Source organism: Pteropus vampyrus, unplaced genomic scaffold, assembly GCF_000151845.1.
Source record: "Pteropus vampyrus isolate Shadow unplaced genomic scaffold, Pvam_2.0 Scaffold269, whole genome shotgun sequence".
NCBI classification, from domain to species: Eukaryota; Metazoa; Chordata; class Mammalia; order Chiroptera; family Pteropodidae; genus Pteropus; species Pteropus vampyrus.
Genome location: NW_011889050.1, coordinates 1,868,301 through 1,940,389, shown reverse-complemented (window position 1 = coordinate 1,940,389; position 72,089 = coordinate 1,868,301). Strand labels below are relative to the sequence as shown.

General features: G+C 34.5%; 2 protein-coding genes across 16 annotated transcripts in view; both read left to right on the top strand.

Annotated features, from left to right (window-relative positions):
• The first annotated feature begins 15,228 nt into the window (after window positions 1-15,228).
• On the top strand, window positions 15,229-69,589 carry LOC105302318 (E3 SUMO-protein ligase RanBP2). Of its 3 annotated transcripts, none has more exons than XM_023520506.1 (29): window positions 15,229-15,418; window positions 25,813-25,877; window positions 27,085-27,196; window positions 27,653-27,805; window positions 30,322-30,552; window positions 30,917-31,062; window positions 32,825-33,017; window positions 34,847-34,934; window positions 35,757-35,966; window positions 36,932-37,113; window positions 37,194-37,369; window positions 37,560-37,683; window positions 38,308-38,469; window positions 38,694-38,831; window positions 38,910-39,056; window positions 39,899-40,069; window positions 40,154-40,237; window positions 42,426-42,561; window positions 45,816-45,910; window positions 46,793-51,404; window positions 54,277-54,447; window positions 55,099-55,191; window positions 55,510-55,688; window positions 60,571-60,775; window positions 63,031-63,132; window positions 66,480-66,622; window positions 67,311-67,584; window positions 67,705-68,039; window positions 68,406-69,589. In XM_023520506.1, exons 1-29 carry the CDS (start codon window positions 15,347-15,349, stop codon window positions 68,709-68,711), a joined length of 9,105 nt encoding a protein of 3,034 aa, XP_023376274.1. In that variant the 5' UTR covers window positions 15,229-15,346; the 3' UTR covers window positions 68,712-69,589. The 3 variants fall into 3 exon arrangements, with proteins under 3 accessions (XP_023376274.1, XP_011373599.1, XP_023376275.1); XM_011375297.2 differs by having other exon boundaries at window positions 25,810-25,877; XM_023520507.1 differs by lacking the exons at window positions 66,480-66,622; window positions 67,311-67,584; window positions 67,705-68,039; window positions 68,406-69,589 and adding an exon at window positions 63,201-63,267 and having other exon boundaries at window positions 15,232-15,418; window positions 25,810-25,877; window positions 63,031-63,160.
• Window positions 69,590-71,679: 2,090 nt separating this feature from the next.
• The window catches only part of CCDC138 (coiled-coil domain containing 138), a 162,857-nt gene continuing 162,447 nt past the window's right edge, over window positions 71,680-72,089 (top strand). For all 13 annotated transcript variants that reach the window (XM_023520491.1, XM_023520493.1, XM_023520492.1 and 10 more), the window contains exon 1: window positions 71,680-71,854. In XM_023520491.1, coding sequence (XP_023376259.1) covers window positions 71,762-71,854 — 93 coding nt within the window. In that variant the 5' untranslated portion in view covers window positions 71,680-71,761. The remainder of the gene's footprint in view (window positions 71,855-72,089) is intronic.

The window sequence follows — 72,089 nt, the reverse complement described above, 5'->3', positions numbered from 1 at the left end:
TCTAGTAGTGTTCTTGTGGAGTCTTTATGGTTTTCTCTAGGACCTCCAATGTTATATTTAATAACATTGGACAGCCTTGCCTTGTTCCTGATCTTAGAGGGAAGGTCTTTAGTTTTTCACCATTAAGTATAACGTTGGCTGAGGTTTTGTCACATATGGCCTTTATTATGTTAAGGTACTTTCCTTATATACCGATTTTGTGAAGTGTTTTGATTATAAATAGATGCTATATCTTGTCAAAGGCTTTTTCTGCATCTATGGATATGATCATATGATTCTTATTCTTTAATTTGTTTATGTGGTATATCACATTAATCTATTTGCGTATGTTGAACCATCCTTGTGCCCCTGGGATGAAGCCAACTTGATCATGGTGTATAATCTTTTTAATATGTTGCTGTATTCAGTTTGCTACTATATATATGATCTCGTGTGTTCACGAGAGATATTGGTTTGTAGTTTTCTTTTTTTGTATTATCTTTACCGGGTTTTGGTATCAGAGTAATACTGGCCTCATAAAATGAGTTGAGAAGTATTGCCTCCTCTTCGATTTTTTGGAAGAGTTTGAGGAGAATAGGTATTAAATCTTTGGATGTTTGGTAGAAGTCACTGGTGAAGCCATGTGGTCCTGGACTTTTACTTTTTGATAGGTTTTTGATGATTGTTTCAATTTCCCTATTGCTGATTAGTTTATTTAGATTTTCTAGATCTTCTTGATTCAGTCTAGGAAGGTTGTATTTTTCTAAGTACTGGTCTATTTCTTCTAGGTTATTAAATTTGGTGTTATATACTTTTTCATAGTATTCTTGTATGATCCTTTGTATTTCTGTGATGTCAGTCATAATTTCTCCTCTTTCACCCGATTTTGTTTATTTGTGTCCTTTCTCTTTTTTCTTTCGTGAGTCTAGCCACGGATTTGTCAATTTTATTAACCTTCTCAAAGAACCAGCTCTTTGTTGCATTTATTTTTTCTATTGTCCTTTTGTTTTCAATTTCCTTTATTTCTGCTCTAATTTTGATGATTTCTTTCCTTCTGCTGACTTCAGGCTACGTTTGTTCTTCCTTTTCTAGTTTTTGAAGATGAAGCATTAGGTTATTTATTTGGGCCCGTTCTTGTTTTGGAGGTAGGCCTGTAATGATATGAACTTTCCTCTTATGATCGCTTTTGCCGTGTCTCAAAAGTTTTGATATGATGTACTATCATTATTCATTTCTATGTATATCTTGATCTCTTTTTATTTCTTCTCTGACCCAGTTATTTTTCAGTAGCATGTTGTTTGATCTCCATGTATTTGTAGTTCTTCCTAATTTCTTTTTGCAGTTGATCTCTAGTTTCAAAGTATTATGATCAGAGAATATGGTTGGTATGATTTTAACCCTCTTATATTTGTTGAGGCTATCTCTGTTTTCCAGTATGTGGTCAATTCTTGAGAATGTTCCATGTGCACTAGAGAAGAATGTATAAACAACTGTTTTGGGATGGAAGGCTCTGTAAATGTCAATTATGTCTAGTTGGACTAAGGATGGTATTTCCTTATTGATTTTTTGTTTGGATGATCTGTCCATATCTGACAGCGGGGTATTTAGGTCCCCTACTACAATGGTGTTTTGGTCTGTTTCTCCCTTTAGTTCTGTTAGTAATTGCTTTACATATTTCAGGGCTCCCTGACTGGGAGCATAAATATTAATGTTATTTCTTCTTGCTGCATGATTCCCTTTATCATAATGAAGTGTCCCTCAGTATCTTTCTTTACTTTTTTTATTTTGAAGTCTATTTTGCCTGATATTAGTACCACTACTCCCACTCTTCTCTGAATGCCATTTGCTTGATATATCATTTTCCATCCTTTCACTTTGAGTCTATATTTGGTTTTGGAGCTGAGATGTGTCTCCTGGAGGCAGTATACGGTTGGGTTTTGTTTTTTGATCCATTCTGCAACTCTGTGCCTTTTTATTGGTGAGTTCAGTCCATTTACATTTAGGGTGATTATTGACATATGAGGTCTTCTTATAGCCATTTTCTCTTTTGTTTTCTAGTAGCTTGGTGTTTCCATTGCTTCCTTGTACATGTGTTTCTGTTTTCCTTATTTTGGTTGGCTTTTGTGGGTTTTCCCTCTGGTTCTTCTTGTTTCATGTTATATATTTCAGTTCAGAATCTTTGCTGTGTGGTTACCATTATGAATATGTAAAGGATAGTTATATATATACATACAGTAGTCTATTTTGTTCTGCGTGTGCCTTATCTCCACTTCTCTTTGTGAATTTGGATCTTTCAATCCTCCCCTTTTCAGTCATTGTTGTCTCAGTTTGTCCTTATGTATGCTAAATGTTCATTATTATCTTGTTATAACAATTCACTTCTTATTATTTAAGCTATCATGCCCTGCTCTTAATAAAGGTTGCACTCCTCTGCTTCTATTTGCCTGATAGTCACTTTACTCCTAATTATGTATTTTTGTTTTTGTTGTTATATTGTTTTAGGTGAGCTGACCCCTTTCAGTATTTCCTGTAGTGCAGGCCTCGTAGTGGAGAATTCTCTCAATTTTTGTGTGTCTGGAAAGGTCTTGATTTCTCTTTCATATTTAAAGGAGAACTTAGTTGGATACATTATCTTGGCTGGTAGTTCCTTTCACTTACTAGTTTAAATATTTGGTTCCATTTCTTTTTGGCTTGTAAGGTCTGTGCTGAGAAGTCCTTTGATAATCTAATGTGTTTTCCTTTATACATTACCATTTTCTTCTCCCTGGCTGCCTTGAGAATTCCATCTTTGCAGTTGATTTTTGATAATTTAATACAACGTGTCTTGGTGAAGGTCTTTTGGGGTTGAGATAATTGGGTGTTCTGTTAACTTCTTGAATTCCCAGCTCCAGCTCATTCCTTAGATTTGGGAAATTCTCGTCAACTATTTGTCTGAAAATGCCTTCTAGGCCCTAGCTCCTTTTCCTTCGGTAATGCACATTATTCTTATGTTTCCTCTCCTGATGGTATCAGCTAGTTCTTGTATTTTTCTTTCATTATTTTTCATTCTTTGTTTTCTTTCTTCTTCCTTCTGATTTATTTCTAGATTTCTCTCTTTGGTATCACTGATCCTTTCCTCCATTTGGTTGACTCTATTTCCCAGGCTTGCTATTTCATTTTTCAACTCTTGCAGTGTGTTCTTCATCGCCAGAATATTTATTCTGTTCTTCTCGAGGGTTTTAGTCTCCTTGCTCTGCTCATCTAGTTGCATTTTTAATTCTTGAAATTGTTGATATGATTTGTTTAGGGTATCACTGAGTTTTTTCAGAAGTACCATCCTGAAGTCTCTGTCATTTAAGTTGCATATTTCTATGTCTGTAAGCTTATTTTCTAGAGAATTTTCTCTTTCTTTCTGAGATGCCATGTCACGTTGGTTGTTCATGGTGTTTAATGGACTATTTCTCCGCCTGGGCATTAATGGAAGTGTATTCCGTTGTTTTCCCAAAAAGATTTATTAAATAAAGGACTCTCTTTAGCCTGCTGTAAAGATGGCTCTCTTCTTTTGGTTTCCAGTAGGTGGCGTCTAAGCCTCTTGGATCCCTAGCAGTTTAGGTAGTGTTTGCTCAGATTCCCCTGGGGCTCCGCAGTGATCGCGATTGGTCTCAGAGGGTATGGGGGAAGGGGCCTTCTGGGTCAGGGGTTGGAGATTGCCTCACAACCTCAGTTTTGCAGACTCCACCAGCAAAAATCAAATGTTGTTCCTCTGTGGTCCCACCCCGCTTCTCTGCTTTCTGCCCTGATAATTGGGCCCTCCGGTCGGCTGCATACAAGCCCCGGCACTTCCAGGCAGGGTTGTGTAGGAAAGTCGCTGCACCCTCACCCCTTCCCTTTCTCCTACAGGGAGCTTCAGTGGCTGTGAGAAGCAGCTTCTTTATTACTCCCAGTCCACCACTCAACACCTGGAGTTCTGACCTGTGGTAGCTCTTATGCGCAGATCCCATGCTTAGACATGCTGGTGTGCAGTTTTGGTGTTTTTTTTGTTGAGTTTTAGATGTTCAGCTTATTGTTGCTTCAAGGGGAGAGATCTAGGGACGTCTCTCACTCTGCCATGTTTCCACCGAATCGGTTTGCTAATATTTTCTTAAAGATATTTGCATCCATGCATATCAGGGATATTGGCCTGTACCTTCCTTTTTTCATAATGTTTGGTTTTGGAATTAGGGTAATGCTGGATTTGCAAAATGAGCTTGGGAGCCTTTCCTCCTCTTTGAGTTTTTGTAACAGTTTGAGAACAATAGGTGTTAATTCTTTTTTTGAATGTTTGGGAAAATTCAACTGCGAAGCCATCTGGTCCAGGACTTTTTTTTTTTTTAACTTTTTGATTACTGATTTGATTTTATTTGTAGGTATCGGTCTACTCAGATTTTCTGTTTTTTTGGTTGATACGGTCTTCGAAGATTGCATGTTCCTAGGAATTTATTTCTTCCAGGTTGTCCGATCCGTTGGCTTATAATTGTTCATAGTATTTTCTTATAATCCTTTGTATTTCTGTGGCATCAGTTGTCATTCCTCCTCTTTCATTTGATTTTATTTATTTTTGTCTTCTCTTTTTGTTGAGTCTACTTAAGGGTTTATTGATTTTGTTTATCTTTTCAAAGAACCAGCTCTTGGTTTCATTGAATATGTGTGTGTATGTGTATTTAGACGCTGTTTCATTTATTTTCACTCTGATCTTTATTATATCATTTCTTATATACTCACTTTAGGCTTTGTTCTCTTTCTAGTTCCTTTAGGTGTAAGGTTAGTTGTTGACTTTTTTTTTTTTTTTTTTTTTTTTTTTGAGAGTCCTGTATTGCTATGAATTTCCCTCTTAGAACTGCTTTCCTTGCATCCCCTAGGTTTTGGGTCATTGTATTTTCATTATCATTTGTTTCACAGTATCTTTTGATTTCTTTTTTGTTCTCATTGTTAACCCATTTATTGTTTAGTAGCATGTAATTTAGCCTCCATGTGTCTGTGTATTTTTCAGTTTTCTTGTTATAACTGGTTTCTAGTTTCATACCATTTTAATTGTTGAAGATGCTTGATATGACTTCAATCTTCTTAAATTTCTTCAGATTTGTTTTTTGGACTAACATGTGGTCTATCCTGGAAAATGTGCCATAAGCTCTTGAAAAGAATTTATATTCTGCTGCTTTGGGGTCAAATGTTCTAAAAATATCAGTTAAATACATCTAATCTAATATGTCATTTAAAGCTGCTGTTTCCTTGTTGATTTTCTGTCTGGATGACCTATCCATTGATGCCAATGTGGTTTTAAAGTCCCCAACTATGACTGTATTACTGTTGATCTCCCCCTTTATGTCTGTCAGTATTCGCTTTATATATTTAGGTGCGCCTACATTAGGTGCATAAATGTTTACAAGGGTTATAGCTGCTTGTTGGATTGATCTCTTTGTTATTATGCAATGTCCTTCTTTTACTCTTTTTATAGATTTGTTTTAAAGTATATATTGTCTGATATAAGTATTGCTAACCTTGCTTTTTTTTTTTTCATTTCCTTTTGCATGAAATTTTTTCCCATCCCTTTGCTTTTAATCTGTGCATTTCTTTTGATCTGTAATGGGTCTTTTATGGGCGGCATATGTATGGGTCTTCTTTCTTATCCATTTAGCCTCCTATGTCTTTTGATTGGAGCATTTACTCCATTTACATTTAAAGTAATTATTGAGAGGTATGTGGTTATTGCCATTTTATTATAGCTTCAATTTTTTTTCTTCCTCTTAAGGAATCCCTTTAACATTTTCTGTAATACTGGTTCAATGGTAATGAACTCTCTGCTTTTTCTTGCCTGGGAAGCTCTTTACCTCGCCTTGATTCTAAATGATAGCCTTTCTGGGTAGGATAACCTTGGCTATAGGTCCTTGCTTTTCATCACTTTGTGCCAACCCCTTCTGGCCTGCAGAGTTTCTATTGAGAAATCAACTGACAGTCTTATGGGAGCTCCTTTGTAGGTAACTCCTTTTCTCTTGATGCTTTTAAGATTGTCTTTAACCTTTGGCATTTTAATTATGAAATGTCTCGGTCTGGGCCTTTTTGGGTTCATCTTGTTTGGGATTCTGTGCTTCTAGGACTTGTACATCTATTTCCTTTATTAGTTTAGGGAATTTTTTGGTTATTATTTCTTCATATAGGTTCTTAATATCTTGCTCACTCTCTTATCCTTCTGGTACCCATAATGTGAATGTTGGTACACTTGATGTTGGTATGCTTAAACTGTCCTCATTTTTTTGAATTCCTTTTTTCTTTTTGCTATTCTGATTGGGTATTTTTCCTATCTTATCTTCCAAATTACTGATTTGATCCTCTGCTTCATCTCATATACTATTGATTCCCTCTAATGCGTTCATTTCAGTTATTGCATTTTTCATTTCTGATTGGTTTTTATAATTTCTATCTTTGTTGAACTTCTCACTGAGATCATTGAGCATCCTTAAAACCAGAGTTTTGAACTCTGCATCTGATAGATTGCTTGTCTCTATTTTATTTAGTTCTTTTTCTGGAATTTTCTTATTCTTTCATTCAGGACATGTTTCTTTTTCTCATCATTTTGGGTGCCTCCCTGTATTTGTTTCTGTCTATTAGGTAGAACTGCTACATCTCCCGGACTTTGTAGAGTGGCCTTATGTAGTAGGTACCCAATGGGGACTTGTGGCAGTTTCCCTGGTCACCTGAGCTGGGTGTTTCTGATGTGTCCCTTTTGCGTGGTGTGTGTGCCCTCTTGTTGTACTAGAGCCTTGACTGCTGTTGGCACATCAATGGGAGCAATTGATCCTTAGACTGATTGTTATAAGAACTGGCCATGACTACAGTCAATGAGCTGTGGTGCAAGGGCTGACCTTACAGAGTAGGATTTGCTTTAATTGGGATCTGGTGCCTGCTGAATCTGTCCTTTGGGTGTATCATTTGTGGAGGTGGCTGGGTGGTGGTCTGGTGTGGCCTGAAGCTGGCCACTGGTGTGTTGGAAGGTGCTTTGCTGCAGGGCAAGGTCAGCTGCTGCCTGTACCCTGCCTAGGGCCACTTAATAGGAGCTACAAAGTGATCGACAGATCGATGCCACTTATGTTGGGCTTGGAGGTGCCTGGGAGAGGCTAAGCTGTGAAATCAGGCTGGCTGCTGCTAGAGCTATGCTTGGGGCTGCTCAACAAGAAATACGGGGCATGTTAAGGACAGATGATGCTTACACAGAGTTTTTGAACCTTTTATAGATTTTAGGAAATTCCGCAGCATGAGCCAAGACAAACCATTTGTATGAAAGAGCCACTAGAAGAGACTTGGTTGGGCCCACAAGTTGGGTCGGGCAGGTCTCAGGGGATCATTGATGGAGACGCAGGTATGGCACCTGCCTCCATGTGCACACTGGTTTGGGGAGGGATCAAGAAAGGAACAACGGCTTCTACCAGCAGCTGTCTAGGAGAAAGCTGCTCCTCACCCTGAAGCCAGACAATTCATTTTCTCCCAGTATGTCACTGATGCCTTTTGGGCTGCTGCGTGACTGCTGGAGCTCAGAGCAAGTGAGTCCGTCAATGAGTATGTCCATGTGTGGTTTTTCCAGAGGAATGCCTGAAACTCCATCAGTCCTCTGTCTCATTCAGCCACAATCTCTGCTGATTTTTATGTGCAGATGTTGTGAGGAGTCCTCATCCCAGCACTGGTGGTCTGGGCTGGGGAGCCTACTATGCAGCTAGGACCCTTCCCTCCTTGTGGGGACCACCGCAGCTGAGATATCCTTCCCAATTCTTAACTGCCACATGTGGGTGTGGGACCACCCTTTTGTTTCTCTGCCCCTACCAGTCTGGCTTCTTTACATCCTTAGTCATAGGAGTTCTGTTCATCTAGTCTTTGGGTGGCTCTCAAGGGTGGTTGTTCTGTAATTTAGTTGTAAGTTTGATGTGGTTATGAGAGGACGAAAACATAGCTATTACCTGCTCTGCCATCTTGACCAGAAGTCCAAATGATTTCTTACTGTGGTTTTGGTTTGCATTCCTTTAATGATTAGTGATGTTAAAGCATCTTTTCATATGCTTGTTGGCCATTTATATATACCATCTTTGGAGAAATGTCTATTTGAGTTCTCTGCCATTTTTTAAAATTGATTTTGTTTTTGTTGAGTTCTCTGCTATTTGTCTAGTTTCTATTCACTCATTTTAGTTCTAATCTTTATGTCTTTCCTTCTGCTTACTTCAGGTTTAATTTGCTCTTCTTTTTCTGTGTCTGAAGGCAGGGTTTAGGTTATTCATGTGAGATCATTCTTCATTGAAAATACAAGCTTTTACAACCTAAATTTCCCTCTACATGGTACTTTAGCTGCATCCCATGATTTTTGGCTTGTTGTATCCTCATTTTCATTCATTTCACGGTATTTTTCTAATTTCAATTGTGAATTCTTTTTTGACTCATTGGTTATTTAGAAATGTGTTGTTTAGTTTGTACATGTTTGTGAATTTCTCAAATTTCTTCCTATAATTGATTTCTAATTTTGTTCCATTGTTTTGAGAAAACTTATTTTGTGTGATTTCAGTTCTTTTAAATTTATTTAGGTTTGTCTTATGCTCTAATGCATAATCTATGCTGGTGAATGTTCTGTGTGCACTTGAGTGGACTATGAATTCTGTTATTGGGTAGTGTTTTCTATAGATGTCTGTTAGGTCTAGTTAGTTTATAATGTTGTTAAAGTCTTCTATTTCCTTGGCAATCTGTCTAGTGGATGTATTCATTATTGTTCTTTAAAATATATGATTGAAAGAAAAACTATAACATTGTTTGGTGAAACTTACAATGCACATAATGTAATATGACATCTATAACATAAAGGGGGGAAGGTAAAGATATACATGGTAATAAGCTTTCTATATTCTTTCTACATACTTGAAATGGTAAAGTATTCATTCTAAGTAGTCTAATTGGAGACTTCAGTACTTCACTCTCTATAATTGATGTAACTATTTGAAAATCAGTAAAGGCACAGGAGAACTGAACAGGACCATCAGGCAACTGGATCTAATTGACATTTGTAGAACATTCTACCCATCAACAGCAAAATACATATTCTTTTCAAGTGCACAGGGAAGATTCACCAATATAGACTATATGATGAGTCATAAAACAAACCTTAACAATTTTAAAAGAATCAAAATCATGTAAAGTATGAATTCTGACCATAATGGAAGGAGGCTAGGAATCGATAAGACAAACATAATAGGAGAATCTCTATAAACACTTAGGAATTAAACAAGAGACTTCTACATAATCCATATATCAAGGAGAAATTCTCAAAGGAAATTAGTAATCAGGAATTTAGATGCAAAATTGTCAACAAAATATTAACATATTGAATCAAATACTAACATATAAAAAGTTAATACATATTCAGCTGTAAAAAGCTATAAAATTCTAAAAAAATGCTACACTTTGGATGAACCTTGAAAACATTATGCTAAGTCAAATAATCCAAACACAAAAATATAAATACTGTTTGATTCCAATTATCTGAGATACCTAGAATTGGTAAATTCATAGAGACATAGAGTAGAGGTTACCAGGGACTGAGGGAGGGGAGAATGAGGAGTTATTGTTTTATGGGTACAGAGTTTCTGTTTGGGATTATAAAAAATCTTTTGGAACTAGACAGTGGTGATGGTTGCATAACATTGCAAATGTACTTAATGCACAGAATTGTACACTTAAAAATAGTTAAAATTGCAAATTTTATGTTATGTATATTTTACCACAAATAAACAAAACTGGAAATTCGAGGATGGTCTAATATTCTAAAATCAATCAATGTAATCATTAACAGCTTAAAGAAGATTTATATGAGTATGTCGAGTGATACAGAAAAAGCATTCGACATAATTCCATGTTCATTCATGGTTAAAATTGTTAGAAAACTAGGAATAGAAGGAAATTTTCTAATCTGATACAGGTGTCTACAAAAAAATCTACAGCTAACATCATACTGAAAGGTGAAAGTCTTTCCCCTTAAGTTCAGAAACAAGGGAAGAATGTCCCTTCTCACCAGTCTCATCCAATATTGTACTAGAAGTCTTAGACCATAAAATAAAGCAAGATAAAGAAATAAAAGGCATAGAAATTAGGTAACATGATTGTCTTTATGTAAAATCTCAAGGAACCTACAAAAAATCTAGAATAAGTGAATTTAACAATGTCCCAGGATACAATGTCAACACACAAAACTCAAATGTATTTATCTATACTAGCAATGTACAATAGAAGCTGAAAACTAAAAAATAATACCATTTATATTAGCTCTATGAAAAGTGAAATAGCTATAACCTAACAAAATGTGTACAGAATATATATGCTTAAAACCAGAAAATGCTGATCAAAGACCTAAATAAATGGTCCATGCTTATGTTCATGGATTGGAAGACATAAAGATAGAAATTCTACCCATATTGATCGGTAGATTAAACATATTTTCAATAGTTCTTAACATAATTTTCATAGAAATAGAATATTTGATTATAGAATGTATGTGGAAAGGTAAAGGCACTAAAATATAACCATTTTGACAAAAGTTTAAAACTGGAGGAATCACACCACTCAATTTTAAGGCATATAAAGCTACAATAATCAAGACAGTGAGATATATACATAAAGATAGATGTATAACTCAATGAAACTAGAGAATCTAGATATAACCCATGTAAAAATAGTCATTTGATTTCTACAAAGGGGCAATAGCAACTTAATGGAGAAAGAATAGTGCTGGAACAATTGCAAAAAAAGGCTCGATATAAACCTTCCACTTACAACAAAAATTAACTCAAAGTGGATTATAGATATAAATATTAAGCGTAAGACATAGAAGAAAACTTTTGTGACTGGGGGTTAGGCAAAGAGTTCTCAGACGTGACATCAAAAGCATGATTCATTAAAGAAAGAATGGATAAGTTGGCCTTAACAAAATAAAAAATGTTTGCTCTGTGGAAGCCACTGTTTAGAGAATGAAATAACAAATTATATACTGGAAGACAAATATTTGCCAATCATATATCTGATAGAGGACCTGCAATCAGAATACATAAAGACCTCTCAAAACTCAACAATAAGACAACAACCAGATTAAATATAGGCAATTAAAACACAGTTTACCAAACAAGATATATGGTTGGCAACTATGCTGGTGAAAAAATGTCGAATGAGAACATTTAAGGGCTAAACCTTATTAAGGGCTAAAATAAAATGACAGGATCTGCTACACATTTTTTAGGATGACTTAAAAAAATACTGATAATACCAAATGATGATAAGGATGCAGAGCAACTTGATCTTTCATATATTTCTCATGGGAATGCAAAAGTGATATAGCCATTCTAGAAAAGTTTGGCAGTTTCTTATAAAATTAAACATCACCCCCCACAGGACCCAGCAATCCCATTCTTGAGTCTTCAGAGCAGGTGTAAGCAAAGTTTTTCTTGAAGGGCCAGATAATAAACATTTTAGGCTTATAGGACATAGGCCTCTCACAACTACTCAACACTGTCATAGTAGTGTAAAAACAGCGGTCAGCTAATATGTAAATAAATGGGCACCGCTGTGTTGCAATAAAATTTTATTTGCAAAAACAGGCAGCCAGCCCACAAGCCATAGTTTGCTAACCCTTATTCTAGAGAAATAAAAACTTGTGTTTATTGAAAAATATGTATACAAATATTTATAGCAGCTCTATTCATAATCACCAAAAACTGTTAACAACCCAGTGTCCTACAACTGGTAAAGAGATAAACCTGTAGTATATTCACACCATGGATCATTAATCAGCAATGAAAAAGTGTAAGCTATTAATATATTCAAAAACTTGTATGAATTCCAGAGGCATTATGCTGAATGAAAGAAGCCAGTATCAAAAGGTTGCATATACACTGTATGATTCCATTCATGTGGTATTCCCTAAAAGACAAAACTATAGTGTGGAGAAGTGATCAATGGTAAAGAGTGTGACTATAAACTAACAACATCAATATTTTTGGATGATGTAATTGGTTACATGAATATATACATGTCTTAAAATTCATAAAACTATACACTCCCCAAATGGGCAATTTTTCTATATGATTATTTACTGAAAATACCAACGTTAGTTCTCCCTATTAAAAAAAAGTAATTGTTACTTTGTGCCTTCATTTCCTTAACTACTTGAAAGCTGGTTTTTGCCTGCACCGTTTTTTTCAAAAACCAACTTTTAGTGAGCAAGTCTAGAGTTTGTTATCATTCCTGATCTTTTTGTAGCATTTTATGCTGTTTATTATCCTCTTCCTTAAAGCTGTGCTTTTTGGATTTTCCTCAGTCACACTGACTGTTACAGGCAGTATCTTGTTTTCTTTCAAAACCTGTTTCTTCTTAAGATTAATGTCTGAATAACAAATAATAGAATTATATAGAGCTGTGATGTCCAATACACTAGACTCATATAGCAATGGAGCACTTGAAATGTACCTAGTGCTACTGAATAACTGAATTTTTAATTTGATTTAATTTTAATTAAATTCAAATTTTAAAATGATATTCAAGTCAGTTATCAACAACTTTTAAATATGTTTGGAACAACTTGGGTATATGAATCTACTTTTTCAGCCCTAAGTTTTATGAAATCTAAATGCAGATCAATTATTTCTGAAAATTTAGCATCTGAATTAAGATGTAAATATAAAATACACACCAGATTTTGAATAGTACAAAGAAAAAATGTAAGCTCATTTGTTTATATAAATTGAATGTTGAAATTATATTTTATATTGGCTTGAATAAGATTATTACAATTAATTTCTCCTGTTTCTTTTTAAAATGTGACTTCTAGAAAATTTTAAACTACATATATTTGTATTAGCACTGATTTGTGGATTCAATGCCCATAAATATATACATACATATATGTGAATATATAGATATAAAAAATATATGCATGCAAATGCATATACATATGTGTGTATATATTCCTAAATTTATGGTTTGCGCAAGCTCTGCCTCATATTAATACAGGTATGGTTGTGCTATCATGTGATAGTTCCAAATTCTTCCTCAGCTGATGGGTGAAAGATCCATTTCTGCACATTAAAGGCAGTTTAGGTTATGAACAGTAAGAGGAGTATGTGCAAAAGCCTCTATTTTCAGAGATGCAGCCAAAGCAAAAGTTTTAAAATGAAAACCACTTAAAAATGCACAAGAACAAAAGATGTCAGTGGCAATGTGGTTTCTCGTTTCTGAACTTCTTTATGAACATTTTTAACCTCATCATGTCTACTAAGTTCAAAAGTCATGAGAATATTCAAAGTGCTACCTACAAAGCAGTAGTTTAGGATTACTATAGAATTATACGAATTGGGAGTGCTGAGAAAATGGTGGGAGAAATGACAGCATGAATAATTCTGAAGATAAAAGAATCACATGACATGTGAAAGACTGTCTGCAATGGATGATAATCAGTAACAGAGCATAAAGGAATCTGAGATGAAAATAACTCGAGTGTGATCAGCAGCAGTGTTGGACGTCTATAAATTCAATTAATTCAAAGTTGAGGACTCAGATTAATCGGGTAAAACTGCTGTTCATAAAAAAATTATCACAAGCTAAATATTTCTGTGGCTTCAAGTTATTTGAATTGAGTTTGCAATGCATTGGTATAAGTGATGGAGTCTTTAGAGTAAAATTCATCCTACTGCTAAGTTCTTTGGGGGAACGGTAATTACTTGTGAGAATAGGTTTGGATGGAACTAATCTATGTTGGGAAGAGATGAAGGCTCAAACGGATATCATAATGGAGAAGAAAGTCTATTTCTAAAGCCCAGGACAAACTCATCCTCCCATTTCGTGGTTGGGAGAATTAAATGAGTAAATAAATGTGAAGTGCTAAGAAAAGGACTTGGGAGAGAGGAAGGGCTTACTTATTTGCTATGGCTATTATTACTAACACTCTTTCCAAGCAAACATAGTTTCAGCTATCACCTGAGGTTTATGACTTACAAATCTATCACATATCTTGGTTCTCCTATGTCATCTACCTAGTAGGCATCTCTGCTTGGATATATAAATGAAATAAATCAAGTGAAATAAATCAACTACCTAAAATAGGATTTCTATCCCAAACCAGATTCTCTTTACATGTTATTTTTGTTAATGTATGTCAGTCACACTAGAAACCTCAGAATCATTTCCTTTTCTTATTCACATCCAATATGTTTGAAAGAAAACGAAACAAAATGTATTTTTCCTCTTTATAAATGCAATACTTGCTCATTGTAGAAAATTTGGAAAATATGGGAAAATCAAAAAGGATAAAAATTACTCATAGCCATAACATCCTAAACTTGCAGTTAAAAATTTCCAAAAAATTCATTTGTTTCATATTTTCCCAGAAAATACCCCCAGTGTATACAAATGTGATCTTTTTAAACCTAAAAATGTCTTCACCATTGATTTTATAAAATTTGTTTTAAACTAAGATTTTAAAATTCAAATTCCAAAAGTAAACATTTTTGAAGATTTGGAAAATACAGATGACTCAACATTTTGAGTGATTACTGTTAACATTTTGGTATATCCTATTTTGCTATTGAAATACAAATGGGGGCATTCATATATATATGTACAAATATATGCATGTATAATTATAATCCTCCAAAAACAATGTATTTGTGTCTTTCCTTAAACAATGTACTTTTACTTTTCTCATGTTTTTAAAAAAGTGTATGTTTCATATTCACATGCGTCCAACATATTTAACCAATCGCCTCCAGAAAGGTTTCAAATTTGTACACGTTCACCAAATTGCCCTGAATGCTTACTTCCACAGCATCGCGTAATTATAATTAAGAACAAATGACTTTTTTTGTGAAATTTTTAAAAAACAGAACAAAACCCCTATAACCAGTATGTTGTACACCTGACACTAATGAGTGTGAATTCTAATTGAACAAAAAGAAAAAGGATAATTTGTGTAAAAACTTTTGAGAACCCACCAGGTAAAAACATCTCATTGATCTAGTTGCTAGTCCTTGGCCCCTGCGTGGCGATGAACACTTCTTTCCACGTCGGCCACTGCTGACGGCTGACAGCCGAGACCTGACCTGACAGCAGGACCGCGCGCAGAGCCCAAGGCCAGGACGCAGAAGGGTTATGCGCGGCCAGAGCGCCGCCGTTGTCTGCGTGGCGCAGAGTGCTGACGCAACACGCATGCGGGCGGCCTGCTCCTCTGCCGGCGACGGCGCTGCGTCACGGGCTTTCAGGCGCTTGGCTCCTGGAGACGGCGACTGTTGTGGGCCTCAGCGCTCGCTTCTCGCGCCCCGGGAGCCGGGTCCGCGACGCGATGAGGCGTAGTAAGGCCGAGGTGGAGCGGTACATCGCTTCAGTGCAGGGCTTCGCTCCGTCGCCCCGAGAGGTGAGCAGGTTCTTGGGTAGAAGTGTGGCCTCTGCCCAGGCCTGGTCGCGGCCCCGCGTGGCGCCGGCGTCATGGCTCCCGGCGGCCGCGGCTCCCTGGCATGTTCTCTGGAGGCGCTGGCCGGCTTGTGCGGTGTGGTGGGCGGCGTGGAGCTCGCTAGCTCAAGGGGGACGGGAACGGTTGGGGCGGGGGGGCGGTGAGACCGCGGCGGGCGGCCGTTGGCGCCAGCGCTTCCTCTTCCTCTGGCCCGCTCCCGACTGTCCTCTCCCGCGGGCCCATCCTGTTCTGGGGTTCCTCGGGCTCACCCGCGCGGCCTCGTCTTCGGGGCTTGGGCGCCTGCCATATCCGGCTGGATTCTTTTCGTCTCCCGGACAGTTACCCACCGCGCCGCCGGCGGCGCCCTCTAGGCTGGGCCTAGGTTGGTGGAACCCAGCGGGTACTGACACAGCTTCAGGGAGGGCTTTTACTGCTGTGATGGGTGTCTAACGTAGGCGTCCAGGGGACCCGGAGCAAGGGCAGCCACATATGCAGCTGTCTGACAGTCCGCGCAAATGACACCGGAAGTCCCCCTGTTTTGAGGCTGGTTCTTCCCTTAAATCTCAACACTCCACTCCCCGACTCCTAGCACTCTTTCGAAACTTACTTGCCCTTTTTTTTTTTTTTTTAAACGTAATCTTGGAAATTATAAATTTCTTACAGGGTGTTGTTACCGTGGCTTAAAATGTTTAACCTTTTTAACCACATGCTCTTGGAGCATTTTTTCTCTTAAGAAATGTACTAGGTATATTTTGTATTTAACAGAACTGAAGTGGGCGGGAAGGGTGAGGAAAAAGTGGATGTGCGTAGGGTCTTGAATCATTTTGCTTGTGGTTGAATCACATCTCTGCCGTTTATAAGCTGTGGAATTTGAGACAAGTTAAATTTATTTCATCAATAAGATGGAGTTATAGTATCGATAGGAGTATTTACGAATGATCCATGTTAAACATTTAAGGTACTGTTTGGCACATAGTAAGCACTAAATAGGTGTTGATATTAAAAAGACAGTTATTCTGACCTGTCCTGGGCAAGGGCCTATGAGTATAAAGATGTATGAGGAAATTAAAACAAAACAAAACAAAACAAAAATCCCATAACCAGTATGTTGTACACCTGACACTAATATGAGTGTGAATTCTAATTTAAAAAAAAAAAAGGATAATTTATGGGGAAAAAAACTCAAACTCAAGGACAATCAGCAACATAATTGTTTCTTTTTTTTTATATTCTTAGGCATATGGTATCTTATTTTGTGCCCCCAAAATCCTGTGATAGTGACACCTGAGAGATTAAAGATACTTGTCTAAGATCAGTAGGTGGCTCAGCAGGATTTTGGTAGTGGGTCTGATTTAGTTTCTATTAGGAATTGTGGAGTAGGTTACGGACTATTTCTCCAGAGGAGAGGAATAGGTACATAAAGGCTGCAGTTTCAAACTACTGGCTTAGTCATGAATTCAGATGTGGTGTCCAAGTCTAAAATGGAACCTTATTAGGGGTTTCTGTACCCCCCTAAATTGATGACTTTTTTTTAAAGCAAGTTTAGAGTTTTCATGAGATTATTATTGGGGACCTTAGCTCTCAAAAGATTAAAACCACTGGTCTAGACAGAATTAGAATGTTCTTTGACCTACCTAACTTTTCCATCAATTAAAGAGGGTTGGGGGCAACATTTTAAGGATTGGTTATTATGGCCATTTCTCTTTTACATTTAAAAATATTATTTTAGTTAGATGTTTTGCTTCAAACAAGGAGAAATGATTTACTTTAGAACTTCAGGATTTCAGTGGAGTATTGATTAGCAAATAAGTAACTTTGGAACTTGTGAGGATATTTAGTAAACTTAGGTATAAGTAAAATGACAAAACAGTGCTTTGAATAGCTTGGAAGGGAGATGATGAAGGCAGCAGACAGCTCCAGTGAAGAGTAGAAAGAAATTAGTATTTACTTGGCTCCCAGTTTGGCATATATTGGCCATATATGAACTGACCATGGGTTTCTAGGAGGTCCAAGTTCTGGAGTGCCGTTATAGGTCCATATTCTTATATTTTCCTTTGCTTCTATTTGTTCATCTCTTTTGTTTTGCCATGTCTCCACTCCTACACACCTGCTTTTTCTCTTGTTGGAAATATCACTTGTGTTTCTTTAATTTTTATTTTTTCTAGATGGCTTCTGTTTAGTTTTCCTAGATATCTGACTAGATGACTTCCCATTCCACACTCCTAATTGCTACTTCTCAGAGGCAATTTGACAGCTCTTAGTTATTTGTTTTGCTGTTTACATCTAAACTTCATATTTCTGAATAACGTACATGTATACTTTTATTTCTTGATCTCCTTTCTCCAATTTTAGACACTTTCTACTGACTTTCTACGTTTTTCCTCCAGACCTCCATCCACAGATGTTTTTATTCCCCCATCTTGATCTTCCAGTTGTTACTGTAATTTTTAGTTAAATGAATATTTAGTATTTATGTAATTATGATAAAGTAAATATTTTAGCATTTGAGTCACCTTCATTGTGTAGTTTTATTTTCCTGGAGTTAATAATTGCTTTATTTGTTGGTTTGTTTAGTTTTCTATGCTGTATTACTAATTCTTTACCCAAATTCGAATTAAATTCTCAAGTGTGATCAAACAGGTCACATAATTATTAATTTCAGGTTAAAAAATATTTTTAAGAGAGTCTTCCTTCTGGAGCACTCTTATCTTACTGCTCCAACCTGGAGTGGTTTCTGTTTCTATGCTACACAGCTATGCTTCTGGGACTTTCCTTAATCATTTTGAGCATTCCCTTCATTTTTCTGTGTCAGACTTTGTTTCTTGTAACTGACGTCTTCTTGACGTACTTCCACTGTTTTGGCGTAGCACAGTCTCCAGTTTGCTTTGAAAAGGAGTGTGTAGGGATTTTTTTTTTAACACATGTCTGAAAAGCATCTTGATAGTTTGGTTATCAATTTCTAGGTTCGAAATAATTGTTTCCATTATTTTGAGAACATTGCTTAATTTTCTGGTCATTTATACTGTTAGTAAGAAATCTGATGTGATTCTTTTTCTTGATAGCTTGTAGGTTTCAATTGACAAACTCATTTCCTTCAGTTCTGGGACTTTTGTTGTTTGTTTGAGCATTTCTTCCTGTCCCCCCCACCCCCCAAATCTGTTTTATTTTTTTGTTTTTTTTTCCTTGTCATCTTTCTCATGTTCTTATGAACTGAAAGTTGGTTCAGATTCGATCCTCTACATTTTTTTCTCTTATTTGTGTCATCTGTCTGTTCTAAATTTTTTTAAAAAGAGATTTCCTTAACCTCACCTTCTGGGGGAAGGAGATTGGAGAATTCACCATTCGGTATCTAGACTTGGCTTATCTTCCTCTATAACTCTGCCCTCACCCTTGTCAGTACACCACAGTTTGGAGAATAAACCCATTTACTTAAGCTTTTTGCGGGGGATGCGGGAGAGGGGGGAGTCAGTTGTGATATCTTTCAAGGTCTGAATGTCTCTTTTTAGCCTCACATCAATTCTTAATATTTAGCTTAGGTAAATTCACGCATTTGCTTACAGGGCATAAGGTGTCATGGAAAGAAACACACTGACTGAATCATGGATTGCACTGCTGTATAGCATTGCCTTTGCTCCTGTCTACCTATGTATCCTTACACAAGGCTCTTATCACCCTGGGCTGTAATGAGCAGATTGGAGACAAATTATATGGTTCTATATATTCATTTTTAATCACTTGTTTATCTTAAGATAGTCCTCTTTAATCAGATAGTTGGAAGCAAAATAGGTAATGGAGTCGATTTTTCTATTATGTGTTGACATTGTGCCTTGTGGGAATCTATTTTAAAAGGGGAGGAGCTCTTCCTTTTAGTGCCATCTTGACTCTTATGTATTATTGTCATAATCTTCATATCTTTTAAATTTATGAATTCATGGGGCTGGGAGGGGGACGGAGGTTCTGTGCACCCAAGTCTGGTATATTCTTTTCTTTGCTTTTTAAAATTATTCCTGATTTTTTTAACCTGTTTTGGAAAGTGTTCAGAATACTTAATGAAGTTGAAGATTGCTTGTAGCTTTTTAGTTTTAAAATATACCATGTTAAGGAGGATGTAGTGTTAATACTGTCATACTAAGATGACTTGGAATATGAGTGTATGTCACTATTTTGACATAAAATTAGAGTATGTTTTTAACAACTTTATTGAGATAATTCCATACCATACATTCAGTTCACTCACATAAAAGGTACAGTTTAGTGAGTTTGGGTATATTACATTATTGGTGTTTTAGATTGTGATAAAATATATATAAGAATTTGCCATTTTAACCATTTTAAAGTGTACAATTCAATTGTATTAATTATGTTTGTAATGTTGTTCAGCCATCATCACTACGTAGTTAAGTTTTTGGGGAGTCCAAAGTTACATGTGGATTTTTGACTGGGTGAGGGTCAGCATCCCCACCCCTTGCGTTTTTCAAGGGTCAGCTATATTTCCAAGACTTTTCATCACCTCACAGAAACTTTGTAATCATTGAGCAAATAAGTCTCAGATTCCCCTCCTCACTAGCCCCTGGTTACATCTACTTCCTTTTTCTCTGAATTTCCCTATTTTAGCTATTTCACTTAAATGGGAGCATACAGTATTCTTCCTTTTGTTTCTGGCTTATTTCATTTAGCACGGTTTAAAGATTCATCTATGTTACAGCAAGTATCAGAACTTCATTCCTTTTTGTGGCTGAATAATAATTATCCATTAATCTGTTGAAGGGCATTTGGATTGTTTCCACCTTTTGGCTATTGGGAGTAATGCTGCTGTGAACATGTGTATACAGATATCTGAGAACTTCGTTTTTAGTTCTTTTGGATATATATCCAGGTGTGCAGTTACTGGGTCATATTCTTTGTTTAGCGTTTGAGGAATCACCAAACTGTTTCACACAAGGGCTCTACCATTTTACCTTTCTACCAGCAATGTAATAAGATGGTTCCAGTTTCTCTGCATTTTTGCTAAGACTTGTTATTTTCTTTGTTCTTTTTTAATGTACCCATTCTAATAGGTGTGAAGTGGTTTCTCATGGTGGTTTTGATTTGCATTTTCCTTATTACAAATAATAGCATCTTTTCCTGGTTTATTGGCCTTTTGCATATCTTTTTGAGAAATGTCTTCTTGAGTTTTTTGCCTGGGTTTTTAATTGAATATTTTGTTGTTGTTGTTGAGTTACAGAAATTCTTTATACATTTTGGATATGATTTCCAAGTATTTTTTCTCTTTTCATAGGTTGTCTTTACCTTCTTTATGTCAGTTGATGCACAATAGATTTTAATTTAGATGAATTTCATTTTACCTGTTTTTTTTCCTTTGGTTTCTTGTACTTTTTGTGTCATATCTAAGTACATTATCAAATCCAAGGTCATTTATTCCTGTGTTTTTCTTCTAAGAGTTTTATGATTTTTTTTAGTTCTTATATTTTAGTTTTTGACTCATTTTTGATTTAATTATTGTATATGTTGTGTGGAAGGGGTCCAGTTTCATTATTTTGTATTTGAAATTCAGTTGTACCATCTCTATCTGTTGAAGAGACTGTTTTTTTCCTCGCTGAATGGACTGGGAACCCTTGTCAAAAATCAGTTGGCCATAGACTTATGGGTTTATTTCTAACTTTCAATTCTTTTCTATTGATCTATTTGTCTTAATGTCAGTATCACACTGTTTTGATTGCTGTAGCTTAGTAAGTTTTGAAATTTGGAAGTGGCTGAGTCCTCTAGCTTTGTTCTTATTTTTAAGAGTGTTTGTCTATTGGAGGCTTTTTGCAATTCCATATGAATTTGAGGATTGGCTTTCGGTTCTGCAAAAAAAGATTGTTGGAATTTTCATTGACATTGCATTAAATCTCAATTGTTTTGTATAGTGTTGACATCTTGACAGTATTAGATCATCTTATCCATGAACACACCTTTTCATTTATTTAGATTTTTAATTTCTTTCAGCAGTGTTTATATTTTCAGTGTACAGATATTTCACCTTCTTGGTTATATTTATTCACAGGTATTTTATTTTAAATGTTATTGTAAATGGAATTGCTTTCTTAATTTTTTCTAATTGTTCATTGCTGGTTTATAGCAGTACAGCTGATGTGTGTGTTGATCTTGTACTCTGCAATGTTGCTGAATTAGTTTTTTAAGCTCTAGTAGTTTTTTTTAATGGATTCTTTGGGATTTCCTATATATAGGATCATATCATCTATGAATAGAGATAGTTTTACTCTTTCAAATTTAGATGCTTTTTATTTTTTCTTGTCTAATTACTCTGAGTAGAGCTTCCAATACAATGTTGAATAGAAGTGGTGAAAGCCTTCAGTAGAATTTCACCACTGAGTATGATGTTAGCTGTGCGTTTTTCATTTATGGCTTTTCTTATATTGAAGATATTCTTAGTTTTCTGGGAGATTCCTTGAATTTTTAGTTTTCTGAGAGTTTAATCATAAATGGATGTTGGATTTTCTCAAGTGTTTTTTCTTTCATGGCAGTTGAGATGATCATGTGATTTTTCCCTTTGTTCTGTAATGTAACAAATCACTTGCTTTATTTTCTTATATCGAACCACTATTGCATTTCTGGGATAAATCTCAGTTGGTCATGGTATATAATACTTCTAATATACTGTTGAATTCATTTTGCTGAGGTACTTTGTTGAGAGTTAGTTTAAAAACTCTACTTTGTTAAGCGTTGGAGTTAAAAATATTTTTTCTATTAGATTATTTTTTAGTGCAGTTTTGGGTTCATAGCAAAATTGTGTAGAAGGTACAGAGATTTCTCACAGACTGTCTCTTTCCACATATGTATGGCCTCCCTCACAGAGTGGTACACTTGTTAAAATTTTTGAACCTACACATATACAGAATTACCCCCTAAAGTCTATAGTTTGCCTAAGGGTTTACCTTGATATTGTGCAGTCCTTGGGTTTTATCAAATGTATAAAGACATATTTGCTATTAGGTCATGTGGAATAGTTTTACTGCCTTGAAAATCCTTTGTGCTCTGCCTAGTCATTCATCCTTCGCCCCAGAACCTGGCAACCACTAATCTTTTTACTATGTCCATAGTTTCATCTTTTCCAGAATGATATAAAATTGGAATTGGAATCCTACGGTATGTAATCTTTTCAGATTGGCTTTTATTTAGTGATATGCATTTAAGTTTTCTCCATGTTTTTTTTATGGATTGATAACTCATTTGTTTTAAGTGCTGAATAACATTCCATTGTCTGGATGTACCACAGGAACGGTCCCCAACCTTTTTAGCACCAGGGACAGGTCAGTGCTCCTGTGAGAATCTAATGCTTGATAATCTGGGGTAGAGCTGAGGCGGTGATGCTGGTGCTGGGGAGTGGTTGCAAATATAGATAAAGCTTCACTCACTTGCCCACCACTCACCTCCTTCTGTGTGACTCAGTTCCTAACAGGCCATGGATGGTACCAGGGGTTTGGAGAACTCTGTACACAGTTTATCCACTCACCTACTGAGAGGTATATCTTGGTTGCTTCAGAGTTTTGTTTACAAACATTTGTGTTCAGGTTTTTGTGTGAAGTTCTCAGCTCTTCTGGGTAAATACCAAGGAGCACTATTGATGGATCATTTTTAGTATTGTAAGGAACTGCCAGTCTTCCAAAGTAGCTGCACCATTCTGTATTCCCACCAGTAGTGAATGAGAGTTCCTGTAGTAACCACATCCTCACCAGCACTTGGTAGTGTAAGTGTTCTGGATTTCGGCTATTTTAATAGGAATATATTGGTATCTCGTTTTACTTTACAATTAAACAGATTGATGTGGAGGGTCTTTTTGTATGCTTATTTGCTGTTTGTGTGGTGTTGTGTCTCTTCAGGTCTTTGACCCATTTTTTTAATTGGGTTGTTATTTTTGATTTTTAAGAGTTACTTGTGTATTTTGGGTAACCTTTCTCAGACGTGCCTTTGCAAATATATTCTAGTGTGTGGCTTGTCTTCATTCTCTTGGCAGTGTCTTTTGCAGAACAGAAAATTTTTAATTTTAATGACTTAACAGCTTATCAGTTCTTTCATGGATCGTGCCATTAGTATTTTTTCTAAAAGGTCATAGCTAAACCCATAGTCATCTAGATTTTCTCTGTGTTATCTACAAGGAGTTTTATAGTTTTGTGTTTCACTTGTTCATTGCTGATAGATAGAAAAGTGATTGACTTTTTTTATATTAACCTTGTATCTTGCAAACTTGCTATAATTGCTTATTATTTCCAGGAATTTTTTGGTCAGTTCTTTCAGATTTTCTTCATAGTCATGTCATCTGCAAACAGAGACAGTTTTATTTTTTCCTTCCCATTCTGAATACTTTTTATTTCTTTTTCTAGTCTTATGTATTAGTTAGGAATTCTAGTATGGTGGTATAACGGAGTGATGAGAGGGAACATTCTTGGCTCATTCCTAATCTTAGTGAGAAAACTGAGTTTCTTACCATTATGATGTTAGCTATTGGTCTTTTTGTAAGTACTCTTCATCAAGTGTACGATGTTTCCCTTTGTTCCAAGTTTACTGAGAGTTTTTATCCTGAATGGTTGTTGAATTTTGTCAAATTCTTTTCTACATGTATTAATAGGATCATGTTTTTTATTCCCCTTGTTGATGTGATGGATTACATTAATTGATTTTTTGAATGCTAAACCAGCCTTGCATACCTGGGAAAAATGCCCCTTGTTCATGGTATATAATTCTATTTGTATATTGCTTGGTTTAGTTTGAGGATTTTGTTGAGGATTTTTGTATCTGTGTTTATGAGTGATGTTGTTCTGTAATTCCCTTTTACTGTAAAATCTTTGTCTGGTTTTGGTGTTAAGGTAATACTAGCCTCAGAAGGAATAAGTAGGTAATCCCTTTGTTTTTATCCTCTGAAAGATTGTAGAGAATTGATATAATTTCTTACTTAAATGTTTAGCGGAATTCACCAGTGAACCCATCTAGGCCTAGTCCTGGTGCTTTCTGTTTTGAGAGGTTATTAATTATTGATGCAATTTCTTTAATACAGGCCTGTGTAGGTCATCTGTTTCTTCTTGTGTGAGTTTTGGTAGATTGTTTGAGGAATTGGTTCATTTCACCTAGATTATCAAATTTGTGGGCATTGAGTTGTTCGTAGTCTTCCTTTACTGTCTTTTTATTTGCATGTTTTTAGGCACGTAGCACATTAAGGACTTTTATGTTTCCTAGGAGAAACACTTCACTTTATTCAGATTTCTGATCAAATACCCCTTAATGAGACCTTTCCTGATAGCTCTGTCTGTCTCTTATTTTATAAAATCTCAAATGTCCTTGTTTGCTCCCCACCACCATTACTAACTAAGAAAGAAGAGTGCCAGCTAAACAGGCCCAGTGGTAGGATATCTGTGATTTGTGAGATGAATACTGACTTTAGCTTTTTAAAATGTGAATGCAAATAATTGATGAAAGACTGTAAAATGGTGCTCTATTCTGCTCCCATACTATTTGTTGCCTCTCTTAAAATGCAGGCTTCGTAAAGATAGAAGCTTTTTGTTTACTTACTGCTGATTTTCCAGTGCCCAGAAAGTGCCTGGCACAATGAACAAATCCTGAATATGCATTTTTTACAAATAAAATAAATAAACGAAGATATACTGCTTCATAGACTGATATTTTTCACTTAATATATTGATTTTTTTTTCCTGTGTCCTTATATAGTTTTCAAAAATAAGATGTTTGATGGCTGTGTATTCCTATCCCTTGTATGTAACATTATCTGATTGTGTCCCAGCATTCTGAACTTGGAGCTTATGTAAATAAAAGAGCGAGGAGTTGGGCTTTGTTTATTACTGTCCTAATTTTTATTTCTGCATTTTTAATTCCATAAGTACAAAATACTTATCTGTAGAGAGAAAATAGTACCTGGATGAGGGAATTGGAATCCTCAGTGCTTTAATAGGTCTGAAGTACTTGCTCATTCTTCGCCATAGAGGCTTTCATATGGTAGAAGAAAGGTTTCTGGTACACCTCTCCCCTAGAAAAGCAGGTGTCTTTTTGCTTATCTATAAAATGAGGGAGTAGCACAACATGATTTCTAAGGTTTTTGTTGATAGAAATTCTTAATTTCTAATGTCTTATCTTACTGTTCTTAAATTTATGTTTTATTATGAGAATTATAAAACATGAAATCATGGCTTTTAGAACATTGATGAATTTCTACAGGCAATTTCTTTTACTTTTTAAATGAACAAAAAATATTGGTGTTAACTTCATTAGGACAGATTTTAGTTCTTGTGAAAATTTTGCAAAATTCAAAATACGAAAAATAAAGAATTTTTAATGTTTTTCAGAAGTCAATGAAAGGATTTTATTTTGCAAAGCTGTACTATGAAGCTAAAGAATACGATCTTGCTAAGAAGTAAGTACCAAACTCTAAAACATGCTTTAGTTTTCTAAACTCAATTCCTTGACCTCATATTCTTCTTTGAAATGGATTTAAAAAATTGTCTTTTAGCAGTTCTTCCTAGGTAAGTTCTGGAAATAAGGGATACATCAGTAAGACTGATGTTAAGGACTGGCCTAAGGCAAGAAATTGTTTGGCTTAAAACACTTTTTTTAAAAAGGTTGTCCTGGGTTAGAATAAAAGACAACCATGCTTATATCTTTCTTTCTTCCTGGTTAGATATCTGGTACATTAATCAGCTGGAAAATAGCAATTAATGCAAAATTAAACTGTGATTTCTTGGGCAGGAGAATAGTTTGTCTAAAAGAACTTTGACTCCCTAGTTGACACTTTGAGGCTTTGTCACGCTAATAGGGCCAAGAAGTTTGATTGCTCTGATTTCCTGATTTGGAGTAGCGTAAAGCAGGAAATAAGGAGGGAAGCATGCTATTAAAGGCATTGATGGGAAGATGAAAATGCCAGCAAGGAAAACGATGGCAACATTATCTAAATAGCAGCATTGGGGTTCTTTATTAATGTGACACATTTTCCTCCAGTGTTGGTCTGTGGTTCAGTTTCTCTTATGATAACACTTCTAAGCCTAGAAGTTGCTTACTTAATTTTAGTCGTTAATTGATTTAAGAAATGAAAATTGTTTGCATTTGGTAGTATATTTAGTAATTTTTTTCTGCTTTGTTTTAGCTGGGTACAGTACTGTTAGATATTATTTTATTGTTTAAAAGGTAAATACATTCTCTTAGTTATTTGGGAAATAGTTGCTCTTTAGTATTTTTTGCATTATGGTAACTTAAAAATATTTACTATAATCACTTTCTGATTTGTATGCAGATTCTTCAGTACTTTACCAAAATATTATCAGGAAGAAAAAAGCAATTTATGTATTCAATTCATATGTGTGGGTAGCACTGGAAAAAACTTTGGTAACTAACATTTAATGGTAAAATTAGTACGTTGCAATATTATACATTGTTTTTATGGATACTTTGGAGTTATCTGCATATTATTTGCATACTCTTGTTTAAATAATGGTAGGCAATAATTAGAATTACTATAAATTAGTGGTTGCTTTGGTTTAAGTTGTATTCTTTAGTTAGCCTTTAAATACTGTTCTAAATGTGATTTTTTAAGGATTGCTTGTTTTTATGTTCATATTTTTAAACAGATACATATCTACATATATTAATGTACAAGAAAGGGATCCCAAAGCTCACAGATTTCTTGGTCTTCTTTATGAAGTGGAAGAAAACATAGACAAAGCTGTCGAATGTTATAAGGTAAACTATATAAGATTAAAATTCAGGCTTTGCACAGCCAAATACATGATGGCCAGAGTTCTTATTATATAATAATTCAAATATACTTAGTGGACATCATGAAAACAAGCATTGGTATCACAGTACTGTTGACACCGCTTGGAACTGATTTTAAATTATTTGGCCCAAAATACACTATAATTTATCATTAAGAGGCTAGTACTTATAAAAGAAGATAAAAACCTATAAATTTTAAGTCCAGTAACATGGTCAGAAATGCTTTTCTATACGTAATTTCTTTCTTCTTGGCATTAATTTTTATTTAATTCATCTTCAAAAATTATTCAAGACACTAAATTTCATTTTAACAACATTGAAATAACATGTTGTCATTTAGGAATAGAGTCTTTAACGTTTATATATGAGTGTATGTACTTTATGACTCTTACCAATTTATTATTTCTTTTCTGATATCAGCGTTCAGTGGAATTAAACCCAACACAAAAAGATCTTGTGTTGAAAATTGCAGAATTGCTTTGTAAAAATGATGTTACTGATGGAAGAGCAAAATACTGGGTTGAAAGAGCAGCTAAACTTTTCCCAGGAAGTCCTGCAATTTATAAACTAAAGGTAAAAAACTGTACAAAATAATAAAGCAGTTGGAGAAAGCTTAATACACAACTATTTCTAATATTTGTAGTTTAAAAGACTTTTTTAGTAGCAAACGTATTCAACCAGTGTGTGTGCAGGTGGGGAGTCAGTGGATGATGGGTGATGGTGGTCAAAAAGTACAGACTTTCAGTTATAAGTAAGTTCTGGGGATGTAATATATAGTGTGGTGACTGTTGGTAACAATACTGTATCGAAAGTTGCTAAGAGTAGATCTTAAAAGTTCTCATCACAAGAACAAACAATTTGTAACTGAGAGGTGATGGTTGTTAACTAAACTTATTGTGGAAATTATTTTGCAATATATATATATATCAAATCATATGTATACCTTAAATTAATACAGTATTATGTCAATTATTTATATCTAAAAAAGAATGGCAAAACAAAATTTTTCTCTTCAAAACCTTTTTCAGTGTATACTGTCTTATTAGGCACTATTATGCTTTACAAATGCTGTCTCTTTTACCCTTATGAAATGATTAATAAATTAGGCGTGTTACAGTTTTGTAGCTAGATGGTAGAGCCAAGATTTAAACTGAGCTCTATTCGATATAAAATTTGCTTCATTGGGTGAAAATTACCCATAGAATGACAGTGTAGGGTTGTTAGGAAGTTTTTAAAGAACTGTTATCTAAAAATGGAAAGGTTTGCGTTATGGGATAATGAGGTTTTCAAGCAAAAGTTAAAGCAGTTTTGAAAAGCATTCATAATGGTGTTGATATTTTACTTATTTTTAAACATATTTTCAAAGTCTAGGGCTTTTTTACAGATATAGAAAGGCCATATGTAAGTTTATGAAAATGATCCAGAAGGAGAGCCATTGGTAAAGGAGAGAGGGTAATGAAAACAGTTCTAATGGAGACCTTGCTCTTTGCTAGGTTAAGTGAACAGGGAGATGAGTATAAGTAAATAAGATAAAGTGGAATTTATATATGATGGCTTCAGTTTTCTTAGTGAAGAATGAATTGTAAGTTGAAAGCAAGGGTTGAAGGAAAGTTTGGGAAATTTGAGGAAAGAGGAGGAATATGAAGTGACCTTTTCAGGGAATGGAGAAGGTGAGTCTCTTAGAAGTTTAAAGTAGGATTTTGTCCTAGATATTACCAGTTCGGAAGTTTGAGATTATGAAAGTGAACCTGTTAGCTTGTTTGCAATTTCCCAGATTTCTGAATGCCCTACCCCTAAATGTGCAACTGTTATTGTTATAGGTACAGAGAAAGCAGATGGTACAGTTTTCATAAGGAAAGATAGATGGAATTAAGAGAATGTGTAAGCAAGTAGTAATTATGAATATTAGGGATTATGCCATTTTAGCTTGACAGAAAAAAGGAAGAGGGGAGAGGGGAAGAGAGAGAGAGCAGAGTGTTTTATGGAAAATTAGAAACAGTGATGTCAGTGTATTGAACAAAGCTTTTTGCATGATAGATGCAAATATATGTGGCATGTGAGCCCCCAGTGAACTGCAAGGATTAGAGGGGTATGGTGGTCTGAGTGGTGAGTGGTATGATCAAGATATGTATTTTGAAGACTTGTGTCAAAGCCAAATGGATGGCTGAGACTGGAGTGTAGAACACCACTAATAGAGAAAGGTAATTAAAGAACGGAATAGCCATGCACTTTGTATATCTTGTGCATCTTTCAACTGGTAATACCAGTGACAGTTAAGGATAAAAGAAGAGTGTTTTATTCCTCCTCTACTAAGGAGGAATGGATAAAGTAGCTGGATTGCATGTCCTTTAAAGCAGCAATCCCCAACCTTTTTGGCACCATGGACTGGTTCTCCTATGAGAATCTAATGCCTGATGACCCGAGGTGGAGCTGCAAATACAGATGAAGCTTCAGGCTTGCTTGCCTGCCACTCACCTCTTGCTGTATGGTCTGGTTTCTAATAGACCACAGACCAGTACCAGGGGTTCAGGGAGGGGCGCTCTGGCCCCGGGGTTCAGGGAGGGGCGCTGCTTTAGAGAACAGGATAATAAACAGGTGTGGTGGGGATATATGATTTGGAGACCTACTCATTCCCAAACCCTACTTCCTCTCCTTGTATGTAGGCTAGCAGAGAAAAAGTTACCATGGCAGAGACATGATGGGAACTATCTTAAGTTATACTCCATTTACTTAAGGCCAGAGGGTAAAGGCACTGAGAAGATAAGAGAATAGTAGGAGCTCCAGTGTAGGAACATAGTGGGTAGGGGATTGAGTCAGAGTTAGGAAGATCCAGAGCAGTTTGAGGATAAGGTGATATGGACAACCACTGTTAATATACATATATAAAATATCAGGTATTTCTCTCCACACACATTTCTTGGGGTTTAACTTCAACTCCCTGAAGGGGCTAATGAAGTATGTAGGATAACATTTCTTGTGGTAATTTACTGTCACCAAACACAGTGGAGTGGTGCTCATAGGAACTGTGATATATTTAAAATTGTACAGATGTTTTTCTAAATTAATGATTTTTTTCTTTTTGATAATAGGAACAGCTTTTAGATTGTAAAGGCGAAGATGGATGGAATAAACTTTTTGACTTGATTCAGTCAGAACTTTATGTAAGACCTGATGATGTGTATGTGAACATTCGACTAGTAGAGCTGTATTGTTCAAATAAAAGATTGAAGGATGCTGTGGCCCACTGCCATGAGGCAGAGAGAAACATAGCTTTGCGTTCAAGTTTAGAATGGAATTCTTGTGTTGTACAGACCCTTAAGGTAGGTAAAAACTGTTGAATCTCTTCACTTCTATATAAGCAATTACCATACATCCCTTTGTATTTAAGCAGTGGCTTTTGTCCCCCAAGACTTAAATTTCTTTCATTTATGTATAGCAACTGTGAAATGAAATTTTTACTGGGATGATTTCAATTCATAATGGATAGATTGGAGAGAGAAGTTTATATATGTATTTGGTATTTTTATAGGTAGAGAAGTTTATATATGTATTTGGTATTTTTATAGGCTGATGGAAATATGGTATTATAAAAACAGGAAAGAGCAAAGGAATTTGTAGGCATAAACCGACCAGTTTTGTAACACTTGCAACGTTTTGTGACTTAGTGTTCTTTCTTCAAAATAGGAATATCTGGAATCTTTACAGCACTCTGAGTCTGATGAAAGTAACTGGCAAGCAACCAGTAAAGACTTACTTCTGGCCTATGCTAACCTTATGCTTCTTACGCTCTCCACTAGAGATATGCAAGAAAGCAGAGAATTATTGGCAAGGTATATTGATTTAAGGAGTACTTTGGTGTAAATTAGAGATTTTCTTTTTTGTGGTAATTCATTTTATTGGTCTAAACATCTTTATTGCATTATTGTTTCTTTAATGTACCCAGGGGTAATAGTTAATATGATAAACCACTTGGAACAAATCTTAACTTCTTTTGTGGGGCTATTATAATTGGTTTTTAGAGACTGATTTTTAGAGAACTATATAATTGTTCAGGCTTGATTAAATTATTCTATAGTTAATCTCCAGTTTTGACATGCTTAATAAAGAGTCAAGCCTGAAAATTAATGTTCTAACTACCATTCCATATTTTATTTCATAAAATGATATAATCTTGAGTGAAAATCAGGGAATAAATATCATTTGTTAAAAGTTCTAGTATTAGCAGTTACCATCACTAGTATTTCAGATATCTGTTTTAGCTTAGAAACAAGATAACTAAAATAAAATGTGTAATTTTTCTGTTGTCTTAAATTTTGATTTTGAGGACCATTAAATCTTTGTTAAAACATGCCATTGAACAAAAACATCACTTGGATTTGCATAACAATGTTAGTTTAGAAAAGTAGGGGTTGACTAGAGCTTATGGGACAAATATGTCTCCTTGCCTGATTTTGTAATTAAAGGTTCATTGGAACACAGCTATGTCTCTGTTATATGTTATCTAATAGCTACTAATACATTGCAGTGGTGGAGTTGAGCAGTTGTGACAGAGGTTATATGTCTGCAAAGCCAAATTAGTATGTGACCCTTTATAAAGTTTGCCAATTTCTGGTTTAGACTATTCATTTATTTGGAAAGTAATTCTTATTCCCCATCTGGCATATGGAAAGACTCTTTCTACTGGGGTATAGTGAGGTAGGTCGTTTGCTTGAAGAAGTACTTAGTGTCCTAAGGTGGTAGGGTAAGGGTAGTGTCCAGAAAAACTAACTTGAACTTTTAGATTATTTTAGAAAATATTTAGGATGTTTTCTTTTATATGGCTTATATACTCAAAAATTTTTGGTCATGTGAGAAAATGAGGGTGACAATGACATAATTTCTTACTAGTACTATAAAAGTAATTTTAACTTAATAGATCTCCTGAAAGGTCTTGAAAGAGCCTGCAGAGGTCCCTGGAACTCACCTGTTACTCAGATTTTTTATTATAATCTACTTTAAAATTATGTTTCACATTTGTATTAAGTGTTTGCATTTGTTTTTCATACAAAATAAAGATTCTGAGGACCATTAGGATTTAGAAGCACTAATTAGTCTATAGATTACAAATAATAGTGATAAATACAATTATTTAACACTGTAGTTATCTGTGTAGTAAGAAGAGCAATTGTGATATTGACAACCTAAATATCTTATAAGTTATTTACTTATAATTTGAATAAGGCATATCTTATTTGAGAAATTCCAACTTTGAATTAAATAATGAAACCATATTATTGAGAAAGTAGAAAATATTTTAGTTTCCCAGTTTTCTTTTCTGGTATATTATGAAACGTACACTATAATCAGTCATCTTATTTGATTCGTATATTTTCTATGATTGGAAGACTAGAACTAACGTAGAATAAGATGTCATTCTAGAGATTAAGCTTGACGTATAGAAAGTGTGTGGAATAAAAATAAGTACTAGGCGATTCATAATTTATAAAATAGAGAAGAATATGGATTATTAGGAGTCCGAAGGTGAATGATAAAGGTTGAAATAAATTCGCAATGCAACAAATTTAATACCTGTTTAATATTTTAATATTACAGTTTTGATAGTGCTCTTCAGTCTGTGAAATCTCGTATGGGTGGAAATGATGAACTCTCAGCTACTTTCTTAGAGATGAAAGGACATTTTTACATGCATGCTGGCTCTCTGCTTTTGAAGATGGGTCAGCATAGTGATGTGCAATGGCGAGCTCTCTCTGAGCTGGCTGCGTTGTGCTATCTCATAGCATTTCAGGTAATCCTTTTCCAGTTTTGGGTGCAACTGACATTTCGCTGAGACAATTGTATTTCCCATGGAAGTGTGTCTTGTTATATAATGAAACTGAGAATGAATCCGTAGAATTAAAGTTAAAATTAAAGAGTTAATTTGATCGGTGAAAAATAATAATATTTATAATACTGGTGAGCTGGTGAAACAGCTACATTGATGCATTGCTGGCGGCAGTCTCCATTGCTGTGACTTATTTGAAGACCATTTTGAAGAGTTTGTTCTTTTTACTCTGCGATTTCTGGGAACTGGTAGTAAGGAAATAATCTCAAATATGGATAAAACTTGATTCAAAAAGATGTATAACTTGAACAAAATCCCTAAATAAGTAAATTTTGGGGTATGATTATGTAAACTATGGTAGAAGAATGTGTTTACCACAATCACTTTAACATGTTCATGGGAAAACATGTTAGATGACATGTTTGGCATCATGTTTAGAAAACTTAAGGGTTAAGAGTATACTGTGAAAATTCCTTTCTACCTCTGTTTCTTAGTCATTTACTTTTCTTCTCTGCAGGAACTAATGTTATTAGTTTGTTGTGAATTCTTCAAGACATTTTTATGCATATGCAAGCAAATACACACACATGCGCACTCCCACTCCCCTTTAAAAAATACAGATAGAAAACATTTTGTATATTTTGTTGATTTTGCTTTATTTCCATGAAATATATCTTGGTGATATTTCCATATCACCAAATGAGGATGCATTAGTAGATCATCCTCATTTGTTTTGATAGTTGCATAGTATTCCATTCTACAGATATATGATAGTTTTGGGTTTTTTTAAACTAGTGCCCTAAAACCAAGACATTAGATTATTTTTGCTTTGTTACTATGCTCCTTGAAATAATTCTGTAGCGACTAACCCGAGCCATTTCACATGTGAAAATAATGGGTAGAATAACTTCTCTGAAAGAAGAATTGAAGGATCAAAGTGTATTTATGTGTTTATCATTTTTAGAGCTGTTGCCAAATTTCCAGCCTCACAGAGGTTGTACCAAATTACATTCCCAATACCAGTTAAGAAGGTCATTAGAAATTTAACAGCAGTTACCCCAGCTATACTCATATGGTTGTTGGATATTTCCTGTAAGCGGTCATTGTCTATGACAACATTTTCAGTGATGGACATTCACTACTTTTCAAGATAGCCCATTGCATTTTTGGATAATTTAGTTCTTGGTGCTTCCTTATATGGAGTAAAAATGCTTTTTAAGCTGCTACCTGCTGATGTTTTTTCTTCTGGTGCTATTAAAAAAGTCTTCACCCTTTTACAAGGTAATTTTCTTAATATCTGAAGGCAGCTTATTGTGTTTTTTGCCTTCTTTCTGTTTCTTCATCATTTTTTTAGCTCTTCATAGGTCATGGCTTGGGGTGCTTTTACTCTCTTGGTTGTTAGAGTTTATCCCAGTGGTATCCCAAATTATCTATGTTCTTTGAAAATGTGCTGTTCAGTATGGCATTTCCAAGTATGGTTCCATTGCTGTGTGTAAAGTCGACCTGTCATCTCTTTCTGTTTATGCAGGGTAGAAAAGTTCTCTAATTACTCCATTTCCCCAAATGCCACACTAGTGTGCTTTTAGTAGAAAATAATTTCTCAGAAGCAGGCATCTGTTATAGATTATCTAAATTCCTTGGTTTTGAGTCTTTTGCGGTTGGTTTTCCAACTCAGTTTAACCGTCGGTTAACTGTTTATGCATTATCAAAATAGCATAATGCGATTGAAAGGAACATCTTACTGTTAGAAATGAGTATTACTAAATTAAGATTTTTGATTCTAAAATTAACAGGTTCCAAGACCAAAGATTAAATTAATAAAAGGAGAAGGTGGACAAAATCTGCTGGAATTGATGGCCTGTGATCGTCTGAGCCAATCAGGTAATAGTAATGTTTAATTGATTTTATTTTAAAAAGAAAAAAGGCAAATTTCTGTTAGAAGGTATCTTTTGATAATATCTTCTGTCTTCTGTTTGTCATAATCATTTGTTTCTCTTTGCCACATTGTATTTAAGGAAGAGATACACAAAGAAATACAAGAAATGGTATATTCTGAAAAAGGAACAAATATTTGATATTTGCTCCTGAATGGAGAAATTCCTTAACTTCTCCTTTATCTAGCTGCTAGAGCCTCCATCCTGAATATTTTAAAGCAGTTCCTGAACTAAATATAATTACTAATTTGACAACCATTTAACATCAGTTGCTTGTAAGGCACTGCTATGGGGGATACTAAGGTGAAGAACATACAGATTTCTCTCTCAAGGAACTGACAACATAGTAAAGAAGACAGAAGATTATACTAACATTCTGTAAGGCTCTTGGTATTTGTAGATTCAGTCTCAGTTTTGACTGTTTTGAGATAGATACTGAAGGTCTATTATGTGTTACCTGGTTTTGCCAAGGCAAAAATTATTTAAGTAGCCAGTGAGTCAAGCAGTGAGCTAAAGAAACATAACACTTTCTATAGGAAGCACTTTTTTCTTTCCTTGTACTCTAGCATGTAGACACAGATACTATTAGATCTGCAATTTATATTCATTTTTTGCATAAGTACTCTTTATTGTCCAGATGTGGGTTGTTGGGTTGGAGGGTTAGGTCTCAGATAATTATTTCCCCTTAGGGCATATAAATAAAACTGTTTAGAGATGTGAGTAAAAACAGTTTGTTTCTTTTAAATGATGGAAATAATTTGCTTTTCAGGGCACATGCTGCTAAACTTAAGTCGTGACAAGCAAGATTTTTTAAAAGAAGTGGTGGAATCCTTTGCCAACAAAAGTGGGCAGTCTGCATTATATGATGCTCTGTTTTCTAGTCAGTCACCTAAGGATAGCTCTTTCCTTGGTAGTGATGATATCGGAAACATTGATGTACAAGCACCAGAGCCTGATGATTTGGCTAGATATGATGTTGGTAAGTTTTATCTTTCAAAGGAAACATTTTACATTTTAACCCTTTTATATTAGGAGAATTAAGCAGAAAGGGAAATAAATTGCCCATAATCTCATTACCCAGAAATAATAACTTAATATTATCCTGTATTCCTTTCAGTTTTTTTTTTTTTGTTTTTTTTTTGAGGAGGGGTCGTTGCAGGGGTGGTAGCATATGTAATTCTTCTAAATAGTTGTTTATACTGTACATATGATTCCTCTTGTTTCAGATTCTCTCCCATCATATCTGTCTCTGTAAATATGACTTTTACTGGCAATATAATGTTTCATGAATTAGCCATAATTTGCTTGCCACTTTTTGTTGTTGGACATTCATGTTGTTTCCAGTTTTTTCACTGTTAATAATAATACTGTGAAGAAAACTTTAAAATCTCTCCATTTCAAATTTTTAAATAGATTCCTAAAAATAGAATTACTGGGTCAAAGTCTCTTGCAAATTGTCATATTGTCAAAAAAGGCTATACCTCTTTATGCTTCTAGAAGCTCGTAACTTTTCCAGTACTGAATATCTTCTAGAAGAAAAGATCTTTTTATTACCCTAATTGATTAACGTAATGGTATCCCATTCTTTTAATGACTCTTCACTGAAAGAAAAATCCATTATTTCAAGATTTCTTATTGGGTGGCTCTTCTTTATCTGCCCCTGTCAGATTTTGTTTATGGAATTCTAGTGAGTCTCTTTTTTTTTTTCCCAGTCAGACTTGAAAATAACTTTATCCATCATAACTTTTTATTAAAATTCCTAGACATAAAGTATGAATACCTTTAATAAGAACATGAGATTTTGCTTATAGAATTTCCCCCAGCTCTGATTAGAAAATCAGTTATAAAATTAAAATACATTTAATGTGAGTCAGTTGTTGGCAAAACTGATGGCACAAAAAAAGTTTTCACAACCTCAAGCCATTTTTTTGCATTTTATTTCAGGTGCTATTCGAGCACATAATGGTAGCCTTCAGCATCTTACCTGGCTTGGCTTACAGTGGAATTCATTGCCTACCTTACCTGCAATTCAAAAATGGCTAAAACAGCTATTTCATCATTTGCCCCAGGAAACCTCAAGACTTGAAACAAATGCACCTGAATCAATATGTATTTTAGATCTTGAAGTAAGCAAAGATTTTAACAAATTAAAAATTTTGAGTTTCGTTTAATTTTTTCTAACTTAAACTGATTTTCTTTAAAACAGGTATTTCTACTTGGAGTAATATATACCAGCCACTTACAATTAAAGGAGAAATGTAGTTCTCACTACAACTTCTATCAGCCACTATGCTTGCCACTTCCTGTGTGTAAACAGCTTTGTACAGAGAGACAAAAGTCTTGGTGGGATGCAGTTTGTAATCTAATTCACAGAAAAGCAATGTAAGTAGTAAAAGAAAAGTTTATTCCTTTACTTTCTATATGGGTTTTTCATTTAAAAACATATAATTTAAAAACTTATTCCCTAGGTATTTAATTTTTATGACATTTAATTCTCATGATGATTAACAAACATGTAAGTGCTGAAATACATGTGTATAAATCAGTTATATTAAATAAAACTTTTTTTTAGCCCTGGAACCTCAGCAAAACTGCGACTTCTAGTTCAGCATGACGTAAATACTCTAAGGGGCCAGGGAAAACATGGCCTTCAACCTGCTCTGCTTATACATTGGGCACAGTACCTTCAGGAAACGGTGAGTTTATGAAAGTGTAAGCATTTTTAAGAACATTTCCTTATTTTTTAAGGAATTATAAATTTTTCATTGAAAATCATTTAGTTCTAAAAATAGTAGCAGCTTATTCGTATTATGCTAGATGAAATGTATTTTTTTAACCTTGTCAAGTAGTAGTTAATATAGTTAATATATATGCTCTTAGAACAGTGCCTGGCACACTACATGTTCCATGAGTATTAGCTGTTCTTACTTAATAATTAAGTTGAGGTAATTATTGTCTAGGTTGGAAACTTTTAAACATGTGAGGTCTGTTTTGTGCCAGATTAAGTATAGATGTTTAGCACTTTGAGCAGACTGACACTTACAGAGAGACAGATTTCAGCTATCAAAAAATGGGCAACTTTTTAAAAACAGATTAGGCTGCCTATTAGGTTAGTGTCATTGACAGTGTTTAAAAGTTGGGTCTAGAATTTTCACTGGTATTAAGGTGGTTATTACAGTATTTAGAAAGTTGAGCATATCACTTGAGATTCTTTTTGGCTTTGATTTGAAATTTTAACCAGTTCAGACCACTTATTAATGAATTTTTAGATCTGTTCATATGTGTTCCTTAGATTGTATGCTTCTAACTTTCTATTTTAGGGCAGCGGTCTTAATTCTTTTTATGATCAACGGGAATACATAGGCAGAAGTGTTCATTACTGGAAGAAGGTTTTGCCATTGTTGAAGATAATCAAAAAGAAGAGCAGTATTCCTGAACCTACTGACCCTCTGTTTAAACATTTTCATAGTGCAGACATTCAGGTAATGGAGGATTCTTTTGTGAATTAATTGGGCATGTGGATTTCCAGTTTGTAAACAAAGAAAAGGAGGTAAAATTGCTTAAATTAATTGCCTGCGTGTTTTCTAAATCCACTAGCAGTCACAAAAAAGTACTGAGATGTTAATCTCATTAGATCATATGAAATTATTTGGGTTTGACAATCTGGGTAGAGGCAATTAAACTAAAAATTACGAAATGTATTCAGGCATCTGAAATTGGTGAATATGAAGAAGAAGCACACATAACATTCGCTATATTGGATGCAATTAATGGAAATATAGAAGACGCTCTGACTGCTTTTGAATCTATAAAAAACGTTGTTTCCTATTGGAACCTTGCACTGGTAAGTATTGAATTGACTTGAATTAAAACTTTTTTTTTTTAAAGACCTAATTGTTTCATAAAAGCATTCTTTGTGTAGATTTTTCACAGAAAAGCAGAAGGCATTGAAAATGATGCCCTTTCTCCTGAAGAACAAGAAGAATGCAAAAACTATCTGAGGAAAACCAGAGACTACTTACTAAAGATTATAGATGACAGTGATTCAGATCTTTCAGTAGTCAAGAAAGTAAGTTGCAGGTTGTTTTTATTATTGATAATTTGGGTAATAATTATTTTCGCCTTGGTTTTATATTTTGTTAATTTAAAAAAACTATATTTAACAAATTATAATTAATGTTCAGAAGAGGTATATGTGTAAATATTTAACATTGCTTTGTCTTAGATTTGGTGTTTCTTTTTAAAATCAAGAATCTAGATTTATACTGCGTGAAGATGCTTGTTGGGGAATTAGGAAAGGTTTCTAAGGTAGAGCATTTATTATTTGGCCATGTAATCAAAACAAATAGTCCTAAAGACTGGGTCTTAATGAATTTGGCGTTTAAATATTTTACTGAAATCGAAAGTAAATGGCTGATAACTTCAGAGCATTTCTTCTCTATCATCTGCTATGGACTGTTTTTCCAACTCAGCTGTTTGAAACTGTCATGATGGTATTAACTTCAATTATATTAAATTTTACAAGTATTTTTTTTTTTTATTAATTTCTGTTGCTGCTCTTAGATTAGGTTTTATGTTGTCTGCTGTATTCTAGCATCTATATTTCCCCATTCAAACTGAATTAATAGACATCAGTAACTTACTTTGTTTACATTGAAAAAATTTCCCAAGTTAGTATTCTTCTACAATTAGCCATTACGTGTAATAGAAAGAATAGAAACAGCATAGACTTTAGAGTCAGAAGACTGTAGGTTACATCGCAGTTTTATGTCTGTTATTAAAGTATAAAGCGCTTGCTATACAAAAGTGAGAAAAAGTAAATTAGTAAAATAAAATCTTTCCATTTACTTAAGAATTTTTACATTGGTATTTTTACAGCGAGGCCCTTGATTCCTGTTTTTTGTTTTTTAGTTACCTGTGCCCCTGGAGACTGTAAAAGAGATGTTTAATTCAGTCATGCAGGAACTCGATGACTATAGTGAAGGAGGTTTTTATAAAAATGGTTCTTTGCGAAATGCAGAGTCAGATATAAAACATTCTACGCCATCTCCCTATTCTCTATCACCGAGTAAAAGTTACAAGGTAAGTGGGAAAGAAATGAATTCCGTTGCGGAATATGTTTCTGTTCTAAGTGTTTTCAATACTGTTTTGTTGTTATTATTTTAGTATTCTTCCAAAACACCACCTCAATGGGCAGAAGACCAGAATTCTTTACTGAAAATGATCTGCCAACAAGTAGAGGCCATTAAGGTAAATCTCTTAATTTCTTTTAATTTTGCCTCCCTTATTTCGAGATTCCTTTCTTGACCACTCCCTCACTTCTTTCTAAAGCTCTTCAAAATGATTCATTGCTATACTTCTGTAGAATCATACTGTTTTACATATCTCCATATTGTCACCATATTTTTGAAATTACTTATGTCTATTCCTCTACCAGGTTGAATCCTTCATAGATTCAGACTCTTTTATCCAAAACACAGCATTGAACCTGGCATGAGAAGGTCTACAAGTGATTGAATTAGACTAGTGAAATGCATTAACCATACATTGATCTATGGGTTCATTCCTCAGACTGACTGGTGGTGTGTGTCAAATTTACAGCTAGGAATTGACAAATGATCTAAGCTTCAAAAAATCTCTTATCTTTTTAATACTTTCATAGGAATTTGACATAATTATGTAAGGAATAGTTATATTTACATAATCTTATTTTGACTGTGAAATTGCTCTTAACTATGAGGCTCAAAGGAGCGTAACTTTTTTGGAATTGGATGTGCAAGTAGGTTGTTTCATGCTTATTGAGCAAGAACTAAATCACTCATACTTCTAAAGTTACACCAATGAAATCAATGTGTGTGTGTGATTATTACAGTGCTATCAGCAATGTCTGAGAATTAAAGAATGCTATTTGGTGGGAAACTTGAATTTACATAAAGATTTTATATATTAATTTTGTGTAATTGTGGTCTGTTACAATATTTCATACAACCTTGACATACCATATAGCTTTCAGGCACCCAACATTTTATACTGGGGAAGGGTAGTGGAGCACTAGGCCATGTGCCTGAAAAGCTGGGTTCTAGTACTAACTCTGCCATTAATTGATAATCTTGGGCCAGTCACTTTCTTACCTTTCTGTCTGGCTTCTCATCTGTAAAGTGAGAATTGTCGAAACAAGTTCTAATTACATTTTCTAGTTGTTTGAATTTTTAAAATTATGATTATAGTATTAACTGCATGTTCATAACTATGGTCCAGATACTGGAAGTGACCAGTAAAGTTTTCCATTTGATTCTACCGGTTTCTTATTTATGAATGTACAGCATCTGTACTAGACACAGTAAATAGACGGATGAGTGAGAAAAAAATTATTTTGAAAATTCGAGAGATTGACTCCAATAGTTAGTTAATGGCTTTTGGAAAATTTGTATTTGAAAACACTTCAAGAAGAAGGTGGTAGACATGTTGGATCTGTCTCTGATACCAGTTATAGCTGGTCAGATAGCTGGGCCCATTTAGAGATGTTTGATAATGTTTTCAAAAGTGACCTGTTCAATACCACTGTAGTTTTTTTCAGAAAAGACATAGTTTCTTGATAAATGTATGTTTTGTAAGGGACATTTTGTAGATTCTATGTTTAGGGAGGGTGTACTCATTTAGTTGTCTTTAAAATGATAGATCTGATAGCTAGTCACATAGCTGTCATTAGAAGGCAATATGTCTGCCGTTTTGTCTAGGCAGCAGAGTGGTGTTATAAAAACATTTTTGGAGTAAAATCTGATTTGAATTCTAGCTGTGCTATTTGCTGCATCTTTTTTTTTAACTTATTTTAAGATGTAAGTTAGTATTACTTAATGTAACTGTGTCATGGATTAAGAACTTAAGTGCCTGGAATGTATTGTTACATCAAATGTGGATATGTTGACAATTAGTATTGGGAGGTAATTTGGAATGTTGAGTAGTTCAGATGGACTGAGTAAAACACTGTGGAAAGGAGATATATTGGAAGGATGTGTAAGATAATACTGAGGACCATGAATGTCAGAGAAAGGACTTTAATTTGTAATTGCTTGTTTTATTGAGCATGAAAGTGTCTTGGCTAGAGCTGAACTTTAGGAATTAATTTAGGAAAGTGTAGAATGGAAATGGAGATGAGGCCATTTAGGAAGTTACTCAGTTTAGGTTAGAGCTAACTCTAATCTACAATGAATGAATTAGATAATGGTGCTAAGGAATGAAAGAATGGGAGCAAATAAATTCTTAACAAATTAAGGATCATGTTCTTAAATCTGTACTTGATAATCAGATCTTATTGGAATATAGAATCTCTTAAAAGGTGTCATCAGGTATTTAAATTTAAAATATTTATTTATTCCAATCTAGCACTGTTACTGGCATGATATAATTGCTTAAAAAATTTTTTTTCTTGTTCCAACAGAAAGAAATGCAGGAATTGAAACTAAATAGCAGTAACTCAGGGTCCCCTCATCGTTGGCCTACAGAATGTTATGGACCAGATTCAGTGCCTGATGGATATCCGGGATCACAGACTTTTCATGGGGCTCCACTAACAGGTGAACTAGCAACTGGATAATTACAGATGGTAGTAAAATCACTGTATTTCTCCTTCCCTTGAATAGATAACTTATGAAATCACCTTGTCTGCATACATTTGTTTATATACATGTCTATATATGTCTGCTTTTATATTATTTAAGCATTTTTGGTTTTAGTGAGATTTTTAGAAATCAAAGCAAAACAAAAGGTTCATATGATCCTGTATATAAAGCCTTAAAAAACCCTTTAATGCACATATGAGAGGAGCTGAGACTGAGCTGGTACTACTTTTTATAATTGAAAAATGTTAAGTGATATCATTATGCATTAAGAGATACCTAATTAAAAACTTAAACTTCCTGGGAATTATTTTGATGATATATTCAGAGGTATGACATTCATAGGAAATCTTACTTGATTTGAAATACTTGGTCATACATAGAAGGGAGGAGTTTGAAGCTAGACCATACTAGATTTTGAAGTTGTGTTGTAACACTTACAACTTCTCTGAGCCAGTTTGTCTATTTGAAATGTGGAGAAAAGACTTGCATGGTATTTGTGGGCCTTTGTATAAGTGCGGGTGTGTATTAGGCATTTACCTACAGTGAATAAACACTTAATGAACCAAAGGATACTAATAGTGCCTCCTGTGGGTTGTCTGTGTGCAGAAGTGCTTTGTTTATGTAGTGTTACTTAATCACAGTAACCCAGAGTACTATTATTAATCTTAATTTATAGATGAGGAAATGGGTTATGAAAGTTAAGTAACTTATCCATTATTGTACAGTTAGTTATGGATAGAGTTATAGATAGAGTTATGGTTCAAACTCTGGTGGTTTAACTTTAAAGCCATTTGCCAGTATGATATATTGCCCCCAGATACCCAGAAATGATGACAGAAATAGGTTTCTTTTATATGAGACAGATTCCTGAAATGGTAGTAGCACATATTTTTTTCTAATTGGTCTTAACCTAGGAAAGATTTAGAATGTTATGGTCTAGTTTAGATTAGTGCATTTGTGCATGATAGTCCCTAGGGCCATTCTAACGGCTGCCCCACTGTCCTCTTGTGATGGTGTCTTCTAAAAGCAGGCAAAATAATAGAAAGTCTTTGTAAAGTCAAACTTACTAAATGTCCTAAGTCATAGATAAATATATGAGATGTTGAGTTCAGACATTGCTCACTTACAAACCCTGTGCACTATAAAGAGCTTTGTATAGGAAAGTAAGTAAACCGGCTAGCCTTTTCTAGGGCTTTTTGAGTGCTGTGTGGAATTGATCATTTGACACCTTTTTGTGTCACAATTTTTGCTTCTTTTTCTATATACAGTCATAAAAGGTCTTCTGGTTATTAAACATAAACATAACATTCAATCATCTCATTTTATTCTTGCAATCACCCTATGAAATACGTAGAAGCAGCACATCCTCATTTTACAATTGAAAAAATAGAGACTCCAAATGACTAATTGACAAGGTCACAAAGCAGCTTTGTGGTCTGAAAGGAGGTTCAAGTCTCCTGATTCCCATTTCTGTGTTCACAGATTTTGTTTTTCTTAATGGAAGTAAAAATATTCCTAGATGGTCCTTGTCTTTTTAAAATAAGATGATCGAAAAACAATAAGCTTATAGGAAATATTAAGATGCATTGAACAGTGTAGAAAACTGAAAGCTAACAGTATCACATAGAGCTCTATTAACACTTGAAGCATTTCCTTCTGGTCTTTTCTCTTTGTATACGTAAGGAATTTTTAGTGAGATTTTTATCATATTTTTATGTTGTATGTAGATGAATAAGCCTGTTTTTTAAAATACTACTTTAAGTTACAAGCATTTTCCTATAAATGTTTTTTGAAAATACTATTAATGAATACAAAATATCCCATTATGTGGAAATACTGCAAATTTTATTCCTTGATTTTTGTTATTTCCAGTTTTTGCTATTATAAATAAAGTGGACACATTCCTAGGATTATAGGATATTTAAAAAATTCTTTTGTGTTGGGAGATTGCTTTCTAGAAGTTATGGCAGTTTATATTCTTACAACCAGTATCTGATGGTGTCCATCTCTTTATACTCTTACGTAGTGTTAACTGTTATCAGTTTATAAAAACCTTTGCCAGTTTTTAAGAACAAAAATAGAATCAGTTTTTAAGTTTTTATGAACAGTTAACTTCATTTTTATAGTAGGTTTATAAGAACTCTTTAATTTTTTTCCTCCACTATTAAAAAATCACTAATCACTGATAAAATCACTAGTTAAATTTCACACTTTATGATTCTTGGCTCATGTCAGTCAGCTTGTTCTATGCTTGTATTCTCCCACAAATATTCCAAAATAATGATCTTCACCAGGCAGTTCCATTAGTTTTCTAAATTCAGACTTGTGCTGCTTCAGCATTTTCTTTCCTTTTTTTTTCCCCCAGGATGTCTAGACTATTTTAGGTCTATATCATTGCTTACCAGAATCAATTGTTTAGCATCTCTTGAGTCACAATTCCTGTGTCGTCTTTTGGGTGAAAGCATAAATAGTCTTTCAGTTGTTTTCTTTTCTGTTAAAACTTTCATAAAACAGATCAGGCAAATGACTATTTGTGGTTTGCCATCAACATAAGTGTCTTCTAGTTGTTGATTTCCTGGTGAAACTCACACAAAACAGATGAAGGAAATAATTTGGACATCAACATGAGTATCGGTCATGATGTGCCCTTTTTCCCTGCTCGCCCCCAGCCCCAAGGAACACATTTAATGTTACTTGTGAGATCCTTTTCCATGAATTTGTCTGGTGATTTTTGACCTGAATAATCTCAGCTCGAGTTTATAAAATGCATCTTTATCATTGTGCAGGTTTTCAAGGCTCACTTCAAAAACATGGCTCTGAGGCCATGAGATGCATTTTGGTTCCTGACTAATGTATTACCAATATTTCTTATGTTGAACATGACTGCTTTCACATCATACCAATTGTTCTTAGAAAATGGACCAACCACTTCTTGCTTTTTTGATGCTTGTTGTGAGGCGCTTGTTTTTGTTGACTACTGGTGCTACTTTCTCATTCCTCATGTGTCATATTTAGCAGTTTTTCCTAGTTTGTGATTTAGTGATCTTATGGTGTATTTTGATGTATAGAAATTTTAAAAGAATTTATGTAGTTAAATCTTTCTTTGATTTCTATTTTGTATTCATAGTTCTTGCCTAGATATTCTTAACTATAGTTAAGATTTTTTTTAATTGTTTTTTTTTCTTTTTTTTCTTTTTCTTTTTTTTTAGTTGCAACTACTGGCCCTTCAGTATATTATAGTCAGTCACCAGCATATAATTCCCAGTATCTTCTCAGACCAGCAGCAAATGTTACTCCCACAAAGGTAACATTTATAAATATCTCCTTTTTAATTGCTCAGGCTTCCATCAGAGAAATTTAAGTAGTTGTTCAGCATTAAAACTTGTCTGTCCCACAAGAAGTAGATATTTTACATTTCTCTTCAGATACAGAAGTTATTCTTTTTAGTCATTTTTATGTTGCAATGTGTTAACATTTAGAATATTTTTAAATGTGGGTGGTGGTGGTGGTCGTGGTGGGTGTGGATGTGGGTCCTTCATCATTCTGTTTTAGCAGAAATAGGACTAGCGTGTCCTTGCTGAACCATTATGTGGTAGGTATTTCCAGGCCCAAAGTGGCCAAGACCCCAATATTATAACAGTAGTTGAATGTGAAGCTTAAAGACAGACGGCTTGGGTGCATTTAGACCCTGGCTCTTCTGCTCATTGTGACTTTGGGCAGGTGTCTTAACCTCTCTATACATTAGTTGCCTCATGTGTAAAATGAGTATAATAATGCCTTACTTCATAGGGTTTTTGAGGATATTAAAATGAGATAATATATGTAAAGTACTTAGAACAGTGCTCAGTTGGCACACTAGTAAATGCTCAGTAAATGTTAAGTCATCATTATTGTTAACATCATTTGACACATTGCTTAGGAGGGAAGAAGATACTGCATTTATTGTAAGAAAATTAAATTTTTAAGATGTTGTCATTAGTTAAGGCAATTTTTATTGTATGCCAAAAAGAAATATAACTGTAAGTATCTTTGTAGTAATGTTGTCTCAATGATGTACTGCATTACCTAATGATATCTCTGCGTTATAATACTCATGTTTGTGGTTTGTGAAAATTGGTTTATACTTAGATATCTATAATTTTGTAGATGAATAAATTAAAAGAAATTAACTTTTTTTTTCTTTTAGGGTCCAGTTTATGGTATGAATAGGCTTCCACCTCAACAGCATATTTATGCCTATCCACAACAGATGCACACACCACCAGTGCAAAGCACATCTGCTTGTATGTTCTCTCAAGAGATGTATGGTCCTCCGTTGCGTTTTGAGTCTCCTGCCACAGGAATTTTGTCACCCAGGGGTGATGATTACTTTAATTACAGTGTTCAACAGACAAGCACAAACCCACCTTTGCCAGAACCAGGTTATTTCACAAAACCTCCAGTTGTAGCTCATGCTTCAAGACCTGCAGAATCTAAAGTTATAGAATTTGGAAAAACTAATTTTGTCCAGCCCGTGGCAGGTGAAGGAGTAAGGCCATCTTTGACAGCACCTGCACATACAAACCAGCCAACTCCTTTTAAATTTAACTCAAATTTCAAATCAAATGATGGTGACTTCACGTTTTCCTCACCGCAGGTTGTGACACAGCCCCCTTCTACAGTTTACAATAATAGCGAAAGTCTTTTAGGTCTCCTGACTTCAGATAAACCTTTGCAAGGAGATGGTTACAGTGGAGCAAAAGCTGGTCAAACTATTGGACTTCGAAATACATTCAATTTTGGAAGCAAAAATGTACCTGGAATTTCATTTACTGAAAACATAGGCCCAAATCAGCAAAAGAATTCTGGTTTTCATCAAAATGATGATATGTTTACTTTCCACGGTCCAGGAAAATCAGTATTTGGAACACCTGCTCCAGAGCTGGCCAAGAAGAATCATGAAACAGATGGAGGGAGTGCCCATGGTGATGAAGATGATGATGGCCCTCACTTTGACCCTGTGGTCCCTCTTCCTGATAAAATTGAAGTAAAAACTGGTGAAGAAGATGAAGAAGAATTCTTTTGCAATCGCGCAAAATTGTTCCGTTTTGATGCAGAATCCAAAGAATGGAAGGAACGCGGAATTGGCAATGTAAAAATACTGAGGCATAAAACATCTGGTAAAATTCGCCTTCTAATGAGACGAGAGCAAATATTGAAAATTTGTGCAAATCATTACATCAGTCCAGATATGAAACTGACACCAAATACTGGGTCAGACAAATCTTTTGTGTGGCATGCTCTTGATTATGCAGATGAATTACCCAAACCAGAACAACTTGCTATTAGATTCAAAACTCCTGAGGAAGCAGCACTTTTTAAGTGCAAGTTTGAAGAGGCCCAGAACATTCTAAAAGCCTCGGGAACAAAGGTAACCACCACAACAAATCAATCTCTGAGAATCGTAAAAGAACCCACAGGTCATGATAACGAAGATATTTGCAAATCTGATGTCAGAAACATGAATTTTGAATTTCAAGTAGCAAAGAAAGAAGGGTCTTGGTGGCTTTGTAATAGCTGTTCATTAAAGAATGCTGCAACTGCTAAGAAATGTATTTCATGCCAGAATCTAAACCCAAGCTATAAAGAACTGCTTGGCCCACCGTTAGTTGAAACAGTTTCTGCTCTTAAAGCTGGCCCAGAAAATACTCCAGATGAATTTGCATTGATGACTCCAAAGAAAGAAGGTCACTGGGATTGTAGTATTTGTTTAGTGAGAAATGAACCTACTGCATCTAGATGTATTGCATGCCAGAATACAAAGTCTGCTAACAAAAGTGGATCTTCATTTGTTAAGCAACCTTCCTTTAAATTTGGCCAGGGAGATCTTCCTAAGTCTGTTAACAGTGAGTTCAGATCTGTTTTTTCTATAAAGGAAGGACAGTGGGATTGCAGTACATGCTTGGTGCGAAATGAAGGAAATTCTACAAAATGTGTTTCTTGTCAGAATCCAAGAAAACAAAGTTTACCTACATCTTCTGTTTTAGCACCTACTTCTTTTAAGTTTGGTGCTTCAGAGATAAGCGAAACTCCAAAGAGTGGATTTGAGGACATGTTTGCTAAGAAGGACGGACAGTGGGATTGCAGTACATGCTTGGTACGAAATGAAGGAAGCTTTACAAAATGTGTTGCTTGTCAGAATCCAAGTAAACCGAGCCTATCTACTTCTGCTGTTCCAGCACCTGCCTCTTTTAAGTTCAGTACTTCAGAGACAAGCAAGGCCACAAAAAGTGGATTTGAAGGAATGTTCACCAAGAAGGAAGGACAGTGGGATTGTATGGTTTGCTTTGTGGAAAATGATAGTTCTTCTTTAAGATGTGTGGCTTGTGCGGCCTCTAAACCAACTCATAAACCTAGTGCAGAAGCTCAATCAGCTTTCACATTTGGCTCAAAAACTAAGTTAAATGACACTTCTGGAAGTCAGGTGGGAACAGGATTTAAAAGTAACTTTTCAGAAAAAGCTTTTAAATTTGGCATCACAGAACAAGGATTTAAATTTGGGCATGTCGATCAAGAAAATATACCTTCATTTACATTTCAGGATTCTTCTGATACAGACTCTAAGTCAGCAATAGAAGGATTTAATTTTTCTATTCCTGTGTTTGCCGATGGATTTAAATTTGGCATTCAGGAGTCAGAAGATCAAGAGAAGAGTGAAAAGCCCCTTGAAAATGACACTGGTGTTCAGGCTCAGGATATTAGTAGTCAGAAGAATGGTAGTGGTGTGATTTTTGGTCAAACTGGTAGCACTTTTACCTTCGCAGATCTGGCAAAATCAACAGGGGAAGGATTTCAATTTGGCAAAAAGGACCCTAATTTCAAGGGATTTTCAGGTGCTGGAGAAAAATTATTCTCATTGCAAAGTACTAAAATGGCTGATAAAGCCGACACTTCTGACCTTGAGAAAGATGATGATGCCTATAAGACTGAGGACAGTGATGACATCCATTTTGAACCAGTTGTTCAAATGCCTGAAAAAGTGGAACTTGTAACAGGAGAAGAAGATGAAAAAGTTCTTTATTCACAGCGGGTGAAATTATTTAGATTTGATGCTGAGATAAGTCAATGGAAAGAAAGGGGTTTGGGGAATTTAAAAATTCTCAAAAATGAAGTCAATGGCAAACTAAGAATGCTGATGCGAAGAGAACAAGTACTAAAAGTGTGTGCTAATCATTGGATAACAACTACAATGAACCTGAAGCCCCTCTCTGGATCAGATAGAGCATGGATGTGGTTAGCTAGTGATTTTTCTGATGGTGATGCTAAACTAGAGCAGCTGGCAGCAAAATTTAAGACACCAGAGCTGGCTGAAGAATTCAAGCAGAAATTTGAGGAATGCCAGCGACTTCTATTAGATATACCACTTCAGACTCCCCATAAACTGGTAGATACTGGCAGAGCCGCCAAGTTAATACAGAGAGCTGAAGAAATGAAGAGTGGACTAAAAGATTTCAAAACATTTTTGACAAATGATCAAACAAAAGTCACTGAGGAAGAAAGTAAGAGTTCCAATGTAGGTGCTGCCAGTGCTTCAGACCCAACTACTAAGCCAAATCCTGAAAACACTGGGCCCGCATTAGAGTGGGATAATTATGATTTAAGGGAAGATGCTTTGGATGATAGTGTTAGTAGTAGCTCAGTACATGCTTCTCCACTGGCAAGTAGTCCCGTGAGAAAAAATCTCTTCCGCTTTGGTGAGTCAACAACAGGATTTAACTTTAGTTTTAAATCTGCTTTGAGTCCATCTAAGTCTCCTGCCAAGTTGAATCAGAGTGGGACCTCAGTTGGCACTGATGAAGAATCCGATGTTACTCAAGAAGAAGAGAGAGATGGACAGTACTTTGAACCTGTTGTACCTTTACCTGATTTAGTCGAAGTGTCCAGTGGTGAGGAAAATGAACAAGTTGTTTTTAGTCACAGAGCAAAACTCTATAGGTATGATAAAGATGTTGGTCAGTGGAAAGAAAGAGGCATTGGTGATATAAAGATTTTACAGAATTATGATAATAAGCAAGTTCGCATAGTGATGAGGAGGGACCAGGTATTAAAACTTTGTGCCAATCATAGAATAACTCCAGACATGACTTTGCAAAATATGAAAGGGACAGAAAGAGTGTGGGTGTGGACTGCATGTGATTTTGCAGACGGAGAAAGAAAAATAGAACATTTAGCTGTCCGTTTTAAACTACAGGATGTTGCAGACTTATTTAAGAAAATATTTGATGAAGCAAAAATAGCCCAAGAAAAAGATTCTTTGATAACACCTCATGTTTCTCTTTTGACCACTCCCAGAGAGTCACCATGTGGCAAAATTGCTGTAGCTGTGTTAGAAGAAACCACAAGAGAGAGGACAGATTTAATTCAGGGTGATGATATAGCAGATGCAACTTCAGAAATTGGAGAAGTGTCTAGCACATCTGAAACAACAAAAGCAGTGGTTTCTCCTCCAAAGTTTGTATTTGGTTCAGAGTCTGTTAAAAGCATTTTTGGTAGTGAAAAATCAAAACCATTTGCATTTGGTAACAGTTCAGCTACTGGGTCTTTGTTTGGATTTAGTTTTAATGCACCTGTAAAAAATGACAGTAGTGAAACCAGTTCAGTGGTCCAAAGTGGATCTGAAACAAAAGTGGAACCTAATTGTGAAGAGTCAAAGAACTCTGATATCAAACAGTCTTCAGATGGCAGAGTCAAAAATCGCTTTGCTGCTTTTCCAAAGGAAGATTCCTCAACTAATTGTACATTTAAAACACCAGAAAAGGGTAAGCACTTAGTCTTAATAGATTAAGCATAATTTCTTATTTAATTTTTTTCTTTTAATGTTTATCTTGCTGCAGACTTTTTGTGGGATACTAATGTTTTACTAAAAGCTGGGTCATGAACACCGTGCTTTGTGAACAGCCAAAAAATATTGCGCAGATGTTTTTTCTCCCTAAATAAATTTACCTGTGAGTGTTCAAACAGTAGCAGAGAGTATGTGTGTAAGTTATTTAAGAGATTTTAATAACTAGATGATACTTATATCATGCTTAGGCAGAGCACACTAACCCAGTACAGTACTGAAGTTTAGTGACACATACTTGAATCATGAGCATTAACTTGGATTTTTAAAGTGTTCATTGTTTATTATTATTTGCCACTCAAAAAGACATGGTGCTGAGATGTTCACATTTTATGTAAGGTTGTCTTGCCACTATTTATTAAACGAGCAAAAAGTGAACCTTTGGGATAAATGAAAATGTAAAACAGCCAAATTGGTATAAATTGAGAGACCCTGGCTTTTTATATTTTAAAATCATATTCAGTTTGATTCTAAAAATGTTCAAAAATTAAACTCTTTATTTTCTAGGATTTAATTTTAGTCTTTTTAAATCTGATCCAATGGCTTTTTGGACCAGCACCCCTTCCTCACAGCCTGAGAACAAAGGTATAGCGCTAGAATTCTCAATATGAGATGACATCAGTTTTTTTAGCAGCTGATAGTTTTTAGTAAAGTAACTATGGCTATATGAAATTGAGTACTTAACACTACAGTGTGCATGTTGAAGAATGCCAGTTCAGAGCAAGTAACTTTTGACTGGTGGTATAACACCCATTAAAGCTTTTTTTTTTTTTTTTTTAAATGTACTTGGATGTCCTGTTTTCTCACTATTGCCTAACATTATTTTGAGGTAGATCTTTGTAGTTAGTCTTTACCTTTTGCTGCTTGGTGTTTCATTACTCTATTTTTTTTAACTCTGCCTAATGAAAATCTATATTTTATCTAACCTTTATCTTTAGCCACTAATGTCAGCCAGTCTACAAACATGTGATGGCAACAGCATGTATATAGCATGAAATAGAATGGCTCTTCAGGGCTGTTTTTTTGGACATGGTTTAGAAAAATACTGTATTCGAAAGCAGACCCCATTTTTAGCCATCACAATTATATACCTGGTATGTTATATATATGGTATAGATCTTTTGTAAAAGTAAGTATTGGTACTAGATTGGAATATAAGAAATGTGGGATCTCTTGAAGACCTTCAGGAGCAAAGTTAGGGAAATGAAAATTCAATGTTAAATGTCTAATAATATATTTTGAGCAACCCAAATATGTTAGATGTTGGTAAACAAGTACAGTGATGAAATGATCCTTGATTTCTGGGACCTTCAGTTTTAAAGTATACCAATTATACTACCAGTCTAAGTAACTCTTAACTTTTAAGGATACAACTTTTAAGAAATTATGTGAAAAGTGTGAGCTTTCTTCTGTAAAGGGTATATACTTACACACAGACTGAGGGCCCTCGGTTAAGAATCCCTGGCCTACGAGTAAATTTACCAATATACACTTCAGGACAAAGAACCTTATTCGGTTTCAGGTCTGAGAATGTCACAGTCCCAGAGGATCCTATAGATGAAGACTTTAGATATGAGGAAACTAGGGCCCAGCAGACTGTCCAGTATGCCCAAGTTGTCTTTACCAGCTCACAGCAGAACTGGAACAAGAATCTTTATCTTTTGGTGTTCATTTACTGTTCCTGGCTAGGAATCGATACTGTTTTTGTAATGAAAGAGAGTGAAAGGCAAGTAATATTGTAAAAGGGCTCTAGTTCTCTAGACCTGTTCCATCCAATAGAAATAAACATGACCTTAGAGTATAATTTAAAATTTTCTAGTAGCCATACTGAAAAATGAAACAGGTAAGAAAAAAAGATGAAATTAATTTTAGTATTCAGTTTAACCCATTATATCCAAAGTACCATTTCAGTTTTTAATCATTATTTTATATTCTTTTTGGTACCAAGACTTCAAAATCCAGTGTGTATTTTTGAACTAGCAGCACATCTCAGTTTGAACTGACCACATTTTAAGTGCTTAATAGCTTCATGTAGCTAGGCTACTATATAGGACAGTGCCAGTTGGTAGATAATATGCTTCATGAATTGCTTATGTTCCTTTATCTAGATCAGTTCCTTTATCTAGAAATTCTTTTATAGACTATAGAAGACTGTATGAAGAATTTCTTTTCTCCATTTTTTGCCTTTTTTTTTTGTTAACCATTGTTGGTTTTTCAGCTATAGAAATTCTGACAATATTACCTATAGGATAACAGTTTTTATTTAATTTTGCTATTCTTGAAAATGCAAAACTGTATTTTACTAAATCACCCACCATCCTTGGCAATTGTTAACTTTCCTTGTTGGAACTAAACAAGTTTGGCTTTGCATTAGTTTTATATTTACACTAATTTTTACTTATGATTGCTTTAATTTTTTCCAGTTTTTGCAAATGCATGGATATTTTGCGAAACTATTGTTTAATATGTCAAATATGGTTATGGCAGCACTTTTTAAATACTTTTTTAAATTATAGCCATTAATAGTATATTTTTTCAATGGTCACTAAGTAAAAGCAGGATTTTTTTGTTTTTTAGTAGATTCTGTGTTCACTAAAGGTTTTTTATAGAACATTAAATCAGTTTACTAATTCTAATTCATTATTGTTTTAGAGTTCTGTCCACATCAAAGTATATGTGTTTTTTCAGTTTGCTATTTTAACCTAAAGATAAGTTTCATGGTTTTTATTTTCAGTTAGAATATTGATGTTAATAACACCTCGTCTTTATCAATTTTTTGACTTCTGTTATAGCAAAAGAGATGAAAAAACCTGAAGATCCTCTCTCAGATGACGATGTTTTCATTGTATATGAGCTAACTCCAACTCCTGAACAAAAAGCTCTTGCAAGCAAACTTAAACTTCCTCCAACTTTCTTCTGCTATAAGAATAGACCAGATTATGTTAGTGAGGAAGAAGACGATGGTAAATCTTTTGTTACTTTAAAGTGCTCTGTTCATATGAATCTTAATTGGGGGCTATGGCTAAATTATACTAAGCCTGCTCTTAGAGTTCATTATTACTGTTCTTGCAGGTAGATGTTTATCTTAATGTATTTGTAAATAGTCAGTGGTTGTAATGATTGAAAGAATTGCATTTATTATTAAGTAAGCATTTTTTGGATGGCTGCAATGAGCAGGGCAGGCATTTTGAGGTATTTGAAAACAATCATAATTTCCTTGGGAATCCTAGAAAGATGGGAGAGTGAAAAAAGCAGACAGATATTTGATTATGGGAAACTGTGTGTGCCTTATCAACATTTTTAAGTAGGGGAACTATATGCTCCGAAGTTTCAGTAGGGCCCATTGGGTAGTGGTATAGATGATTGGATTATGGGACATGAAGATAGGAAGATGAGCTAAAATGGTAATAGAACATCTCAAACATGAGGATAGCCTCAATGAAAGTTCTAACAGTAGAAGAGGCATTAGGGATATAGAATTGGCAAAATTGGTTGGTATTTGGATGTGGGGAATAAGAAAAAGTGTGAAGTTGGAGATAATTTCTAGGTTTCTGGCTAGGAAAACTGAAATTTGCTAGAAATTTTTTATTTAACAAAATTAATTATACTTTAAGATGAAGATTTTGAGACAGCTGTCAAGAAACTTAATGGAAAACTATATCTGGATGACTCAGGAAAATGTAGACCATTAGAAAAAAATCTAACAGGTATGTTAAAATTACTAATTATACTGTCTTTTATAATCTGTTTAAAAGGAATCTCCCAATCTTATTTCTGTAATTATCAGTTTTATTTATGTATCTACAATATTTAGATACTGTATTCCTGTGGTGATTTAAAATATTTAAAAATATAGAATGAAAAGCATTGTTCTCTTGGTGGTCTTTGTTTTCCATTAGCACTCAAAGATCTTGTTACCTGGGTCTTTAATTTGTAGATTACATTGATGGCCATTGTTATAGAATATTTGACTTCATCTACTTTTATCTTAATGTTCTTTTGCTTATGTTGTATGGAATTTTCAGAAAATGAGAAAGAATGTATTATTGTTTGGGAAAAGAAACCAACAGTTGAAGAGAAGGCAAAAGCGGATATATTAAAACTTCCACCTACATTTTTTTGTGGAGTCTGCAGTGATACTGATGAGGACAACGGAAATGGGGAAGATTTTCAATCAGAGTTTCAAAAAGTTAAGGAAGCCCATGTAAGAACATCTCCATTGTTTTCCTTCTGATTCAGTTGGCTTTGTTGATGCAGTAAATTGGAATGTTCTTACCAAAAGGTAATAATGAGTTGTAGCTAGCAAATCAGTTAGGCATCTAACAGTCAGCTATGTCCAAAGAAGGAAGAATTTTGATCTACATAGAGGACTATAAAGGTTAACCCCTGTGCATAGGTTGGGTTTTGGGGAAACGGGGTGGGTAGCACAGACGATGCAGATATTTCTAAGTATGTCTACCACAATACCAGCAACAGTATTAAGTGGTTCATTTTTCATGCAAATTAGTTTAGGATAGGCAGAGTGGATAGGAAATAACAGCATTTGAAAGCTATTTAATTCCCTTGGCTTATACTTTGCCTTGTCAATAATTTCATGATTTGATTACTTTCTTAGCTCAAATATAGTGATTATTTTAATAGCTATTCATACCTTGGTGTCTTAATTTGTATTCCACAGAAACTAGAAAACAAAGTCCATGTCTAGTAATTGTTTACAATCTAATATTGACATGTACTCAGAATGGTTCTTTGCCCCCTCATGTAATACTTTTTGTTGTAAAGGTGGTTAAAATGAAAGAAAGTCTTGGAGTTAGTTATGTGAATGCAGTGGTGTATTTATTTAGTGGTTTATTTATTTATTTAAGTGGCTAGAGAGAGAGAGAGTGATGTGGTCCAACACATGGTCTGGGTCTAAGAAATTTACTGCCTTTCATAGTGTGTCTCTGAGGAGTATAGCTGGCTTACTTTTTCCAGTTGTCCACCTAGGATGTGCCAACTGTTCAAGCAGATTTAAACTTATTCATCAGTGCACATGTAGTTAATGGCCATCAGCTAATGTAATGACATCACTTTGTCATTTATAATAGAATAGATTTATTTGAACTTCGAACTATTTGAAGTTTTAGCATCAGTGGCCTCTCTGTGCTAAATCTAAAGAGTATTTTAAATCATCAACAGTTTCCCTGGACTACTTGGAAGTACACAGTGTATAATTTCTCTGTATTCTCTAATAGCTGGCTGCTAGAGGCTTTATCATGCAATTATTTATTCTGCAAATATAACATATTAATAATACATTTGGATTATGCTGTTGAACCATGTAATTTAAATGTGGCCTTACTCTTAGGTGCAAAACTTAAAAAATAATTAAACTTATTTAAAATTATTTATTTTAGAACTTAAAAATAATTTCAGAACTGATGTGCAGACTGAATTGTACATTGTTTATTCTTTTCCCACCTTGTGGTACCGTTTTAGCTGGTACACAAGAACTTGGTCTCTTTTGTCAGTGTTTTGTGAACCATGTTTATATGTGTTGAAATATTTCATTTGAGGTTATTATTGTGTTACTTTTAAATATTCATTATTTTTGTAACTTAAAATCTTCTAAAATATCCTGTATCATAATGTTCATTAAATAACAGTAGTAGGGGCTGTCCAAAAATAACTTTAGTACAGAAGTTAAATATGATCAATCACTATGAAGGTTGAAAAAATGCCACAATATGTCATTTTGCAGGAGAGTTCCCTTTTATACACAGAGATGAAACAATTAAAAACTATTAAAACTAAAATATGCTATAAAGGATTTAGATTTACAGTCTCTTAGAATGCATCTTTCCTACTTTATATTCAGTTAAATTCATACTGGATTATGCAAGTTCTTCAGATATGGCAACTTGCATAAAATGCCTGTGTGTGGTATTTATAAGCACTTGCTATGAGTTAGCACTGTGCTGAGAATTGGGGATATAGTATTGAATAAAACAGAATTTGATTTGCTTGCATGGAATTTTCTGTTCAAGGACTCTAATGAGAGGGTGGGTTAGGAGCTGAATTAAAACACACCCTTCCCCAAAATAAAATAATCTAGCCTACAATTTTTGGACAACATTTATTGTGATATAATTTAATACCATATGATTCATCCATTTTAAAGTGTGTAGTTTCAGTGGTTCTTAGTATATGCACTTGGTTGTGCAACCATCACCACAGTCAATTTTAGAACATCTTCATCATCACCTCTAGTAGTCACCACCCTTCCCCATTTCCACTCAACTCTTGTAGCCCTAGCTAACCACTGATGTACTTTCTGTCACGGTAGATTTGCCTATTTTAGATGTTTATATAAATAGATTATAATATGCGGCCTTTGTGTATGGCTTCTTTCACTTAATATTTTTGAGGTATATCTATCTACATTGCCACATAGATCTGTATTTCATTTCATTTTACGGCTGAATAATACCACATTTTATTTATCCGTTCATCTGTTGATGGCCATTTGGGTTGTTTGTGCTTTTTGGCTATCATGAATAATACTGCTATGATACTCTATTTGACACATAGAATGAATTATCTCTTGTGCTTTAATACATCAAGAAATAATGACCTTTTTCATTTGCATTAATATTTTTATTTACATGAGTAAAATTCACTTTGTTGTATGTATATGTGTGTGTGTTTTATGAGTTCGTATACATACCTGAATTCTTTTAATCCCCACCACAAATAGGATATAGAGCAAATCTTCCCCAACCCATAACCTCTGGCAACTGCCGATCTGTTTTCTGTTTCTATATTTTTGCCTTTTCCAGACTAATATATAAATGGAGTCATACAGTATATAACCTTTGATACTGGCTCTCCTAACCCAGCATAATGCCCTTGAGGTTTATACAAGTCTCTGCGTAGTAATAGGTTGTTCCTTGCTATCACTAAGTAGTAATCCATTGTGTGAATGTACCACAGTTTATTCATTAATCCATTGAAGGTTATTTCCAGTTTATTTTGCTTTCACTGACTTTTTAAAGTGGAAGTTTAAATTACTGATTTAAGACCATTCTTCATTTCCAGTATAAATATATAATTCTGTAAGTTTCTCTGTTAAGAACTGTTTAACTCCATCCCACAAGTTTTAATATGTGGTCGTTTCACTTTCATTCGATTCAAAATACTTACTTTCCTATAGACATTCTTTTTGTGATATACACCTTAAATAGTGGGTGGTATATTGCTTTCAAGTATGTGGTGATTTTCCAAATATTCTGTTATTGATTTCTAATTTAATTCCATTGTCTGTGTAATATTTTGAATAACTTCAGTTTTTAAAGATTTAATGAGTGCTATCTTGGTGACTGCTCATTGTACACTTGAGAAGATTGTGTGGTCTACTATTTTGGGATGGAATGTTCTGTAAATGTTAGTTAGATAAATTAGTTGTTGCTATGTTTCCAGGTCTAATATATCCTTGCTAACTTTGTGTGTTCTATTGATTATTGAGAGGAGTATTGCCAAACATAATTGTGCATTGGTCCATTTTCCTATCAAGTTTTGCTTTATGTACATTATTAGGAAGTATTCCCTCTGTTTCTATTTTCTGGAAGACACTGTAGGAATTGGTATTACTTCTTTCTTAAATGTTTGAAAGTATTCACCACTGTAAGTAGTAACCGTCTGAACTTGTTACTACTTTTTTGGAAGGATTTAATTGATGATACATTTTCTTTAATAGGTAAACTAGGCTTATTCAGATTTTCTTGTGTGAGTTTTGGTAAGTTATATCTTTTAAGGAATTAGTCTGTTTCATCTGTTACCAAATTTGTGGGCATAATGAAATTATGATGTTCATTAAAATTTATCACCCTTTTATTGTCCATGGATCAGTAGTGATGGCTCCTCTTTCATTTTTGATATTAGTAATTTGTGTCTTCTTTCTTGTTTTTTTTTTTTTGTTTAGCCTGGCTAGAGGTTTATGAATTTTATCGACCTTGTCAAAGAATCAGCTTTTGATTTTGTTGATTTTTTTTCCTTTTAATTTCCTGTTTTATTGAATTCTACTCTACTTTTCTTTATTTCTTTTTTTCTTCCTGCTTTAGGTTTGCTTTTCTTTCTCTATCTTAAGGCGGAAGTTTATTAATTTTACATCTTTTTAATATATACATTCAGTACTACAATTTCCCCCTTCCTTGTTCTTGCTACATTTCAGAAATTTTGAGAAGTTGTTTAATTTTTATTTAGTTTAAAATATTTTTAATTTGTATTGAGGCTCTTTTTTTTTTAAATTTAAAATGTGTGCTGTTTAGACTCCAAATATTTTGGGATTTTTCCAGCTATATTTCTGTTAATGATTTCTAGTTTAATTCCAATGAACTACGAGTATACTTTGTATGATTTCTATTCTTTCGAATTTGTTAAGCTGTGTTTTATGGCCCAGAATGTGGTCTTTCCTGGTAAATGTTCCATGTGAGCTTGAGAGGAAATTGTATTCTGGTGTAATTTTTAAAATTTCTGTTACTGTATTTTTCAGTTTTAAAATTCCCATTTGATTTTTTTATATCTTTTATTTTTTAATCTTTTCATTTGTTTTAAGGGTATTTGTCCTTACCTCTTGGAGTTTTGTTATAATAGCTTCTTTAAAGTCTTCTTATCTTTCAACACATGGATCATTTCATGACATCTCATGCCGTGGGCAGAGAGCCAGAGAGTTGGCTTTTCTTGAGACCTTTTCCATCTATGCCATTGGTAACTCCAGTTTTCTGGGCTGCTCTAGCACCCTGCTGAGATACTGGGGGAGGAGCAGAAAACCCCCCACAAGGTTCTCACCACCAGGTTATCCCTCAAGGTTTTTGTATTTTATAATCCTGGTTTCATCCACCTTTCAAAGGCTTATAGTTTTTCTCTTTTAAGTCTGTTCAGTTTTAAGTATTGGGAGAGAGAGGATGGAGTGTGGAAAGGGAAAGATAAGATGAACTGTGTGTGTTAGTCTGCTTTTTCTAGACCTCCTAGTCCTCTTTTTTTTAAAATAAGGTATGATCCTTTTTGTCAGTCATTATTTAATGGCGTGTATTACTTCCTCTTTGCAGAAATCTCAGAACGAGGAAATCACTACTACGACTGATAGTGTGTGTACAGGTGGGACTAAAGTGACTGTACCATTTTTATGTAAATCTGAAGATCCAGATTTTATTAACAAATCTATTAGTTTACCACCTATTTCTTCTGGAACTGTGGACAAACCTGTAGATTTGTCTACTAGGAAGGAAGATGATGCAGATTCTACAAGCCAAGGTAAAATTTGATATATATTTACAAAAATCTTCTAGGCATACATTTTACAAGGTAGACCTGTATGTTTGAAAAGATAGACTTATAAATGTAGATCCTAAAACTCCCTTTCTTAAATTTTGAAATATATAAAGGGACATAAGGTATTTATAATAATCAGGAAGTTATACTGTTTTGCCAACAGATAATAAATATTTCTTTTTTTAGAGTTGTAGTTATTAGGGAATACAAAATATTGACTCTGACTTATCTACCTGAGAATAAATGACAATAGTTGGCTTACGTGGAAATTTTCTTTGTGATAGTATTTTCATTTGAATATAGCAGTCCCCTCTTTATATGCCAGAGATATGTTCCAAGACCCATACCCTCCCTCTCCCCGCCGTGGATGTTTGAAACTCCAGATAGTACTCAACCCTATATATACTGTTTTTTTGCCATGTATACAATCATCCCTCAGTATCTATAGAGAATGGTTCCAGAACCCCTCTCAGTTACCAAAATCTGCAAATACTAAAGTCCTGTATATGAAATGGCGTAGTGTTTCCATACAACCTAGGCACATCCTCTTGTATACTTTAAATCATTTTTAGATTACTCATAGTACCTAATGCAATGTAACATTTTTTGTTGTTGTTGAATATATTTGACCTGAGCCTGGTTGAATTCACAGATGATGCAGAACCTGCAGATACAGGGGGCCAACTATACAGACCTATAATAAAGTTTAATTTATAAATTAGGCACAGTAAGAGATTAACAACAATAACAAATAATAAGATAGAAAAGTTATAACAATATACTGTAATAAAAATTATGTGAATGTGATCCGTCTCTCCCACTCTCTGATGATGGAGATAGCTACTAAGTGACTAATGGGTGAGTAGCCTATACAGCATAGATAAGCTGGACAAAGGGATGATTCATGTCTCGTGTGGGATGGAGTGAAATGTCTTGAGATTATATCACGCTACTCAAGAACAGTGTGCAATTTAAAATTTATGAATTGTTTGTTTCTGGAATTTACCATTTAATATTTTTGAACCAGCATTGACTGCGGGTAACTGAAATCATGGAAAGCAAAGCTGCAAATAAAGAAAACTGCTGTGTTGTGTGAATAATATTATGACTCAAGTATATTAAAATTGTTTTAGATATATATGGTAATTGTAGAAATATTACAGTAGGTGTGTTAAATGTTTATTATAGTACAATTGACCTTTAAACAACATGTATTTAAACTGTGTGGATCCACTTATACGTGGATTTTTTTTCCAATGAATACTGTTAAATAGATTTTCTTTTCCTTATGATTTCCTTAGTAACATTTTCTAGCTTACTTATTATACAAAATATGTGTTAATCAACTTCTGGTCAACAGTAGACTATTAGTAGTTAAGTTTTGGGCGAGTCAGAAGTTATACTCGGATTTTTGATGCACAGGGGGTCGGCATCTCTAACCCCCCTAAGTTATTAAAGGGTCACCTGTACTTAAATATCTTTTCTTTTTCTCTACCTGCTTTATTAAGTATTCAATTATAGTAACTAATATTTGGAATACTTTTCCGTTCCTCCCGCCCCCATTCCAGTTGATATTAGGAGGGGGGAATCTTTTAAAATTGTATCTCATTGTATGTGTACATTATATTACCTAATTTTTTCAAAAGTACTGAATAAGTCACAAATATTACATTCATAGGCACTTTAGAGTCAATATTCTAGAAGAGGAAGATAATGTCAGACCTAAAATCACGTTTTCAGTTGAAGAAAGTAAGTCAAAGGACTTTAAGAGATCATGCAAGCTGCACATTGGCAGAATTAAGACCCCCAAACTCTTGGTGACCAAATATGAATAAGACATTCATTTTTATGAGCTTATCATTTATAATAGAAAACAGAAAAAGATCTTTATGAAGATGTTTCCTGAAATCCTATCTTTGCATGAATGTTTTAGATTATAGAAGACAGTATAAAGCAAAAACTATATATCTGGCTCATTTTTAAAAAATTATATTTGGCATGCTTTTAGAATAGTGTTCATTGAGACTGGTGCCTTTAAATTTAGTAATACTGAAGAAGCTCAGAATTGGCTGTATTTTATAATTTTTCTTCAGAAAAGTAACCAGAAGATATGCTCTACACCCAACCTACCTTGTTAGTATAGCTGTCCTATCCCCATTGTCTCTGGGTCCTGAATAAAACTTTGATATTTAATGTATATTAAATAAACTATTAAATTGCTCTTTTCCTTTGGCCAGTGGAAAGCAAAATGATTTCGTTTGGATTTGGAAGTAGCACAGGGCTGTCATTTGCAGACTTGGCTTCCAGTACTTCTGGAGAATTTGCTTTTGGTTCCAAAGGTAAGATTAAGAGGAGAGAATTTAATGATCATGTTATAGTATTAAGCACTAGTCCTTTCCCACAGTGTTGTAACTAAGTCGGACATTTCTTCCTCTCTCTCCACCTTCCAGTTTGATTAGTGTTTTTAATAACGAAGGGCTTCTATATTTTACTATTATTTTTGACATTTTTTATTATAACCATAAGAATTTTCTCTTAATTCATTATAAATGATGCTGATAGTCCTCCCCATCATGAAATGTGGAACCATCTTTCCAGTTTGGAATTACCTTGATTTTGATACATTTTTCTTTTAGCTATACTTTTACATTTGGTTGGTCAATGTTTCAAGATTTGCGCATCTATATTTTTTTAAGGAGATTATTTTGTAGTTTTCTATTTTTCCAGTGTTATTGATTAGATTTTAATATAGGACTATGCTAATTTATTGTACTAAATTTATAAATAAGCTTTCCCATCTTTTCCAGTGGTGTTTCTGTTTGTTGCTTTGGTGGGGGTGGGGGGAGGGGGTTCTATTTTGGTATCCTTCATAGAAAATAATCCATTTCCTTGATTGTTTCACATTTATTAGCATATTATATTTTCTCATTCTTATAGTGTCTTTCATATATCTTATAGTACCACCTAAATAGTTGTACAAAATATTTGATTTGTGGAATAAATTTTATTGAAGATAGATAGATAGATAGATAGATAGATAGATAGATAGATAGATATTTACATGCCTAATCTAATTAAGAATAGTATTCTTCCCTGTCACATATTTATAATTGTTTCGCTTAAGGAGACACATATAAAACTTTTAGAAATTACCTTCAGATACTAAATTATGTTGGAATTCATAACTTAACTGATGTCTAGTTGCTTTATTTTTGTTTTAATTTATTAAGTAGCCTGAGTCACAGGATAAGTCAACAAGTACAGCAGTATAGTGGATACAGTTATTCACACATACATACACACACGCCAAAGCCAAATAAAAATCGATGTGTTAGGTTGTTATTCAGTGTAACCTTTTCAAAGTACTCTCTTAATACTGTATAAAGTGTGAAATAGGCAAGACTCAAATCTCATGAGACGAAGCATGCTTTAAGCCCTATCTACTGACATGCACTCCTCGCTGCTTGTCATTTTTCAGTGAGATCATTCACCAGGCTGTTTTTTAAAATACAATTTCTTACTTTATTTTGTTCTTAGATCTGAAAGGAATTTGTGCTTTGTCTTTTCAGAGAAGTAGCTTTTGGTTTATCAATTCTCCTTTTGTTTGTATCTTTTATTTATCTTAAGATTTTGCCATTACTTTTCTTTAAATTATTGTTACTTGTGTGTTGAATGCTTCCTTTAATTAAATTATGCCAACAAGCACAAAATAGTATTTGAAACTTTAAATCCCATGAAATCAGCTTTTTTTCCCATAGGTTTTTACGCTTTTGTAAATTTCTCGATAATTTAGAATTTCAGTCTTGCCTTTTTTCTCTTTGATTAAGAGCTTGTAGGACTTAAATTTTTTTAAAAAGAGGTTATAGATTTCACTATAACTTGGATTTTTTTTTTTTTAAAGTACTTGTTCCTGGTATTGCATGGACCTTTTTGATCTTAAAGGTTTTTGTTGGTTTTAAGCTCAGAGGAATCTTTTTTCCCCTCCTTCTCTTCTCTTACATATTATTTCTGTGGTGATTACTTTTTATTCGTTTTTTTGTTGTTGTTGATCATTTCCTTTATTTTTATTTCATTTTGTTTTCTTTTGTTCCTTTTTTTGTTTCTATTCATTTTCATCTGAAAGTCCTGTTTACATGGGTCTATCAACCATTCCATATCTGTTGTGTAATATATATCTTATATGGGAACTGAGAAAATAAGAAGGAACACTTGTTTAGCTATTGCCCGCCTTTGTCAGTGATTGCAATTTTATCATATTTCCTTCAGATTTTGTAGTGTCATCATTAAACCTGGACATGTATAGAAACCACCTAGGTACTTTACCTAGACTTGATATTGATTGTTGACATGCATATTTTTATACTTTTACTGTCTAAATTCTTCCTGGTCCCTTTAGGAGCAGTGGTTCTCAACTCTTGGCTTCCTATTAGAATTTCCTGGGAGCTTAAAAAAAAAAAATCCCAAACCATCTGATAGTTAAATTGAGCTCTCTGGAATGGTACTGCAGGCATTGGTATTTTACAAAAGCTCTCGGTGCGATTCTAATATGCACCCAATGTTAACCATTGCTTTAGAAGAAGTTTGAAAATTTCTGCCACACCCCCAAGGATATTTGGGGTAATTTAAAAAATTTCTCTGCTTGAGATATCCTGAATCAGTTAATTTTGAGCCTTAAACCTGCATATCATCTACATCCCTCGTTACTATTCTCAGGAAGCCACCACACAACTTGAGATTGTGTTTTTCTTATTTTCGGAGCATTCTTTTGCAGTTACCGTCTTAAGAATTTTTTAAAATTTTTTTCCTGGTTTTTTTTTTTTACCCTTATTAATCTGACTTAGATGGAGTTACTGTTTTAGTTACTCATTTTGTTTTCTTCAGTGTGCCGAGTTACTGAATGATCTTTCACAATTTTGCCGTTTTATGAGTTTTTAGCACCAGATGGGGGATTTTCTAAGTTAGTGATTCATCAGCGAGTGATGAAAGTTAAGAGGTGTTTCTTTCCTCTGAGATAGTGGGGAATGTATTATCAGGGTGGGTCATCTCAGTTGAGATGACAATGAAGATTTTAGTTTTCACTTTCTCCAAGGTGTGAGGGAAGGTAACAGTCTTTGTTCCTCTGCATGGGAATGGGGAGTTTTTTCACCCCTCACCGTCTAGTATCCTTTGAGGACTTTTGGAGTCAGTGAGGTTCTCTCAGGGCCTGCCCAAGAAATCTAAGCTCCAACACCAGTTATTTCTGGAGGAAGTTGAAGTAGAGACGTTATATATTTAGACTGCTTTGGCTAATTTGGAAGTAGTAGATTTGGCCTCTTTGAGGACCTTTTTAGGCTCAAAAGCTATTTTTCTCATGTGATAAAATGTTTTATGAAATGAAATACTTCTGGAGCTAAGTTTTGAGAATCCTAAGGTATGTACTTTTAAGAACCTGCTTCATTACTGAAAGTTATTTTGTGCTGTAATTTAGTATCATGAAGTTTACCTCTAAGGTTGATCTCATCTTTTGTACCTCTAAGCACTACATAAATTGAATTTGCCAGAATAATACAATTTTAAACATTTTTTTAAACTAGAAATATCTGTCTTACTGTTGGAAATAGATGTATTGTTGAAGTAATCTAACTAGGGGATTAAAAGCTTACAAAAATAGATACCACTGTTTAAAGTACCCTAATTTATTTATCAGATAAAAATTTCCAGTGGGCAAATACTGGAGCAACTGTGTTTGGAACACAGTCAACGAGTAAAGTTGGTGAAGAAGATTGCAGTGATGAAGAAGTAGTTTATAATGAAGATATCCATTTTGAACCAATAGTGTCATTACCAGAGGTAAATATTAAAGAATGAAAATCTTACTAACAAGTTAATTCACATTTTAGGTTTAAATTTCACATAGGCTTGATTTGTAGGGCTAGCTTTGTTTGTATTTCTTTCAGAATATTTATAATTTCAAATAGAAGCTCTGTTTATTAGAAGTTCAGCCTTTAAGTATAAAATTGTCTTCTTTGTCAAAATTTACATATAAATGTTTGGTAAATTATATAAAATTATTGAGAAGACCTAAATTTTTTCATATGTTTGAATATCATGTTTGCTTTATAACATAATCCTGGGAGTAAAAAAAAAAATCTAACCTCATACTTGCTGAAGTCCTTTAAATAAAATTAAACTCTGTATTTTCTGGACAAGAATGTCGTTTTAGACAAATTTGTCAATTTTCAACCTCAAGCAGTAGTTAATAATTCTCTTGAAGAACTTTTTGAAACCTGTCCTATAAAAGAATGTATTTAATTTCCAAAAGGAAGTAGAATACTACATAAAAAAAAATTTAATGACAAATCAGGTTTTTACTGCCTCATTCAAATCAGATTTATACCTAGCCCTAGGATTTATGTTGGTACTACAGTTTGAATTTATTAATGTCATTACAAAGATAATATTTTAAGGAATTTGTATCTTTGGAATTTGTTATGGAATATGTTATAAGCAGCAGCTTATTTTTCATCTACTGTCATAGGTAGAAGTAAAATCTGGAGAAGAAGATGAAGAAATTTTATTTAAAGAAAGAGCCAAACTTTATAGATGGGATCGAGATGTGAGTCAGTGGAAGGAGCGTGGTGTTGGAGATATTAAGATTCTTTGGCATACACTGAAGAATTACTATCGGATCCTAATGAGAAGAGACCAAGTGTTTAAAGTGTGTGCGAACCATGTTATTACCAAAACAATGGAATTAAAACCCTTAAATGTTTCGAACAATGCTTTAGTTTGGACCGCCTCAGATTATGCTGGTACATTCAAATGCTACTTTTCATTTTTTGGACTTGGTTAAAATTTATAACAAATATATAAAATAATTCATAACAATTATTTTGATACTAAGGTCATTGTGTTGTTTTGTTGTTTAATAGATGGAGAAGCCAGAGTGGAACAGCTTGCAGTGAGATTTAAAACTAAAGACATGGCTGATTGTTTTAAGAAAAAATTTGAGGAATGTCAACAGAATTTATTGAAACTGCAGAAGGGACAAATATCATTGACAGCAGATTTATCAAAGGAGACAAATCCTGTGGTGTTTTTTGATGTTTGTGCAGATGATGAACCTCTAGGACGTATAACCATGGAATTATTTTTAAACATTGTTCCTCTGACTGCTGAGAACTTCAGAGCACTATGCACTGGAGAGAAGGGCTTTGGTTTCAGGAACTCTATTTTTCACAGAGTAATTCCAGAATTTGTTTGCCAAGTAAGTATTAACGGTGTAACTACTGAGGTCAAGGAAACGTGCCCCACACTGATTGGGAAATTTGTGTTTCTCTTCTCCTGTAATTTTAAGATTTCTTTAGCTTTTCCACACTTTAGTTGGTGTCACCACCCTAACATCCTATCTCCACAAAAACTTTCAGGCTAAAGTGGTTCAAATTTCTAATACTTGGTAGAAATTGAGGGTGGAAAAAAAGATTATCATTTTTGTCTTCTTTCAAAAAATGGATATTTCTTAGTTTCTAATCACATTCTTAAGCAAGCTGAGCATTTAAGATTTATTCTGTAGTGATTAGTTCTGTGTGTATTTCAGTATTCAGGCTTCCTATTAATCAAAATCTTTTTTCAGGGGGGAGATATCACCAAAAATGATGGAACAGGAGGACGGTCCATTTATGGAGATGTATTTGAAGATGAAAATTTTGATGTGAAACATACTGGTCCTGGCTTACTGTCGATGGCTAATCGAGGGCGGGATACCAATAATTCTCAATTTTTTATAACACTGAAAAAAGCAGAACATTTGGACTTTAAGCATGTAGTATTTGGGTTTGTTAAGGATGGCATGGATACTGTGAGAAAGATTGAATCATTTGGTTCTCCTAAAGGGTCTGTTAGTCGAAGAATTAGTATCACAGAATGTGGACAGTTATGAAATCATTGTTTTTCACAGTAAATTTTACCTGTATACACAGTTGAATTGAAGCTTAGCTGTTATGATAATATGGTAATTATGTTCAGCTTTTGAAAATGAACGTTTCCAATGTATAAATGTAAAATTGCAGCTTATAGCTGTCGTCACTTTTTTATGTGTTATAATTGACTTTGCATGGTGTGAAATAAAAGTTTAAACACTGGTTTATTTCAGGTGTACCTGTGTTTATGTACTCCTGACATATCTGTATTAAAATGGAATAATACTAATCTTGTTAAAAGCAATATAGACCTTCTCATACTATTGAAGGAATATTATATATGCAATTTAATTTTAATTCCTTTTAAGATATTGGACTTCCTGCATGGATATACTTACTATTTGAATAAAGGGACCAAAACTTGGATAATTTTTATTTTAGATTTGAAATATATTTGGTAATTTTAATTATTGGTGTGTTCATTTATGCATAGAGACTCACGAATGGTAGAGCCAGAGGGTAGAGACTTAACCAAAGTGCTCTTCAATAATCTTGCACCTCCTGTACAGTTAACTTCTGAGTAGAGTACCTTCTTTTCTTAAAATGATATGTAGCTTCCTGTGCCCTTTCAAAGGTATTGTATACATTTTAAACAAGTCGAGTATATCCTTAGATTTTTCTTTTTAACTTTTCTGTTATCTGTTTCTACTACCTCAAACTGCAGCTTGGTTCTGATAGAACTTGAATTTTCCCTTGCAGTTATTGTGATAAAGTATGAATATTTTACAAAGGTCTATACCATGTTCTTTGGTTAAAGATTTGCTTTATACTAGATTGTTGCAGTACCTTTTTCTGGTGAATTTTGTAGCAAAAATAAAGTGACAATTGTTAACAGCCATGACATTTAAAAAATTCATTACTGTGCATCTAATTCTTTGTTTGTTCTAGAACCACAGTAAGAAGAACAATTAAAGTTCTGTAAACTCAGACTGCCACAGAGCTCCTAAAGAAGTGACTTTCTTCAAGTTTGATATACACTGAAAATTTATTTGGGAATGGCTAGTGTCAAAAATTAGTCAAACTGCTAATAAAGGGGGACATACTTATTGGCCTATTCAATACAGAACTACAAAGAAGCTATTTAGAGCACAAAATTTTGTATATTCCAATCATTCCAGTCGCTAACAGTGACTGCCTTTTGCCCTGTAGTGTTCTTCCCAGTGAAATCACCTCATTTAGTAAAAGACAGTGGAGTTTATTCTGTTCTTTGAAGAATGGAAATAAGCTATCCTATAATGAAATAACTGTTCAATCACCAAAGGAGGAAAGGGATGTCATGTATGGTTTGTGTAATGCGTGATGGAAAACCACTACTAAATCCACTTGGCCACAGCCAGATAACTGAAATAAACCTACCCCAATTGAACTACATGAACCTTAAAGAGAACCACATGTATGCATATTTAATAGTAAGAGTAGGCATTGTAATATAAGTATGTAAAGTATAATATACATGTAATATATAAGTTGCCATAAAGTATGTTGTAATTTTTCAGCTGAAACAGCTAATGCTTTTGTCGTGATTTTAGAATAAATTCTAAAGGCAAGTGCACTTTAGAGACTATTTTAGAGAAATCAGTTTTACACTGATTTCTGTGCTGTCCTAAAACATTAAAATTATGAATCAAAAAGCTTTAAAAACTAATACTTTGAGTTTAATAAAAATAATGAGTAAATCAACTTTTCCAGTTTTAGTATTCCAAAGATGCTAAACAGCGGCTTGAGGCTTTTTTTTTTTTTTGAGACATTTTTAAGAAAGACTCATGTTTCAGGAAAGGACTTCGTGATTTTTCGTTATGTAATTGCTGATGTACTTTTAAAAAGTACTTTATATGTACTTTTAAAAAGAACTGGCTCGATTTTATATTGGCTCATTAAATTCTGCTTAAAGATAGAATATAAAGAAGTCCATTAATTGTATACTTTAATACTTTATGACAAGAGTATTGGTTTAAATAATTTTCAGATGATAACTTTTAGATCTTATAAAATTTTGGCAGTTGAGGAAATTTAAAGAATCCATAGAATCTAATTGTTAGTCCAGACATGCTGTTGAATACTCAATTTAGAAAAGAATTATACTAGTGTAGTGTAAATGAGAGAAGTTTATTCAGTTTTTCACCGATTAGTTTCTGTTCAATATAGGATTGAGGTTGAAATACTATGCCAATAAATATTGAACACCTGCTAAATGGCAGGCACTGTTCTAGGCACTGGGGAAAACTGTTCAAAGTACATGCTCTCAGGAAGCTTACATTCTAATACTATCTAATACCCTGTTAATGCCACATAGGAAACAGGCCAGTGGCATGGAAAGAGAAAATAATTCTTTGAAATTGCTATGCTTCACAGTACCATAGATTGATTTTCCCTCCTTTAATATTAGCAAAGGCCACCTTGATTATGTCCAAACACACGCTAAATGTATACGTCAGATACCTTAGAGGCAAGAAGCGGGGGTACTACTAGGTCTTGTCTACCCTCGTGACCCCCTCGTCTGTGGACATATCTTGTGTGCTTTCCACGTACACGCGATACGCAAGGGTTAACAGAGAAGGTGGTGACTTCTTTCCAAAGCTATGGACCCCTGAGGCTGCGGTTGAGCTCCTCACTGAATGAGTCGCCAAGCCACAACTGCTTTGGTGCAACCTGGTATGTACGGTCGTCTTAGCTGTACCTTGGACACGACAGAGGAAAACTGAAGTAGCAAAAAGACATTGAAAAGATTAAACACCATTTATATAAACACCATTTATCAGCCCAAATAACAAACTAGTTAAAGGAATTAGTCATTAGATCATTCGACAGAAAAAAATGTACCGCAGGGACGTTTTTAACACGCACAAAGGGGAACAAGCTCCTTAGGCTCCGTCCTAACGTCCCCGCGCCCCAGGAGGGGCGGGGCCGTGTCCTGCGTCCTCACGCACTTCCGCTGCGTGAGCGCTGGCGCTGCGCGTCCCGCTGCGTGTTTGAACGCTGTTCCCGGGGAGACAACGGTAGTCTCAGCGCGATGGAGCCAAAGGTTGTCAAACCACCCGGGCAGGATTTCATCGTGGAGCGTCTGAAAAGCCGCTACGGACTAGGAGGATGCTTCCCTGCCGAAGTGAGGCCTCGACCTTCCTCCTTGGACTTTTCTGCAGGCCCGCGGGCAGGCTCTTCCTAGTGTGAAGTTAGCCCCCCGCCCCTCAGCTCCACCCGGGGCGTCGGGCCGAGGTGCAGAAGGCCACCGGGTCTAGAGACGTTCACCAGAAAAACGGGTTTGCAGAAAATTAGCTAAAGAGGGGAAAAACAATTTATAGCCACAGATGTGTAAACGATGGGCGGATATTGCTACATAT

Excerpts from the sequence above, each read along its gene's own strand:
- LOC105302318 (XM_011375297.2), top strand. The coding sequence starts at position 15,347 with ATGAGGCGTAGTAAGGCCGAGGTGGAGCGGTACATCGCTTCAGTGCAG. Across the intron at positions 51,405-54,276 it reads ATTTAAAACACCAGAAAAGG|CAAAAGAGATGAAAAAACCT; the intron begins GTAAGCACTTAG and ends CTTCTGTTATAG. Across the intron at positions 67,585-67,704 it reads GACCGCCTCAGATTATGCTG|ATGGAGAAGCCAGAGTGGAA; the intron begins GTACATTCAAAT and ends GTTGTTTAATAG.